The sequence below is a fragment of the Podarcis liolepis genome, assembly GCF_965112155.1.
Source record: "Podarcis liolepis genome assembly, chromosome: Z".
In the NCBI taxonomy this organism is placed as follows: Eukaryota; Metazoa; Chordata; class Lepidosauria; order Squamata; family Lacertidae; genus Podarcis; species Podarcis liolepis.
In genome coordinates, this window is record NC_139570.1 from 48,495,742 (window position 1) to 48,567,249 (window position 71,508).

At 47.6% G+C, this 71,508-nt stretch overlaps 2 protein-coding genes across 2 annotated transcripts in view; both read right to left on the minus strand.

Moving 5' to 3' along the window:
* The window catches only part of NPDC1 (neural proliferation, differentiation and control 1), a 52,920-nt gene extending 47,131 nt beyond the window's left edge, over positions 1-5,789 (minus strand). The window contains exon 1 of the mRNA XM_083486037.1: positions 5,618-5,789. Coding sequence (XP_083342163.1) covers positions 5,618-5,678 — 61 coding nt within the window. The 5' untranslated portion in view covers positions 5,679-5,789. The remainder of the gene's footprint in view (positions 1-5,617) is intronic.
* A 10,662-nt stretch (positions 5,790-16,451) lies between these two features.
* On the minus strand, positions 16,452-53,724 carry ENTPD2 (ectonucleoside triphosphate diphosphohydrolase 2). The gene is made up of 9 exons (XM_083485933.1): positions 53,496-53,724; positions 31,072-31,189; positions 27,723-27,873; positions 25,372-25,531; positions 24,704-24,931; positions 23,803-24,072; positions 20,593-20,712; positions 19,505-19,639; positions 16,452-18,472 (listed from the first exon to the last, which is right to left on the minus strand). Exons 1-9 carry the CDS (start codon positions 53,616-53,618, stop codon positions 18,269-18,271), a joined length of 1,509 nt encoding a protein of 502 aa, XP_083342059.1. The 5' UTR covers positions 53,619-53,724; the 3' UTR covers positions 16,452-18,268.
* Between the last annotated feature and the right edge of the window lie 17,784 nt (positions 53,725-71,508).

The window sequence follows — 71,508 nt, forward strand, 5'->3', positions numbered from 1 at the left end:
CTGACCATTGGCCATCTTGGCTTCTGGGGGGTCCAGCAACATCTGGAAACTTCCCATCTATGGCCCAGGAGATGCTTTTGGATTCTGGTGCTGGAGGAGACTCTTGAGAGTCCCATGGACTGCAAGAAGATCAAACCTATCCATTCTTAAGGAAATCAGCCCTGAGTGCTCACTGGAAGGAAAGATCATGAAGCTGAGGCTCCAAGACTTTGGCCACCTCACGAGAAGAGAAGACTCCCTGGAAAAGACCCTGATGTTGGGAGAGATGGAGGGCACAAGGAGAAGGGGATGACAGAGGACGAGATGGTTGGATAGTGTTGTTGAAGTTACAAACATGAGTTTGACCCAACTGCGGGAGGCAGTGGAAGACAGGAGTGCCTGGCGTGCTCTGGTTCATGGGGTCACAAAGAGTCGGGCACGACTAAACGACGAAACAACAACAACAACAATAACATGGCCCAGGAGAAAGCCAAGTTCAACCCTCCCAGTCAGCCATGAAACTCACTGGCTGAAACTGGGCCAATCACCCTCTGTCAGCATAAACTACCATGCAGGGTTGCTGAGAATATAAAATCGAGATTGAGAGAAGATGAAAAACCACGCACTGTGCCCTGAGAATCTTGGGGGACGGGACGGGACGGGGGACTGGGAATAAATGTATCAAAACACATATGAAAAGCAAATGTACTAAAAATAAACAAACCAGTAAGGCATGTCATCAGTTGTGATGTTAAAACTAATATCTCAACTCCTTTACCCAAATCATGGTTACCAGAGTGTCCTTCACAGGAGATAAGATACTAATAGGCAAAATGGTTTCAAACCAGCTCAGGTTTCAAATTGTGACCTGCATATGGACACCATTCAAATGGCCCCTTATGAGCATACCTAAAATAATGCATGCATTACTGATTAGTATTTGCAAAGTTTCCCTCAATAAAATGTAAACAGGAGGGTCCTTTCTAAATTATCACTTTACACTGCACCAACATGCACTTCCTGCATGTAGAAATACCACATAAAGGAGTGGGGAAGAAATATATTTCCCTGATGAACTAGCTTTCTGTAAGTATGGACTCTTTTAAAAAAAAAGGAACGAACACAATTGCTCTTCTTAAGTGGTTCAGGCCATTAAAGACTCTTATTCTGAATGTGTGATTTAGTACATGGACACAGGCGTAAAACTGAGCTATTAAGCTACGGTCTTATCAACTACTGTGCAATGGAATAGGAGTGGGTGGAGAATAGATGCGTCCCAGATATGCTCAGCCAAACGCCTTCAAGCTAAGGAAGGCTATACCTATTTAGCTGCCCAAGAATAATTATGTTAATAACTCGTCATTTTCAAAACTGATTTAGGGCTGGCAAAGTGTCATCAAGATATGACCAGCTCTGCATGCATTTTGCTCCCCTGAATCTGAGTGACTCCTGAGACTATTTTTGCTTGGAATCTGGAATTAGAAGAGCAAATCTGCACAATGCTTAACTTGGGGCTAAATTCTCCAGAGCGTTTCCACAATGACAAGCCCCCACAGCTGAGGTCTCAGTGGACATCTGCGCAGCCCTGTTCAGCTGGGGCTCCACTTTCCCCCGCTCCTGCATTGAAGAGTTGGACCCTCTGGGTGCCTTCCAACTATTGGGATTCTAAGGACCCTTTAATTAGTCAATTCCCATATAGCACCTGGCCACAATCTGGCTCTTAATTGGTGGTTTGAAGCCCAAACAATCCCACCAATTGCTTGCTTGCTTGTTTTTTAATTGCATTTTCAGCTTTCACTTTTAAAAGACAAATAAAGAGGAAAGGTCCTGTCCCTCATCACCAGCAAATATAACAATGAAAAATATGTGGAAGTACCTGGCAAAACCTCAAGAGCAAGAGGGGAGCTGAGCAGGGCTACCTGCTGTGTGTGTGTGTGTGTGTGTGTGTGTGAGAGAGAGAGAGAGAGAGAGAGAGAGAGAGAGAGAGAGAGAGACTTATCCCATCTCTCTCTTCCCCATGACAGTCAGTAGAAGCCAAATAAATTAGGCAAAACAAGCCAAATTTGCATAATTTTTGCCAATCACAGAATTCAGTTTCTCTTGGCACATAATTCTTTGCGTAGAGGATAGGCAGCCCTGGATACATGCCAACAAGTCAATGATTCCCCCCCCCCTCACATTTTGCCAAACTGTCAGTTAAAGCAATTTAATTCCTGCTTGCAAAGCGTGTTTAAAATAGCAAAGTGGGGACAATGCCCCCCATTTCCCTTATGGTGCCAGCCAGCAGTGACTATGGGAAGAGGGATGGATTGCTAAATCACTTTAAGAATTGTAGTTCAGGGAGGGGAATATTGTGATATAACAATTTGCAGCACCCTTAAACTACACTTCCAATAATTCTTTGCAGGAAGCCATGACTCTTTATTTATTATTTATTACACACACATACTCATTCCACCAAGGAGCTCAGGTTGGTGTACATGGCTCACCCCCTCCTCATTTAATCCCTGCAAGAACCCTGCGAGGTGGGTGCAGCTGAGAGGAAGTGACTGGCCCAAGGTCACCCACTGAGCTTCATGGTTGAGTCACAGTCCAGCGGTCTAACCACTACTCCACACTGCTTTAGATGCCTTGACTGTATGGTGTGACCGGGGCCAGAGTTGCAAGAGAGCAATCCCACATTTTAGCACAGCAGCTCTCCTTAATTTTGCACTTTGCCAGGGCAGCAACAGCTTTGTTCAAAATTACGGGCTTCAATGATGCAAAGATGGCCTCAGAATTATTGTGAAGGCCAAACACCCAAGAGGACACCTAAAACATTTGCTCTAAACTGTCTTCCACATTCACTGCCTGAATGCCTCACTGAATACACCCACAATTTAGGGGATGCCCTGAAGTAGAGGACCTTATGCATTATATCTTGCGCTGCCCCTTATATAATGAAGCAAGAGAATGATTTTTCGCACCTATAAGGACAAGGTCCCCTGGCCAGAACCCCTCTGACATGATTTTATATCTCCTCGCAGACACAGATATGTATGTGACCTGGCGTGTAGCACTCTTTGCAATTGCCGCTAGGAAAATTAGAGCAAATTATATAGCCAGGGTAGCCCCCAACTGTAAAGGAGATGAATTTATTTGACCCTATCTACATCAAGCTATATTCTATCTTTATCACCAAACTCTGAATATAATTGCACATTGTATTAACATTATTTTTTAATCTGTTAGTGGCCATGTGATACCTTTAGCTTATAATTTTTATTTTTTAATGTCTTAACTTGTATATTAAGGTACTTTTATAGCTCTGTTTAGAGTAGGTAATGTCTTCATAATATAAATGTTTTTTGTATCAATCCAGTATATTTTCTTTTAATTGTTGAATGATTCTGTGTACATTGCGGCAGCCTTTGGCTATGTGCAATAAAACTGACTGACTGACTGACTGGCCTGAATGCCTCATAGAGTTGAGAAGTACATCCACAATTGCTACTACAGAGAAGGGCCGCTGCAAGATTCTAGCATCCTACCGCCCCTCTTGAGATAATGCTTTCTAGCCACTTCAGGTAAAAGTCAAGATGTGTCAATCCATTGACTGAGGAAAGTCAAGAGCGTTGCTGCTATCTGAAGAGAGCGGCAGCTCCTCGCGTAAAGGTAGCAGACAGTTCACAAAGTCCACAAACCCAAACAGCTGAAGGGGGAAAGTTTATTGCATCTCTTACACAACAACTTCCACCTAGTGAGCAAGAAATTCATTAAATTTTCACAGTCAAGAACAATCAGTCACCCACTAAAGAAGATGCAGACTACAACCCTGGCCGATTTGCTGCTCTGACTACACCTCCTTCCCATCACACCAAGTCTCTTCAAGGGGTCTAAATGGCTGATTCTGCCACACCAGTGCAATGGTGGTGACAGTGGGCCTCCCTTAGTGGATGCTGCCCTCTGTCTCTCTGCAGGAGCCTTTGCTGCGGATCAGTAACTCATGCAGGTGAACAGCATGCAGCATCTTCCAAAGGTTGGGCAACCCTAATCCTGACACACTACTGGGAACGCAGGAAGCATCTCTGCTATCGGGGCATCCGGGCAATCAATCAATCAAGGAGCTTTGTGACTTATGTGATGTGTCCAAGGTTGTATTTGTGAGAGTCAGAAGTTGCAAACCCAGCTCAGGTGCCAGGAGGGTGAGTGTGCAGGTGGTGTCTTTGCCAGTCTGGCGCTCTTCGGGTCTGTTGGACCACAACTCCCATCAGGCTTATGCTGGTTCAGTGGTGTAGCGTGGGGGGTGCAGGGGGGCCGGCCGCACCGGGCGCAACATCTGGGGGTTAGGGTTAGGGGGCGCAAATCCACGGGTTAGGGGGCGCAAATCCACGGGTTAGGGGGCGCAAATTACTTGCCTTGCCCCGGGTGCTGACAACCCACGCTACGCCACTGTGCTGGTTTGTGGTGCAAAACATCTGGAGGTGCCCCAGATTAGCAAGGACTGCTATGCTACAGCATTTGCAACACAGACAAAGGGGTCTGATTCCATACCAAGATTAAATGGTAAATTAGCAACAACAATAAAGCTACCTGCCCATTATGCACAACAAGAAAAGTGGTCCTCTTTTCCAGAATCTATTTCTTTACTGGATGACACATGGTTTTAGGTGCTCCGTCCATCAGAGTGGGAAGGAATGAAGCCTTTCTCCTTTAGTGAACACCGACGGGTGGGGTGGGGGCAGGGTGTGAAATCCACCACTAAGCAGGAGCTTATGCTCCAAGGCCAAAGACACATCGACCGAGAAGTAAGGCACAGTAAGAGCACTCACGTTAAAAACAACACCAAGGAAACAGCCTTGAGGCCACATATCAGTACAGTGGTACCTCGGGTTACATACCCTTCAGGTTACAGACTCTGCTAACCTATAAATGGGACCTCGGGTTAAGAACTTTGCTTCAGGATGAGAACAGAAATCGTGTGGCGGCAGCAGGAGGCCCCATTAGCTAAAGCGATACCTCAGGTTAAGAACAGCTTCAGGTTAAGAATGGACCTCCGGAACAAATTAAGTACATAACCAGAGGTACGACTGTACTGTATAACTTTGGCAGGAGCTATCCAGTCCTGCAGCTAAACTCCCAGCCCCCAATATAAGCCAGTCCACCTCAGAAAGAACTGCCAACGGTGGAATACCCCCCCAAGCCCCCACTAACAACAAAGTGCATAAATGGCAGCACATAACTAAGAGGAAATTATTCGGGCAGGGTGGGGTCAGCCAGACAGAATTAAAGCTTCGAAATAGAATCATTAGGAAAATAAAGCGGGGGGGGGGGGTCATGAAGGAAATGCGGGGAGGAATGGGATTGAACCCTAGTAAGAGAAATGTTAATTAAGGAAAGGACGGGTGGGGGGGCGTATCTAAAGGAGAACAAGGGGTGTGGAGGGGGGCGAAGGACAAAGTGAAGCGGGGCGAAGAGGAAGGTTGGGGGGGTATTCTGGCTAGGGGAAAAAGTAATGGTGGGGGAGATTAGGACTGAAGAGAAAATCCAGGAGGGGATGGGTGCAGGGGGGGGGGCACAGCGACCGGGAGGAGAGAAAGCCCGCAGGCGGGGGAGGCCCAGAGAGAGAGAGAGACCCCCAGAGGGGGAGGGGGCTTACTGAGGAGGCCCCAGGCGAGGGGCGTCAGGAGCAGCAGGCGGAGGAAGGGAGCGGCGCTCATCCTTCAGCGGCTGGCCCGGCGGAGCATCGCGGCGACGGCGGCGGCTGCTTGGCGATGCGGCACAGGGGAGCCGAGGGAGCAGCGCTGCGCTGGCATGAGCAAAGCAGAGCCCGGGCGGGGCCAGCCGGCGGGGAGGGGGCGGGCGCGCGCGAGGGACCAATGGCAGCCCTCCTTTGGTCAGCAGGCTTCGCCCCGCGCCGCCCACCTGGCCGTAGCCGCGAGTGGCCGCAGGTGCAACCGGGCTTCGCAATCGCCCCGGGACGCAGGAGGGAAAGGGCGAGGCGGGTGCCGAGCGCAGCGCGCAAAGCTCCGCCCCCGCCGCCTCCACCTGGCCGCGCTGGTGGGGCTTAAACCCCGGGACATGTTTTTTTTTTTAATGTTTGGCCAGTAATATCAAAGCATACTCTAGTAGCACTGATGAAGAAAAGAAATACTCACGCCGTTATTTCATAGTTATTGATGATGTTCAGTTGCGTAATACTAAAGCATGATCTGTTATTATTTTTATTAGTAGTAGTAGTCATTAATACTATACACTAAATACCCGCACGACTTTTTTATTGCTATTAATGCTGATGGGTTTATTTAATACTAAAACATCTTTTTAATTATTATTAGCCATAAATAATAAAAATGAAATACTCTCCTTACCATCTTACAGTTAATTATTAATTGGTTGGTTAATATTCATACTCTCTTATTATTATTGTTAGTCACTGATAATAAAAAAGAAATACTCCCCGAACTTACAGTGATTAATATTTATTGCTGCTGTTATTAGCCATGAATAATAAGAATCAATATTCCGCTTATTATTTTATTGTCATTAATGATTATTGGTTTATTTAATACTACAGCATGCCCTGTTGTTATTACACTGGGCAACAATTTTTTACTTTTTGAATGTTGTCTAGATTTCTACAACTGATTTAGGGTATTTTTGCACTGCTGAATCAGGAAATGGCATCTGTTTCTCTCCATCAGGTCAGGTTTTTGTGCTATGTTGATTTGAAAAAAATCAGATCTTGTGACAAAATCGATTACATTTTTGTGGCATTATCAGCTGATTTTTGACAACACATATCATCCTAAATATGTTTTTAAGAGAAAAAAATGTTTTCCCAACAATATATATTGATTACCTGATAGAAACATCGATTACTGTAAACTGAATGGTGGGCATTGATAAAGGTAAGTACACGTAAATTGCATGTTGCTTCACCATTTTTCAAACTTCAGGGCTTGAACTTCAGTTTCTTGGAACTCCTGGAATGCTCAGCGGCAGGGAGGTCTCTCTTCAGAGTCCAACAGTAGTCAGCCATCATGACTGCGTCCCAGTGACCCTAATACCTGGTCTCCATCTCTTTCATGTCCTGATGGAATCTCTCCCTCTGCTTGCAACTCATTGAACCCAGGTTCTCAGGAAACCGCTCCATATGTGAAAATAGGTACAGATAGGTACCCGTGTTGGTCTGCCATAGTCAAAATAAAAAAATTCCTTCCAGTAGCACCTTAAAGACCAACACTTTAAGTGTTGGTCTTTAAGGTGCTTTAAGTGTTGGTCTTTAAGGTGCTACTGGAAGGAATTTTTTTATTTTGAAAATAGGTAGTGCATCTTGATGCTCATGTTGCAGCCCAGGTTTCTGAAAGCAGTCAGCATGTTGTTGACAAGTTCTGCATAGTTTCTGGCCTTATTGCTGCCAAGAAAGTTCTTCACTACCAGAACAAATGCCTTCCACGCTTCCAGTTCCACTTCGTTAATTGAGTTTCTGAACTCTGGATCTCTGATGAGCTGACGGATCTGAGGTCCGTCAAAGATGCCAGCTTTCAACTTCTCCATGGTCAATCCTGGAAAAGCCTGGCACAAGTAAGTGAAGCAGTCACCATCCTTGTCCAGAGCCTTGGTGAACTGCTTGATTAAGCCGCGCTTGATGTGCAGCGGTGGGAAGAGTATTCTGTCTCTGTCCACCAGAGAGTCGTTGATGACGTTCCTTTTTCTGCAAGGCACCAATTCCTCCCACACAGGCCAGTCCTTCTTCGTGTAATGCTGAGCACGGTCCCTACTATCCCACATGCACAGAAAACATGGGTACTTGGTGAAGCCAGACTGTTGTCCCAACAAAAAGTTCACCATCTTCAGGTCAACACAAATAAACCACTTACGCTGATCATAACCAATTTTCTCCAGCACATACTTCACCCCTTCATAGTTCTCCTTAAGTGTACTCAAGTGAGCCAGGGGTTTTGATCCCCCAACTTTATGCTTTGCCGCACCAATTTATGGAAGATTTCGAGGTTTTATGACTTCAAACTGATCCCTTTTCAACATAATCACCCAGAACTATCGGACCTGAATACTTCTTGTCATTAAAATAATCATTTCCAATCAAAACAATTATTCGACATGGCATTTTACCCCCACCAACTTCTTCTAAAATGCTCCACACAAGCGTACATGTGAACAAAAACATAAAAAAATGACATGTGGCTATAGCTCAAAAACTTGACCTGATTGAGCAAAACCAATGTGATTTTTGGATTCAGCACATTAGATTTGTCCTAAATCAGCTGAAAAAATGCAGACAACAAATTTGTTGTTGACCAGTGTTATTAGTCATTAGCAATAAAAATGAAATACTCTAATTATTATTCTGTTGTTATTAACGATTATTGGTTGATTAATATTGAAGCACGTCCCATAATTATTATTATTAATCAATGTTATTAATGATTCAGATGTTTAAAAATTAGTATATTACAGAGTACCTACCGGTAATAATGCAATTCTATTCATGTCCACTGAGAAATAAGTTTGTTCAGTGGATTTAATTCGTTCTAGGTGTGTGTCTATATAGGATGGGGGCCTAAAAGTGCTAGGAACTGTACTACAATAATACTACAACTGTACTAAAATAATACTGTTTAAAATTGTGGTTGTGTGTGTGCCAACTTGAATAAAATATTGGGGGGGGGCAGGTATGACCCACCCTGCATAATCAGTCATGTGATGCGGTGCGCACACACCATTTGAATGGCAGTGCCCATTACCTTTGGGAGGGGCTTTTATTGGAATGGCATGGAAACCCCTCTGCCCCTAAAAGTTGGCTCCTGTGCTCTGGCTTAAGGTTCCCCTCTTTTTTCTCCTTCCTCTTTCTCTCTCTTCCTTCTCCTTCTCCTCTCCTCCTTCTCCCTGCATCAGCTCCAGGGTTTTCCTGGCCTTGGAGCACCGCTGGGCAGTCTGCTGGGTGGCCAGACGCTCTCGCTCCCAGCTCGATTTGGGTCATGAGGAGTGTTCAGTGGTTTCCCCAGTTGACGCACTGGGCATCCCCAGTTTCCCCTTGGCAATGGCAGCAGCAGTCTCAGCAGCCCAGAGCCAGCCTGGTAGCGCAGGAGCTGCTCGCTGCCGTGGCGCCCGCCATTTTGCCTCGCTGGAAGTCTCCATATGATGTGTCTTGTGCCGTTGAACCATTCCCTACTGTTAAATCTACAACACTTAAAATATACTGTATTTTTCGCTCTATAAGACGCATCAGACCACAAGACGCACCTACCGTATTTTTTGCCCTATAGGACACACAGTCCCATAAGGTGCACCTAGTTTTTTTGGGGGGAAATAAAGGGGAAAAAATATCCCCCCCCAGGAGTGGGGCTGGGGCGGGGGAAGCCCGAGCTTCCCCCGACCCCAGCCCCCAGAACAGGCAACTCTCCGCAAGCCGTGGGAGCCCGGCGCCGGGCTCCCACGGCTTGCGGAGAGTTGCCTGCATGCTGAAGCCTGGGTGTGCTGAGCTCAGTGCGCCCAGGCTTCAGCATGCAGGCAACTCTCCGCAAGCCGCGGGAGCCCAGCGTCGGGCTCCCGTGCTTTGCGGAGAGCTGCACAAAGTCTGGGCGTACTGAGCTTAGCGCGCCCAGGCGTCAGTATTCAGGCAACTCTCAGGAAGCCAAGGGAGCTGCGCGAAGCCTGGAGAGCGAGAGGGGTCGGTGCACACCGACCCCTCTCACTCTCCAGGCTTCAGCGAAAGCCTGCATTCACCCCACAGGACGCACACACAATTCCTCTTCATTTTTGGAGGGGAAAAAGTGCGTCCTATAGGGCGAAAAATGCGGTATTTTTTGGAGGAGGAAAACAGAAAAAAAATATTCTGAATCCCTCTTGCTGTTCTGGCTTCTGGGATAGCTGCGCATCCTGCATCCGCTCTATAGGACGCACACACATTTCCCCTTACTTTTTAGGAGGGAAAAAGTGAGTCTTATAGAGCAAAAAATACCTTAAATCTGGGGACATTAAATGAAATCTGGGGACATTCCAGGGACAGATTTTGTCCAGGGACAGATTTGTAAATCTGAGGACTGTCCCCAGGAAACAGGGACGTCTGGTAACCATACTCTGGCTAGTCTCATTGACTAGGCCTGTGGCCATCTAGATCCAAAGCCCCACGCAGCTGCAGAGCTTACTGGGTGACCTTGGACCAGCCACTGTTACCCTAAGGAACCTACCTCACAGGGTGGTTGTGATGATGAAATGGGGGGGGTGAGAGAGAGCCAGCCTCACTGTCCTGTGTTCATTGGAAGGGCAAGATAAAAACAAATTCAATAATAAGAAAAGGAATGCATTGTTTTTTATTTATAAAAGTGGTACCATTTTGCTATCAAAGGCAAGCTGGGACATTGCTTCACCATCATGGTTACCCACAATGCACCCCACTCTTAAAACAGGAATACCTGCTACATATGAGCAGCAACTCAAAAACCGCTAGACTGGGCTTTAGCAGAAATGTTATAAAGAATTAAGTAAAAATAGATTGTTAATGGACCAAAGTGGAAAATTTAAGGTTAGAGTGTCTTAAGTCAAATTTTAGAACGAAAATTGAGAAAGATGGAAAGGACTTGCTGAAATAGCTAATTGAACTAGAATACAAAAAAGGGAGGTGTGAGGAGGTTGATGAAACAAGTATATGAAAGGTAAAAACATGGAAAGGCTGGATGTGTTTTTAAATGTTTTTGTTCTGTTTTTTCGTTGCTTTAGTGTATTGTTTTTTCTCTTTTTTTGATGTATTGTAAGGTATTGTTTTGTTTTGTTTTTTATTGTTCTTTTTCTCTTTCTGTAACTTGCAAACTCCTAATAAATATCTTTTTAAAAAAACAAAACCAAAAAAAACAAAAACCGCTAGACTGTAGAGCCCACCCGTTCTTAAATCACAGTTCATTTCCTACAGCGTAACATAACAATGCCATCTTATGGCCAAAAACCTCCACACCAGCTTCAGATCTAGAGGTACCTAAAGCCCAACTGGACAAATCCTTCACCACATCTTAAATGTCAGTTTCAAATTTGTCTGAAAGCAATTGCCGCACTGCCCAGAGGCTAAGGTCATCCTGAGACATCCCTCCCCCACTTTTTTGTTTTGTTTAATTTTATTTATTCAAAGTCTATTTGCCTGGCAGGAATGTGCCTTCGAGAAGAAGAAGAAGAAGAGTTTGGATCTGATATCCCGCTTTATCACTACCTGAAGGAGTCTCAAAGCGGCTAACATTCTCCTTTCCCTTCCTCCCCCTCAACAAACACTCTGTGAGGTGAGTGGGGCTGAGAGACTTCAAGGAAGTGTCACTGGTCCAAGGTCACCCAGCAGCTGCAGGTGGAGGAGCGGAGACAAGAACCTGGTTCCCCAGATTACGAGTCCACTGCTCTGAACCACTACACCACACTGGAGAGATCCATACATGTGTCAAAACCTCTTAGAATGTAGAATACCACCCAGGGGCAAAAGTCACATCCATTGCTCCTCCCACTTTTGTCTTTGGCCCTGCCCACCATTGGCATGTGGTGTCACAGGAGGTTGACTGTGGAGGAATTGTGGCCCTTGGTGTCTCAGAAAAGGTTCCCCACTGTGAAATTGTAACCTGATTTGTTGGAAAGGGTCTGTGGTTGAGAACCTGCTTTGCAGGCAAAGGTTCCAGGTTCAACTTATAGCACCACCAGCTTACAGAATAAGACCCTAACCCAAATCCCTGGTCAGGGGCCTGAAGAGCGCCCACTTGGACTTTGCATTTCACCCTTCAGCCATTCCATCAACAGCATCCTGAGGATTTTAGAAGCGCATTCTTGGAGCAAACCCCAAATCAGGGCATGCCCCACTACACATTTGCAAATTGCAAAAGGTATCTGCTTAGGAGAGGATGGGGAAATACGTTTCAGTTCACAGTTGAACTAATTCCTGAACCGATTCATGGGCACGAACTGAAACACAGCTCTCTTTCAAAATCCATGGGATGTTTTCTAAACTTTGTGATCCATTTTGCCAACCAAATATTATCAGGGACGGTTGCCGCTGCTGCTGTTGTTGCCCAGGAGGACTCCCCTGCTTCAGTGCCTGATGGCCCCGTTCCTGCCACTCACCACCTGGCCCAGGGCAGGGCCTGATAGGCATCATAAGGACGGTTGCCGCTGCTGCTGCTGCTGCTGCTGCTGCTGCTGCCCAGGAGGACTCAGAACAGCGCAGGGTTTTTTAAAAAATGTTTTTAAAATTTCTTTTTTCCCCTTTAAAATTTTTGGGTTTTTTTGGGGGGGTGGTGGAATGGATGTTTAGTCAGGTTTGGGAATGTGTTTAATTTTGGTATGTTTGTAATTTTTACTGTTTTTGGTTTGTATTGTTTTATTGTGTGTGTGTGTGTGTGTGTGTGTGTGTGTGTGTGTTGTTGCTGTTTTAGGTTTTATTTTGTTCTTAAGGGGAGGGGTCAGGGCTGCCTGGAAGTGGGTCCCAGCCAACAAAATGGCTGGGGCAGGTTCTACAGGGGGGGATGCACTGGGGCAACCGATCTCAGTGATCACAGGTAGGAGGAGGAGTTAAGCTAAGACCAGACCATGTCATTACCGAGGAGGCAGGTTTAGTCATAGTTTGAGGACTATTCATACCAACACGACCTTACAAGGGGCCGCTTGGGACTTCATGGAAAGCATGGCCTCCATGGGGCTGTCCCTGAATAAGTCTGGCCCAGCTCATAACCGTGGACATGCCTTGGACCTGGTGTTCACCTCTATGGATGTTGGTGATCTGACACTAAGTAAAAACGGAACTAAAGAAGTGCCATGATCAGATCACTTCCTGGTGCAACTGGACTTCTCCACGACCCTTCCCCTCTGCAGGGAGGTGGGACCGATTTGGATGATCCGCCCCCGCCACTTAATGGATCCAAATGGTTTCCAGAGAGTAGTAGGGGATGCTTTATCCCATGTTGATGGCCTTTCAGCTGATTTGCTGGCGGCCCGCTGGAATGTGGAGTTAACCAAGGCTACTGACTGTTTGGCTCCGAAGCGCCCTCTCCGATTGCATGGAGCCCGGACAGCCCCGTGGTTTTCCATGGATCTGAGGGCAATGAAACACTCACTGAGATGGCTAGAGCGCTGGTGGCAGATAACTCATTCTGAAGCTGACTGGACACGGGTTAGAGCTCAGTGTCAAGCCTACCAAGTGGCGATAGGGACAGTGAAGAGGACTTTCTTCACCGCCTCTATTGCATCTGCAGAAAACAGCAGCAGGAGACTCTTTCAGGTGGTTCGCAATTTAGCGGAACCACCTGTGTTATGTACTGAAGTTCTCACCCTAGGCCAGTGGGGGGATACTGTAGATAGTCATGCAAATGAAGGATCAAAAGTGATGTTCAGTGATTGGATAGTTTTAGAAAGTTGTTACAGTAACGTGGTACTGGAGCTCTATATAAGCAGGCTGACTGAGCCTTTCAGTTCAGTTCTGTTCTGGCCTCTGAATAAAGAATAGCTGTTTGAAGAATCGCTGTGTCGTCTGATATGTTCACCCACATACATCGGGGCCCAGTATGGGCCACATGATCTCCTGCAATGATTTTGCAAATTTTTTTGCACATAAAGTTGCTCAGATTTGGGAAGAGGTAGACTCCACCATGGGAGCAGGGCTGGGAGTTGTTCAGCAACCACTCAGGAGAGGGCTAGAGTCCTGTCTAGTCAAGTTGTGTGGGATCAATTCCAATCTGTTACCTCCAAGGATGTGGACAGGCTGCTTGGATGAGTGAAATCAACCAAGGCTAGGGACAAAGGTAAGAGCTGTTTCCTAGTTCTGCTGGATCTCTCAGCGGCTTTTGACACCATCGACCATAACATCCTTTTGGACCGTCTATAGGGGCTAGGAGCTGGGGGCACTGTTATACCTGGGCCGTGTTCAGAAAGTGGTTTGGGGGATGAGTGTTCAGACCCCTGGGCTCTCACTCGTGGGGTGCCTTAGGGTTCTGTCCTCTCCCCTATGCTTTTCAACATCTATATGCAGCCGCTGGGAGAGATCATCAGGAGGTTTGGGCTGGGTGTTCATCAGTATGTGGATGATACCCAGCTCTACCTCTCTTTCAAATCATAACCAGTGAAGGTGGTGAAGGTCCTGTGTGAGTGTCTGGAGGCGGTTGGAGCATGGATGATGGCTAACCGATTGAGGTTGAGTCCTGACAAGACAGAAGTACTGTTTTGGGGGGACAGGAGGCGGGCAGGTGTGGAGGACTCCCTGGTCCTGAATGGGCTAACTGCACCCTTGAAGGACCACGTGTGCAGCCTGGGAGTCATTCTGGACTCACAGCTGTTCATGGAGGCACAGATCAATTCTGTTTCCAGGGCAGCTGTTTATCAGCTCCATCTGGTACGCAGGCTGAGACCCTACCTGCCTGCGGACTGTCTCGCCAGAGTGGTGCATGCTCTGGTTATCTCCCACTTGGACTACTGCAATGTGCTCTACGTGGGGCTACCTTTGAAGGTGACCCAGAAACTACAACTAATCCAGAATGTGGCAGCTAGACTGGTGACTGGGAATGGTTGCCAAGACCACATAACACCGGTCCTGAGAGATCTGCATTGGCTCCCAGTACATTTCCGAGCACAATTCAAAGTGTTGGTGCTTACCTTTAAAGCCCTAAATGGCCTTGGTCCAGTATCCCTGAAGCAGCGTCTCCACCCTCATCGTTCTACCCGGACACTGAGGTCCAGTGCTGAGGACCTTCTGACAGTTCCCTCGCTGCACGAAACCAAGTTACAGGGAACCAGGCAGAGGGCCTTCTCAGTAGTGGCACCCGCCCTGTGGAACACCCTCCCTCCAGATTTCAAAGAGAAAAACAACTTCCAGACTTTTAGAAGACATCTGAAGGCAGTCCTGTTTAGGGAAGCTTTTAATGTTTAATAGACTACAGTGGTACCTTGGGTTAAGAACTTAGTTTGTTATGGAGATCTGTTCTTAACCTGAAACTGTTCTTAACCTGAGGTACCACTTTAGCTAATGGGGCCTCCCACTGCTGCTGTTGCCACTGCTGCACGATTTCTGTTCTCATCCTGAGGTAAAGTTCTTAACCCAAGTTATTTCTGGGTTAGCAGAGTCTGTGACCTGAAGTGTCTGTAACCTGAAGCACCTGTAACTCGAGGTACCACTGTATTGTATTTTAATATTCTGTTGGAAGCTGCCCAGAGTGGCTGGGGAAACCCAGCCAGAGGGGCGAGGTATAAATAATAAATCATCATCATCATCAGGGAAATGTCTGGAGTAGTAGCATTCAGCAGTGCATTTTATTAGGCAAGATTGTGCTAAAAAATCTCTGTTAGGAGAAATGAAACACAAATGCATATGAATTTTTAATGTGTTTTTTAATAAACAAATCACAAACATGCAAAAATGGAGCAAATTCAACATAATGAAGGGAATGAGAAATGGGGAGCAACTGAAATTGACAGGCTCCTTCTTCCACAACACCAGTGAATCTGTCTGGAAACCAGCCCTAAAAGCATTGGATTCTAATGGTAGAAAATATTTTGTCACTCTCCTGATGCTGAAGTCGCTGCTTGGAGGCAAACCAGGGGCTCACTATGATCAATAACTAACTCCTCAGCTGAGCATGCCAAATGTTGGTATCCATGAGATCAGTGGCGTAGCGTGGGGGGTGCCAGGGGTGCCGGCCGCACCGGGCGCAACATCTGGGGGGCGCAAGTCCATAGGGAAGGGGTGGGGTGGGGATGTTTGGGGTGGGGGGTCGTCGTCTCCATTTGGCCGGCCCCCCTCGAGGAAGCAGGAACCTCTCCAAGGCGCAGCGCGCCTTCGGTGGAGGGAAAAGAGACGCGCAGCAGCAAAGCCGGGAGGAGGTGGAGGCGCTGCCTGCCGCAGGATCCGATCTGAGCCTGCTAATCGCTTGCTGGGAATTAAGCGGCTCAAAGAGGCAAAGGAAGAGGTGGAGCCGCTGGCCCGGCCGGGAGGAAGCTGGAGAGAGCAGCGCGCCTGGGCGCGGCGAGGTTGGGTAGGTGCGCCCTGGCTGGCTACCCGCCTCCCGGGCTCAGTGCCTCCATGACCCCTCCAGCGGCGATGGGGGAGATGGGGGGGGTCTGGAGCAGCCCCAGCTGGCCTGCTCCTGCTTCTCCCCCGCCTCCTTCCCGTTGCCGGTGCCTTGATCTCATCCGGATCAGGGACGAAACACGCCCATCCTTCGCTACTCCTTGTCGGGTCACTGCTTCATTTCTCTAGGGAGAGAGAGGAGAGGAGAGGTGCCGGGGATTGCCAAGCGCGCATGAGGCAAAGGGCCTGCCCACGCACAGGCTGAGCTCCGCGTGGCGGGGGCGGAGGGAGGCGCTCTGCACATGCTTAGGAGGCGCTCGCCAGTGGCATAGCGTGGGGGGTGCAGGGGGGGCCGACTGCACCGGGCACAACACCTGGGGGTTAGGGTTAGGGGGCGCAAATCCATGGGTTAGGGGGCACAAATTACTTGCCTTGCCCTGGGTGCTGACAACCCACGCTACGCCACTGCATAAGATGTTTTTATTTGTGTGTGTGTTTTTTAAGACGTGCAGTGTTTTTCTTTAAAAAGAAAACAGATGGAATATATCACACACACATACAGCTGCATTTTGTTTTAAGAGTGCAGAATATGCTAAGGAGTATTGGGGTGGGGAAGAAACCAATGCAAGCTTGCCTGTTTTGCACCAAGGTCCAGTTATCCAAGGTGAGACCAGGATCCTGGAATAAATGAGCCACATGTGGGGGCGTATTTAATGTAAAAACAGCCAAAAGTTGTGAAGGGGTGGGGAGATGTTTTCTCTCTCCACCCCTCATCAAATTATTTCAAATTAAGTTAGTACAGTATATTTAAATGCAATTTCCCAGCTGCCCCACCTGGAATTTGGCAGAGCAATTTTTCATGAGAAAAATAGTGATCTCCTTATCCTGGAATTGCAGCTCCTCCTTCAGAGACCTTCAACCCATTTTCACCTCCATCTGCACAGTTCAGAGTTCCCAGGAAAGCAAGCAAATAACAATAACAATAATAGTTGTTTTAAAAAATCAGTGGTGCATTCCTGCTACCCTCATTTACGCAGAAGCAAGTCCCACTAAGTTCAGTGGAGCTTATGCCCAGGTAAGTGAGTACTGTTCAGGACTGAAGACTAAACCAGTTTGAAGTCTCTACTATGGGTAGGCTTCAAATTCAAGATTTGTCTTTGGTGTTTAATTTTGGATGAGACTCTTGAATGCAATGTTAGCAGACCACCATAAGAAGCTTTAAGAAGTCAGGTGGGGGCAGACATTTTGCTGCCTGAGGTAAAAGGCAAGCGAGCCACTCCTGGATCGTTGACTAGAGTGACTGTCCCATCTTACTTCAACCATGGCAGCATTCTCCAAAGCTCCCATGGGCAGCAAGTTGGCTCAGAGGCCAATAACTTAGAAGGCGACCTTCTATTGAGTCAGGTCACTGATCCACTTAGCTCAGCCTTGTCCACACTGATGGACAGCAGGGGTTCAGGCAGGGGACATTCCCAGTCCTATATGGAGGTGTAACCAAGGACTGAACCTTCTGCATGTAAAGAAGGCTCTACCACTGAGCTGCTCGCAGGTCTCTCTGCTGCCTCTCAGCCCCCCACACCTGCTGCCTTGCTTTGCTCAATGGTAAGGTGGCCCTGGGGGAGCTCAAAGAAAGCAGAACCACAGGTGCCCACATCACTGGTGCAATTTGTGCCACACCTGGTGCTTATCCACAGTGCCAGATTTCAGCCACACTGGTCTATTTGTAATGCAAAAAGTTGAGCTTTCTCCCCATTCCCCCCACCCAACATTTCTTCCCAGGGCTGGAGCCTCACCAAGAACAAAGCATTCGTGGCAGATTCAATAAGTCCCTGAGCTTCAATAAGTAACAGATATGCAAGCAGAGCAGAGGAGTGGGTGGAAGTCCAGAAAAACCTTGCTTTCAGCTGGAGTCCTTATGAAAAGAAAACAAGAACAACCACAACCACTCCTTGTGATTTTCACTGGCTCTTCAACAATGGAAGAAAATGAGGGAAGTCGGTGGTTCAGACTGCAGCAGTCTTGGATGCAAACAAGGGCTTCGTCACAAGCCTCAGATGAACAGTTCTTTTGTCCAGCATCAGTCTCCATCTCCTCTTCCTCTAGGCTGTAGTTGTGGTTTGGGGTGTGGGGCATGTGAGGAATGGGTTCTGATCTCCACAGGGGATCCAAGCCAACAAGCCGTGTGGTCAGGCTGGACACTGGATGTGGCCCAGGAAGACCCGCCATCTTCACATAAACCCCACCATAAACCTTCACATAAACCCCTTACATCATTCCCCGTCCCCTGGTGGATCTCAGCAGACAGAAGATGCTTGCCACAGTGACCAGGATGATGGCAACGAAGAGGAGGACCACGCCAACCCAGGGGCCGTACGCTGTGGCCTTCCAGAAGCCGGTCTCCTCGGCCGGAATCATGTTGGTGAGGTTCAGCATGTATCCCAGGGCCCAGCCGATGGATGTGTCGCCAGCCTGCATGTAGGAACAAAGAAACTGTTGTAAAAAGACTCACACAACTGGCAACGCTTCTCCTGTGGCTACTTCCACTACAAAGCGCTCCCTGACTTGAGCACCACAGCGATCAGCAGGTCCCCTCTCAAAACTCCCTCCATCAGCATCAAACAACAGGGCTCTGCATGTTCCAGAAGAATTCATGTTGCTAAGAACATAACTGCTTTTTTGCAGGCAGAATACACGTTACCAAAAGCACAACTGGGGTTTTTTTGGGGGGGTGGGGGTGGGGAGGCTCATATTGGTTATTGAAACACGTTGGTTGGAATCTGAGACAGATAGCAAGCAGCAAAAGATAAACTTAGGAGGAAGCAGAATGAACATGTTTAATTTAAATATAGATCATTCTCTACCTAGGTCTACATCTAAATTCAAATTATGTGCTTTGTGTATGTATTATAGACTTGGGCCACATTCACACCATATATTCAAAGAGGCACAATACTCCTTTAAACAGTGCTGGTTTCTCCCAAAGAATTATTTGGGAGCTGTAGTTCATTAAGGGTGCTGGAAGTTTTTAGGAGACCCTTCCATTTCCCTCAGAGAGCTGCAATTCCCAGTGTTCCACCACCTTCAAGTTCCACTCTGGGACTTGTAGCTCTGAGATGGGGAATAGGGGCCTCCTAACAGCTCTCAGCACCCTTAACAAACTACAGTTCCTGGGGTTCTTTTGGGGAAGCCAGCACTGTTTAAAGTGGGATCATAGGGTTTTAATGGCATGGTGGCCCAGGACTCCTTAGTTTAGAGGAAAGCCTAGTAAGAGGGGACATGATAGAAGTGGATGGAGAAAAGCTTTTATTCCTCTCACATAACGCCAGAACCCGTGGACATCCAATGAACCTGAAAGTTGGAAGATCCAGCACCGATATAAGGAAGTCCTTTTTCACACAGTGCCTAGTTAAACTATGGAGGGTGAAGGAAGGAGGAAGTGATGGCCACCAATTTGGATGGGTTGCTCTGCATCATTAGAGGTAGGAATGCTTAGGTTCTTACCTTTTTCTGGAAGGCGATGTTGGGGAAGGTGCTGTTGTCAAATTTGTAGCCCCGTGTGAGAATGAGGTAGATGAAGGTGGTCGCTGAACAGTAATCAGGAAGCCTCTTCTCTAGGCCTGGTGCTTTCTCAAGAAGCTAGATTTACAGAAGCATGGCAGGAAGAGAGGAGGGAAGAGAAAAGGCTTGATATTCTTCTCAAATGCAAAGCACAACTCTGACTGCCCCCTCCCAACCTTCTTGGGTCCTGTCCCGCCTGAGGGGAGGCTGTTCCTGGCTCTCACAGGGTACTCCTCCCGCTCAACACATTCTCCTATCCCAGACTCACTGGCCTGGGGGTTTCCTGTGAGGAAATGGCTGAAAAAGATCCCTCATTGCTGTGTTAAGAGCTGTCTTCTAATCCCAGTTATGTCACCCACAGAATTAACCTCCCAGCTTCCAGGACATCTCCAGCCATCCAAAAAGGGGCATTGCAGAGCCCTCTGCCCTTTTCATAATTTTGCATGGCTGTATCTTTCTTTTGTCTCTGTTTTTGCCTCTTTCCTGGTCCTGAAGGAAAGCAACCATAGAATCACAGAATTGAAGAGGTGGAATGGAGACAAACCCCCTGTGATGAAGGAATCACAAGAGGTATGGTCCTTGCTCCACTTACACTCTGCCTTTCCCCATACCCATACCCACACCCACACACCATTTTGTCTCAAAAGCCCTGGGAAGTAGGTTAAGCTAAGTGAGTGAGAGAGTGAGTCACTCAATGTGAGCTTCGCAGCTCAGGATCCTGCCCCAACACTATCCACTGGTCTTCAACTGGTGGGCTGGGACCTACCAGTGGGTCACAGCCTGATCCAAGGAGGATCACAGCAGAAATATAAGATAAAAGACTAAGATATGGGTCCCCTAAACGCATGTTTTGGTAAAACTGGGTCCTGGGTCTAAGAAGGTTGGATGTATCTATACTATACACCATGCTACCCTACAGCTGAAACTGAAATCTTTTGAAATATCAGATTTCTTCTTAAACCGCCAGGACCTAAATGTCTGGTGCATGCTTCAGTTTGCATTGGAAAAGCCCCCCTTACGAGGAAACCCACCTCGGACCAAGTTGCGCTGCATATTTCGTTAGCAGCCTCCTCCAGGTCGCTTGGGGTGGCCACATGTCTCTTCATTTGCGACTGGATGAAGTCCACAGTGTAGAAGAAGGCAGAGAAGGCCTGTTGAGGAGGAGGAGGAGGAGGAGGAGGAGGAGGAGGAGGAAGGAGAAGAAGAAGGTGAGGAGGGTGTGGCATACCACTGATCGCACTTCCTGGTCATTATAATGATCAATTTCATATTTTTTTTAAAAAAAGGACCTATTTACATAGCACCAAGCTAAACCATGGAGCTCCCTCCAGCAGAGGCACGGCTGGTTTGCAACTTGGATGGCCTTAAAGGAGGACAAATTCATGTAGGAGAAGGGCTATCAGTGGCCCCTATCCATGATAACTATGCTCTGACTCCACAGTCAGAGGCAGAAATGCTTCTGAATACCAGTTGTGTCAGGGCCGGAGTCAGGTGTAGGTCAGCAACAGTACCATAAATGCTATGAGACCAGCGAAGTTAATTCTTCATTCAAGGAGACAGACCACAGCTCCAGCCCAGTGGTCTCAGCAACGCTTTCTAGGAGGTCTTGCCCTGATGAAGCAGTTGCAAGGACTGAAGTCCCCCCCCCATTCCCAGGGGCCCACTAGGACTCCTCCTCTCCAGGAAATTTCCCACACAGTCTCAAGCCGTGTCTCTGCACATTGCATTTCTCTGTGTGTTCTAGGAGACCAGAGGGGAAGGTTGCTGGCCAAAGCAGGAGTGGGAGACTCCCTGGCATCAGCTACTGCCTTGGAGTCTGATGTGTGCTCTGCCACCGCCTCTTCCCTCTCACCAAACCCAGTCCCCACTTCTGCTTCTGACACCTCCTCCTCCCAGTCTGCTCCCTCTTCTCCCTCTGACCACTCAGGGTCCTCCTGACACCAATCCCCTGGCTTTGAGCCTTCTTCCCCTGCCTCTCACCACTTCTCTGCATCCAGCCAGTCCATGACACGTTGCTGGAAAGCACAGAAGGGGAGACGGCTCTTGCACGCAGGTCCCGCTAGTGGGCTTCTCATAATAGACTTTTAAGTTACAGGGAAAAAGGCAGAGGGCCTTCTCAGTGGTGGCACCCACCCTGTGGAACGCCCTCCCATCAGATGTCAAAGAGAACAACAACTACCAGACTTTTAGAGAACATCTGAAGGCAGCCCTCTTTAGGGAAGCTTTTAATGTTTGATGCATTACGGTATTTTAGTGTTTTGTTGGAAGCTGCCCAGAGTGGCTGGGGAAGCCCGGCCAGATGGGCGGGGTATAAATAATAAATTATTATTATATTATGATTATTTTGCTCAGCCACTTTGAGGACACCATGCTGCACTAGATGGGCTGCACACTCTTCTAATGCCCTGGTTTTACTTAATATCTTGTGGTCGTATGCTGAGGTTAGGACTCATGAGCCAGGGTCGTAGTACTGTCTGACAGAGCCTGGGGGGCGGGAGCCTGGGGGGCGGGAGGGGATGGAGCCTGCTTACCCAGCCCTCACCATTGCTACCACTAGATGGGGGCACAACACGGAGGGTCTCTTTACCCTCTGCACCATCCCTGCCTGGCATGGAAGCGGCCACCTGTCTGTGTTCACGCAACCCCGGTCACCTGGCAGCCAGGTGCTCGCACGCCAAGCACATGAGGGGGGCACCTGGTTCCCCCCCCCAAGATTCTGCACCTGGGGACACAGCCCCCCTGCTCTCTCTCCCCCCCCCCCGCTAGACCACTGTCATGAGCAATAGACTGTAATGTGTTTTTTGTTTATTCGTTTCAACCCAGTTATTGGCTTAATCAGCCACAAAGTTGCTGAAACATCCAAATCGAGCAGAGGTTGTTATTTAAACCTGTTGGCCGCTGCCAATATATGGATGGCAAAATGTTGTTTTCATTACATAAATAGGCCTGACAGCCAATAACTGTCATGGTAAGTTTTGGGAAATGCTAGAATCCATTAAGTTTTCTAGTTAAATGCATTTTATGCAGAAGAGAGTTTGGAAAACATTTCCAGAAGGAAGGGACTAATTTGGCAAAATGTTACCACGGCTACAGAAAAGATTCATGGAGGTGTCTTACTGAGATGCTTTTTGTTTTATAATGCTGCATGTTTTATAAATGTACTTAAATAACCCCCTCTCTGCCCATGTATTCTTCCCACCTTCCAAATTTAATAATTAAAAGTCTACGGGGGCCTACCAGTGGTCCATGGGCCACAGGTCAGAATCCTGCAAGCAGATGGAAAGGTGCACACCACATGGACCAATGGTGCAAGCAAACAATATACCAAATTGTTAAGGGGGAAATGGGGTGTTATTCAAACATTCCCCAGTAGGGGGCAGTAGTTTACAAAATCCCTGAAACTAGAAAATAGAGAGGCAGGTATTCATTTAAGAAATCCAAATGAATGAATTGTTCATACAGTCACAGACCAATAAAAGTAGACACACAAAACAAAGCACCGTAGGAGCCAACTCCTAGGGGCCAAGGTCCCTTCAGCCCCCCAATAAAATATTTGAGAGGGCCACCCCCACCCCCAAAGTTGATGGGGTTGCCATTCAAATGGTGTGTGTGCACTGCATTTTGTTATTTATTACGTGGAGCAGGGTTTATCTGCGGACTCCCCCCACCTCTGAAATATTTTATTCAAGTTGGCCCCCTGCAAAGCATGCAGCTATGGTTTAATCTAACAACTACAGTGTTCGGGTTCACAGAATTTGAAGATTAGACACTAGGAAAAATATGAGTAGTCATAGAAGTTTTGGCCAGATCAGGGTGGAGGGCTGAAGGCTGAACTATGACAGGTCACTGTCCCCCCTTCCTCTAAGGAAAATAGGAAAATGCCTTACACCGATTCAGACCAGTTAATCTTGCGCAACATCACCTACACTGAGTGGCAGCAGTTCTCCAGGGTTTCAGACAAGGGGTCTTTCCCAGTCCTGCCTGGAGATCCCACTAGGGACTGAACCTGAGACCTGCTGCATGCAAAACAAGCGCTCTAAGACTAAGCCGCAGCCCTTCCCCTTAAATCCTTTGCAAGACCCTGATTAATTGGTGGCAAATGCGATGTGCTCTACACATGCCCAGAGGCACCCTTTTCCATCTGTACTTTGTGTATTCTGAATACTGGTCCTGCTATCTGAGCCAAGGCTCAAAGGAGGCCTCCCTTCTCCCATGAAATTCCACCGCCTCGAGCTACTCACGATAAAGTTCCCTGTGACACTTGGCTGGAAGACTTGGTCAAAGGAGCAGTGGGAATAGGGGCACGGAGTAAACTGGAAGAGGCTCTCCACGTGCTGCTGGCACTTGGCTGCATTTCCAGAGCCGCTCATGTTGACTATAGCGGTGGGGAAGTAGCTGGTCGGCTTCTCCGCTTCGGTGCATGGTGAGTCATAGATGGTCGCCGCTGTGAAGTTCTTCCAGTATCCTGTGGGCCAGCAGGGGTTGCTCACCTGGAGAACATACCTTTCGGCCTGTTGTGGGTGAAAATAACCAGTCTGAGTCAACCAACAAAACACCAGGCCCTTTGGGATTCTCTGGAGTTTGTAAAAAGTAAAGGTAAAGGTACCCCTGACCATTAGGTCCAGTCATGGACGACTCTGGGGCTGCGGCACTCATCTCGCTCTATAGGCCGAGGGAGCTGGTGTTTGTCCGCATACAGCTTCCAGGTCATGCGGCCAGCATGACTAAGCCGCTTCTGGCAAACCAGAGCAGCGCACAGAAACGCCGTTTCCCTTCCCGCCAGAGCGGTACCTATTTATCTACTTGCACTTGACGTGCTTTTGAACTGCTAGGTGGGCAGGAGCTGGGACTGAACAAAAGGAGCTCACCCCGTCGCGGGGATTCAAACCGCCGACCTTCTGATCAGCAAGCCATAGGCTCTGTGGTTTAGACTACAGTACCACCTGCGTCCCCTGGAGTTCGTACTATCATTGAATTGTGGAGTTGGAAGGGTCTCCGAGAGTCACCCAGTCCAACCCCCTGCAATGCAGGAATCTCAACTAAAGAATCCCTGGCAGACAGCCAATGAAGGAAAGTCCAGAAATTTTGAACCAGGATGGCAGCCTCCAGATGTCTCACCTCCAACCCTACTTACTCCCTTACCTTCAGCACCTTGGACAGAAGCCTCTTCAGGATCTGGTCCCTGCCATAGCAGAGGAAACTGTGTGTGTAGACCTTGTAGGTCTGTCCGTACAGCCGCAGCATCACCTCGTTGGCAGGTGTCTCGATAAACTGTGGTGTCTCAAAGGTGATTTGGGTGGAAGCTCCTCCCAGGTCCATGGCGCCTACGGTCTTCTTCTTGGGATGGACCCACTGTCCAATCCATCCGTACTGAATTAAAAGGAACAGGAATGGTCATCTTAATGGAGCTGCCTTCAAAGTACAGAACTGGCCTGGTGGCTCTTGACTTAGTTTACCAGAGCACCCAAATGCTCATCCTTTCTACAAGGCATGCTTTTTTCTCTGCATGGTGAGTTATGAGGAACCTGTGCCCTGGCAGATGTTGGTGGACCAACTCCCTTCACCCCATAGCACTGGGCCTGCAGGCAGGAGCTGATGTGAGTTGGAGTCCAGCAGAACCCAGAGGGAACCTCTCCGGCTTTAACCATTGTATGCAAAGCCTTTGGGGCAGAAACTGAACTGTCTCACACTGTTCCACTGTCTCACTGTTCCACACCTGGCAGTGAATGACTTCAGTTCATGTTTAATATAGTAAAAAGGGGTCAAAGAAAGAAAGAAAGAAAGAAAGAAAGAAAGAAAGGCTCTTCTACCTTGATGAAGTTCTCCAGGAGGTAGTTAGCTGTGACCCAGCCAAACACACCCTCATCCTCTCCGCTCAGGATCTTCGCTCCACGGAAGTCAAAGGGGTACTGCTTCATAGTGGAGCTCACAGCTGCAAGGACCCTGTCCGAAGCCTCGGGGTCAGTGAGACTGCCCAAAAAACAAGAACATTTGTTTAGATCAGGCTGGAAGTTGGACACCAGTGACCCAAGCAGCCAGCTAGATTCATGGGAACATAGGAAGCTGCCTTATACTGAGTCCAACCATTGGTCCACCTCACTCAGTACTGTCTGCACTAACTGGCAGCAGCTGTCCAGGGTTTCAGGCAGGGGGTGTCCCACAACCCTACCTGGAGATGACAGGGATTGAACCCAGAACTTTCTGATTGCAGGGCAGATGCTACCACTGAACTAAGGCCCTTCCTTCAACTCCCCCTAGGTAAAGGTAAAGGGACCCCTGACCATTAGGTCCAGTCATGGACGACTCTGAGGTTCTGGCGCTCATCTCACTTTATTGGCCGAGGGAGCCGGCGTACAGCTTCCGGGTCATGTGGCCAGCATGACTAAGCCGCTTCTGGCGAACCAGAGCAGCGCACAGAAATGCCATTTACCTTCCCGCCAGAGTGGTACCTATTTATCTACTTGCACTTTGACGTGCTTTTGAACTGCTAGGTGGGCAGGAGCAGGGACCGAGCAACGGGAGCTCACCACGTCGTGGGGATTCAAACTGCCAACCTTCTGATCGGCAAGTCCTAGGCTCTGTGGTTTAACCCACAGCGCCACCTGCATCTCTCCCTACTTAACAGCAAATAGTGCAAAGCAGGCAAAACTGAACTGGATGGCCAGTGTTGTCTTGTTGATGTTGTTGTTCATTCATTTCATTTCTATGCTGTTTTAAATTTTTTAAGGGGGGGGGGGACCTCAGTGCCGTTCAGCACACTGAAGCATCAAATAAAACAATCCAGAATAAAACACCGCTGAAGAAAGTCAAACATTCAGAGCAACATTCAAAGCAACAGGAAACTAAAATATAATCTAAAAGATTCAAAGCGAAAGGAAGTCAAATATAAAATGAGCCTTCGAAACAGCATAATTAACAAGAGAATAAAATATTATCATAAGCATATTGTTAACCGTTTTGGGGGTCTGTTAGAACCCCAATGCACACACACTCATTGCTCATGTGCACACAGCTTACTCACTGGGCACTGGTGATGGTCAACACCCTTCAAAGAAACTGTGGGCATGAGAAATTGTGATCAGAGCTACGTGTGCAAATGTAACAATTGGATCTTTTAGTGTGGCAGCACCTACACTTTGGAATTCCCTGCCTCTTGATATCTGGCAGGAACTTTCACTGTGCTTTTCTGAAAGCACAGCTACGCCTACCCAGATGTTTAGAGAGTTGGTGCAAAGTTTTGATTTGCTTTTACTCTATTGTTATTTTAACTTTCCGAAAGTCTTAAATTGTTTTTCTTATTGACAATTTTATTGATTTTTCTTTTTTTGTGAACTGTTTTGCAGTGTGTGTGTGTGTGTGTGTGTGTGTGTGTGTGTGTTTTACAATCAAGCGGGGTATAAATTTTATGAAACAAAATAAATAAAATAAATGTGTAATCCTATGTGGCAGAGATAAATCATGCTCCAAAATAATAAAGTGGGTTACGATTGCAAATTTTAAACACACATGCAAACACACAAGCATGCATGTGATATTCAAAAGTTAAAATGCATGAAAGGTGTGTGTGTGTGTGTGTGTGTGGTGTGTGTCTCAGAGATGCTACTCAGCTGGGCACCTTTTGGTCTAGGACCTGTCCAGAGAGGAAGGAAACAGCTGCCTCAGGGAGTCTAATTTTGATGCCGTGAAGAAGAGCTCCAAAGCTTTGGGGCTCAGAAAACCGGTTTCTAAGATAGTGGGAAGATCCAAGTGGGGTTTATAAAAGTGTGTGTGTGTGTGTGTGTGTGTGTGTGTGTGAGAGAGAGAGAGAGAGAGAGAGAGAGAGAGAGAGAGAGAGAGAGAAGTTCCTCCCCCGCCTTGTAATACTAGAATTGAGGATCATCCAATTAAGTTGATGGGCAGCAGGTTCAAGCAAACGATGGAACTCACTGCCACAAGATACCACTGGCTTAGGTGGCTTCAGAAAGAGACTAGACAAATTCAAGGGAGGAGGAGCAGCCAGTCATGATGGTTGCCTGGAGCCCCCAGCTTTAGAGGCAGTCTACCTCTGAAAGCCAGTTCCTGGGGAGCTGCAGCCATGACAACCAGTGATGAGGATGGCATGGCAGTGATAGAAGCATGAAAAAATGCCCCGAGGCGCCAGGCTAGGCTACGGAGTTCTCACTTGAGCAGTCGCATGCCGGCCGTGGCTCCCAGGTACAGAGGGGTGGCTGCATGCCTCTCCTTCGGAACATCATCCTGGGCCTGGTCAAGACACGCCTGCAAGCTCCGTCCAGCTGCTGAGGGGTCTGCAACGTAGCTGGAGATGCCACCACCTGCGGATTCAACCAGAGACAAGGCCATCATTCCCAGTCTAGGGGCACAGTAGGGGATGGGCATTCAAAGGAGAAGGTGGTACTGGTCATGCCAGTTGGTCATTGGTCACAGGGAGCCTCTCTGGAAGTGCATTCCCAGCGCCAATCAGCCAATGGCACAGAAAGTCCATCTTCAGAGGAGGCTTCTGTCACCTCCAATCACACAGTGACCGCCACTGAACTCCGCAGGTGTCAATCGTCTGGTGCCACTGGTGACATCAAGTGGCTGGCAGGTGGTGTGGTGTGGTGTGTGGCCGTATTGACGTAGGCATAAGCAAGAACATAGGAATCTGCTTTGTATCAGCTCAGGCTTTTGGTCTATTTAGCTCAGTATTGTCTACACTGACTGACAGCAATGGCTCTCCAGGATTTCAGACAGGGAGCCTGGAGATGCCACTGAGGAGTGAACACTTGGGACCTTCTGCTTGCAAGAAAGATGCTCGACCATTGAGCCATGGCCATCCCCTTGAGACAGCGTTCCAAAGAACATCTGAAATTAGACTTTCTGTGTTAGGGTTCATCCACACTTCCTCTGGTCCCTGGCCTAGAAAGCACATGTTCCAAGCAGTTTTCCGCTTGTTCCGCCACTTTCCCTGGGGAAACTCACTCTTTGGAGCTGAATTGGAGCAAACATTCATCTGTGGGGAAACCTGATTGATGTTTGTTCCAATTCAGTGGTAAAGAATGGGTTTTCCTGGGGGAAAGCAGCGGGACAAGCAGAAGTGTGGGTGAGCCCTTAGTTTCCTGTTTGGGTATATAGATTACCGTAGAACATGGAAAGCTGCCTCATACAGAGTCAGACTATTGGTCCATCTAGTGCAGTATTGTCTACACTCACTGGCAATAGCTCTCAAGGGTTTCAGACAGGGAGTCTCTCCTAGCCCCACTTTGAGATGCTAACAAACCATTCTACATTCTAAATCTTTTATTAATAATCCAAAAATTGAGAGAACAAGGTACAAGTTCTACTACAGAAGCCACAAACAGAAAACTCATTCAAATTGTGTCCAAAAGGAAGATTCAGTCTTTAAAGTTCCTTTAGCCAGGCTCCTGTAGATATCAACAAAGGTAAGTTTGATCAAACGTTGATATCTTATCTTCGTTGCTATCTAACCCTTGAACGTAACATCACCGACACTTCGTTTGATCAAACTTACCTTTGTTGATATCTACAGGAGCCTGGCTAAAGGAACTTTAAAGACTGAATCTTGCTTTTGGACACAATTTGAATGAGTTTTCTGTTTGTGGCTTCTGTAGTAGATCTTGTACCTTGTTCTCTCAATTTTTGGATTATTAATATAAGATTTATAACGTAGAATGGTTTGGTAGCGTTTTGTGTGCCGCTTATGTGCTGCTTACTTCATACTGGTCTACTAGGAGAATTGGCAGTATAGGTTCATTTTTTCACTACTTTGAGATGCTGGCAGGGATTGAACCTGCAACCTTCTGCTTGCAAGGCAGGTGCTCTGTCAGCTGAGCTATGACTCTTCCATAGGTCACATTGATAGGGAGCCTACATGTGAGAAGGTGTCAGCAGAGTGTGTGCAATGACATCGTTAGGAGAATCACTCCAACGCTGTCTGGGTGGCTGTTCAGAGAGGGGGCTGGAGGGCCCAGCAGCAAGGCCAGACCAGGCCTCAGGGCCCAGGGACCCCTGGCGGCAGGCAGGGCGGGGATCCATGTGTGGGGTAGCCTGGCTTGCGCCCCCTCAAAATCATGTGCCCAGGGCTACAGCACCCCTGGCCCTCCCCACCATATGGAGGGAATGTCTCTGTATAAACCTGTGTAATTAATGGGGCTGGGGGTTCCACTTTTGTGGGTTCCCAGTGGCCACTGCTCTGAGCATTAAAGTTGCCTTAAACATGGTGGCACGGTTTGACGAAATTTACTACACCACCATTTGGATAAAGTCCTCCTAAAGGTAAAGGTAAAGGTACCCTTAACCATTAGGTCCAGTCGTGGCCGACTCAGGGGTTGCGGCACTCATCTCGCTTTATTGGCCGAGGGAGCCGGCGTACAGCTTCCGGGTCATGTGGCCAGCATGACTAAGCCGCTTCTGGTGAACCGGAGCAGCGCACGGTAACACCGTTTACCTTCCCGCCAGAGCGGTACCTATTTATCTACTTGCACTTTGACGTGCTTTTGAACTGCTAGGTTGGCAGGAGCTGGGACCGAGCAACGGGAGCTCACCCCGTCGTGGGGATTCGAACTGCCGACCTTCTGATCGGCAAGCCCTAGGCTCTGTGGTTTAACCTACAGTGCCACCCACATCCCAAAGTCCTCCTAGCTTTCCCCAAAGCTGTGTAGAGCCAGCATGAAATGGCCAGGAGATTAACTTGTGCCCTTTACATTGCCGAATCACGCCCTGTTGAGCCACCCTCTGGATCCCAAAACCATTTGTTGGTTTGGCACTGGCAGAGCACCCACCTGGCTCTCTGCCTGGCCTCCCATTGTGACATATTATTTTATGTTTTGAAAACAAGCACCTGGGCCTTTTGTGCCATTTGCCCGGCCGATGCCAGCTCTGGAATAGAGACCACATTGCCTTAAAAAAAGAAAAGGAAGTTGGCACTAAAGATTTCAAAGCAGGTGGGTGAGGCTGGTTCTTTGTCTGGCGCTCCGTGGGAAAAGGGAGAGGGAGAAAATGGTGGACTGGCCAGCCCAGCTTCTCTTGTGGCATGCCCACTGTACAAAAGCCAGATTGGAAAGCTCAGACAATGGCCAGATCAGAGCCAGCCGCCACAACACACTCCCAAGGCAGGCGCCACCAGTTTGAGAAATAGGTTTCCTTGGTGCAGAAAAGATACATGTGGGTCTGAGCTAAAGGAGGATCCTGTAACAAGTTCCAGGCTGTGGCAACAAGCAGATCTTTCGTAAGCCTAACCAGCTGACCAGCTAAGATTTAAGGTAATCTGCTTGCAGTTTGCAAAACCTAGGACCTGCAGTACCTTAACTTGCCAATAAACCGTTCTTGCCTCTAATTGCAGACAGAACCCTCTAATTTCAAAATGATTTTTAAAGGTAAGCTGCCAGCCAGATGCCCCAACACCCCAATTCTACAATGCATTCCCATTCTGTTAACAGCATGATGGGAGCTGCAGTAAAGGTGGAGAGCGCCCTGAAGGCTGGGATGCCTAAATGCACACAAGCCACACTTACCTTCTACATCGCACATGCTGTGCTGACTAACGATCCCAGTGTCATTCTCCTTGTCTGCAGGCCACTTGTACACGAACATGGCAGTGTGGGAAGATCCGGCATCCAAGACAATTCCATACTAGGCACAAAGAGAGAAGGGGGGGGGGGTGTTAGCGTCAGAAGGAACTCTTGATTACAGATGGCCAAGCCTGAAACTCAAAAGGTGACTCTTGATAAGAGGCTTCTCTGCCTCACAAATTAAACCACCTCACAGGGCTGTTGTGAAGATCCAGCAAGAGGAAAAACCCACCTGTCCGACCCAACCAAGAGGCATAGCTGTCAACTTTTCCCTTTTCTTGCGAGGAATCCTATTCGGAATAAGGGAATCTCCCTTTTAAAAAGGGAAATGTTGACAGCTGTGCCAAGAGGCAGCAGGCATGGGTGTGCCATTGAGCCCCTGCTCAATGGCTAAGTATTATATTTAACACCTTACAAGAGGAGAAAATGATTGGAGTTTATGAAACAATGCATAGCATGGGGAAAGCTATGCATTTCCCTGTCTCTTTCGTAATGCTAGAACTCGTGACATCCGATGGAGCTGAATGCTGGAAGGTTCAGGACAGATAAGAGAAAGTCCTTCTTCACGCAGTGCAAAGTCCAACTGTGGAACTCCCTCCTGCAGGGGGCAGTGGGGGCTACCAACCTGGGTGGCTTTAAAAAAAGGAGCAGTCAAATTCATGGAGGAGGAGGAGGAGAGGACTATCAAAGGCTACAAGACACCATGCCTCTACTCTGCCTCCACCGTTAGAGGCAGGAATGCTTCTGAATAATGCCAATTGCTGGGGGGCACAGAAGGGGAGGGGGCTTTGGTCTCAGGTCCTACTTGCAGGATTTTCCATTGGGGCATCTGGTTGGCGACTGTGAGAACAAGATGCTGGAGGGGCCCCTGGCCGGACCCAGCCGGCTCTCCTTCTGTTCTCATAAATATTACCGTATTTTTTGCTCTATAAGACGCACCTGACCATAAGACGAGCTTGGTTTTTAGAGGAGGAAAACAAGAAAGCAATGCAAAACCTCTTGAGCGAAGAGGCAGGAGCGCTCCCTCTTCGCTCAAGAGGCTTTGCGTGGCTACCCCTGAAGCCAGGAGAGCAAGAGGGATCGGTGCGCACCGATCCCTCTTGCTCTCCTGGCTTCTGGGATAGCTGCGCAGCCTAAATTCGCTCCACAAGACGCACACACATTTCCCCTTACTTTTTAGGAGGGGAAAAGTGTGTCTTATAGAGCGAAAAATACGGTACATTTTCAACCACGGTGGAAGAGCAATCTCTGGGTTCAGTCCTCCTCCCTGCCTTGCAGAGCCTCTTTCACTTCCAGTTTAGGAGCAAATGGTGAGAGAAAATAAAAATTAAGAAAGGTGTTTGGGGGTAAGTATAATTCCTGGATGGTGATTATCCCCTAAAAGCCCACACCCTTACTGTTACTGTCCCTCCCTCAATCATGAAACTCACTGGGTGACATTTAGGACAGTCACTCATTTTCTTTCTCTCCCCCCAGCTTGCAGGGTTGATGTGAGGAAGTGAAGTGGGTACCTGATGACCTCCTGGGCTCTCCTTCATTGGAGGCTTTTAAACAGAGGCTGGATGGCCGTCTGTCATGAATATTTTAGCTGTGGTTCCTGCATTGCAGGGGGTTGGACTAGATGACCCTTAGGGTCCCTTCTAACATTATGGTTCTATGAAAACTATGCATGCAGCCCCAAGAGTGATGGTAGAATTAAAAAATACTAATGAATATATAAAATAAATATAATTTATTTAATTAAATTAGAATTAATTAATTGGATTTGAATTAATTAATTTAATTTAATTTAGGGAGGCTATAGGTAAAGGCTTTCCAAATGTACACACAGAAAGGAACCAGGATCCACTGAATGTGGCTCCCCTGGGGGCTGGATCCCATTGTGTTTCTCTGAGCAAGGGGAGTAGCCTCTGAGCACATGCAAAGTGCCACCGTCCCTCTTCTGAATACCAGCAGGCAGCTCTCATATACCTTGGTTTAAGCGACAGGACTCCTGTTGGTTTGGGATGGGGAATGGAGCCGCCACACCCCTGTCTTTTAAACTGCAAACTGAGCTTTGCCCACCCTTAACTGTGCTTCAAGTGCAGGATTTCCATACAGGGATTACAAGGCCACTCACTTCAGAGCTGATATCCTGGACTTTGCTCTTTGCCAGAGAGCGTCAGGAAAGATTCAGCTGTCACCTGAGCAGAGAGACCCACAGCTCCTTCTCAAAACAGACCATGGCAGGAGAACGGCAGGGTTCTCAACGGTTCCTGTCCTTTTGACCATCTATGGACTGAACAGCCATTCTATAAATAGGTCCTTTCTTCTCCCTCCTGCTTGCCAAGGCAAACCCCACCAAATGCCCATGAAGAACAGGGAACTGAAACACACAAGTCTTCTGCAGGGGGTGGAGAAGGGGAACACCCATCACCAATGAGAGATGCAAAAGGAATTCGGTCCTCATGTAAATGCAAACCTACCCAATTCACATTTCCCGAAGCAAGAAGGGAACCGAAACAGAGCTGTGCATCAGAACCTGTTTCCCTGAATCCTGCAGTGCAGCCTTTTGGCCAACCAAAAAGGCCAGAGTGAAAACCATGCACAAATATGCATATATCAGGGGGAAGTTCACATTAAGTAATTCATATTGTAACGTACAAAACAAAATGCATTGTATTAGGGAAACTACATACAGAAATGGATATATTAAGGAGAAAGACACTGTTGAGTTTTCATGAGGGCATAAAAAAATTATGCTGCACTGTCAATAATTAGACTATGCAGTCCATACAGCTAGTATTGCCTACACTGACTGGCAGGGACTCATCAGGCAGGGAGATTCCTAGCACTGCCTAGAGAGGCCACTGGAGGCTGAACTTGTGAGCTTTTTATGCAAAGCAGGAGTTGCACCACTAAAGGGATGAAGGGGCAAGGGATCCAGTGCCCACTGAAGAAGAGGGCAGGGCAACAATGCCCCTGAATTGATCCACACACCTATATTACGGGTGAGGAATCCTGAAGCTAAGAGAGAAGCGATGAGCACAAGAACAGCAAGGGAATAATTGATTATTATTACTACTTGGTGTTAAACTGTTTGGGAAGTGGAGGGCGTTTGCCCAGAGAATTTCCTTGTGTGGTGCACGGGCCTTTGGCACACCAAAGCCATGCAACCAGAATGTGGTGCTGAACTCACAACTCCCTGATAGCCCCCTGAGTTAGCAGGCACTACCGTGCAGGTGCCCTCACCAGTTTTATGTCAAGTGGGATAGGAAGGACACTGATAAGCCTTGGTCCAGTATACCTGAAGGAGCGTCTCCACCCCCATTGTTCTACCCAAACGCTGAGGTCCAGCGCCGAGGGCCTTCTGGTGGTTCCCTCACTGCGAGAAGCCAAGTTACAGGGAACCAGGCAGAGGGCCTTCTTGGTGGTGGCACCCGCCCTGTGGAACGCCCTCCCATCAGATGTCAAAGAGAAGAACAACTACCAGACTTTTAGAAGACATCTGAAGGCAGCCCTGTTTAGGGAAGCTTTTAATGTTTGATGCATTACTGTGTTTTGATACTTTGTTGAGGGCCGTCCAGAGTCGCTGGGGAGGCCCAGCCAGATGGGCGGGGTATAAATAATAAATTATGATGGTGATGATAAGAAGCTTGGAGGGGGTAGGAGAGATTCCATTTGCCAGGCAATCTCAGATCCATTCCCAGATGGCAAAGTTCAGCAATGTCTGCCAAAAGGCCGGGTAGAAAGAAGGCAGTGGGACTAGATGACCCTTTGGGTCCCTTCCAACTCTACCATTCTATCATCAAGTGCATTTGCATCAAATCATTCTCCCTGATCAGAAGAATACATAATGAAATGCACTTGCTTCAAATTGCCCTCCCCCACTTAGAAGAACGGCCCTCAAGATTTTGCCACAATTGCATTATTGGCAACTTAAAGACTTACACAGAAAGATAAACTATTATTTATTTAGAAAGCTACCATCAAAGGAACAGATCGCTTAAAAAAAGAGAGGTCCCTGCCTGTAGGGGCATGCTAGGGAGCAACCGGAAGCATCTGAGCATTTTCTTCCCAGTTAACCCTTCTGTTTCCCCCTTCTCAGAAATCCAGATTATCTGTCCTGTGGGGCATATGGGAATGTAGGAAGAGACCCACTGGCTCAATTTTGCTGCTGTTGTATCAGCTGAACTTTGTAAGGCACAGGCAGCAGAATGCTGCTGGCAACTCAAATTAACCAAACATTTTTAAAAGGCCAATGTAATTCTAGGCTGCATCAATAGAAGCATCCAAATCAAGGGAAGTACTAGTCCTGCTCTCTTCTGCCTTGGTCAGACCACACCCGGAGTCCTGCCTCCAGATCTGGGTACCACAATTTAAGAAGGATATTGACAAACTGGAAGTTGTGCAGACGAGGGCAACCAAGATGATCAAGGGTCTGGAAACTAAGGCTTATGAGGAGTGGCTGAAGGTGCTGTGTATGTTTAGCTTGGAAAAGAGGAGACTGAGAGGTGACAAGATAGCCATCTTCAAATATCTACAGGGAGGAGGGAGCAAGCTTGTTTTCTGCTGCTATGGAGGGTAGGACCCAAACCCATGGATTTAAACAACAAAAAAGGAGATGCCGGCTAACCACCAGGAAGAGCTTTCTGGCAGTAAGGTCCATTTGACAATGGAACAGTTCAGTTGAGATGTTCAAAGAAAGTTTGGATGGCCACCTGTCAGGGATTCTTTAGCTGTGATACCTGCATTGCGGGGGTTGGACTAGATGGCCCTTGCGGTCCTTTCCAACTCTAAGATTCTATTATTTTATTTAGCTACCCAACAATAAACATTTCTTGGGAATCTTACAGCATAAGATCAGAAACCCAATACTTCACTACTTGGTTGCTCTTCTGTATTTGGGCTGGCTCCCGAGTCAAATGGGCAGGTTTCTTCCAGCCTTTGCCAACTTGGAGTCCCCACCCACCCACCCACCGCCATTTTGGACTACATCTCCCATCAGCCCCTGCCAACACAGCCATCAGGAGGGCCACAGGCTTTTGTTCATGGAACCACAGAAAACTGCCCTGGCCCATTAAGAAAACAACAACAACAACAACTCATACCATCAGCATGAACGTAACCCTTGGACACACATTCCTTCCTCCTCTCCCTCAGCCATCCCCTGGGGCAGCCATTCCATCAGGCTGCCTCAGCAGGAGAGATGGGATGCTTTGCCAAAGACCAGCTGCACTAAGCACCTCCTTCCCTTGAACAGCGCCAGCATTTGGTCATTACAGGAACAACTGTTTAAGAGTTGGCGCCTGAGTTTCATTCCCACCCCCTTGTCCTTTATATTCTGTTCTTTAGACTGCAAGCCTGTGGACAGGGACTGTCTAGTTTTAACTGAGTGTGTGTCAGCTACTCTGAGAGCTGTTTTATTTTTCTTCTTCCCCCCCTCTCCCTTCCTCTCCCTCCCTCCCCCTTCTTCTTTCTCTTCTTTTTTCTTTCTTTCTGTTTCCCTTATTGGTCTTTCTCTTTTTGATATGTTAAGAAAGAGACAAAAGTGTAATATGAAAACCTCCATAAGTTAAAAAGTGATGTTATGTAATTTTTTTATTACTATTTATATATTGTTAAAATTGGTTAATTGTAAAGGAATTGATGTAGCAACTACTGTGGGGTTTTTTTTCTTTGTTAATGTTGAATTCTAAATAAAGTATCATATCACAAAAAGAAAGAAAGAAAAGAGCAGAGCCTTTCTGGCCAGCAACCACAAGCACTTGGGACTTAAGTGCTCTACATGAAAGAAACAAAAAGCATTATTAAATGGGAGGGAGATAAGCCTTCACGTTCCAACAAGTAACAGCGCACAATGGAATGAAATAGCAGCTTGTGCTTTGCCACTGAAGGATGGTGGTGGCTGGCTAGTGTCCAGCTCCACAAGGCAATGAGGCTGCCCCACGGAACCCAAGGATGCAAAGAAGGCTCTTCTCTGTCAACTAGTGATATGGAGACCGAAGCCTTGCAAAGCCATCTGGAAAACTCCCTCTCTTGACCTCTCAGGCTAAACCCACACTGCCGAGGCATCTAGAACCAGCTCCATTAGCGGGATTTGGGACAGGGCCAGCTCCAGATTTTGAGATGGGTGGGCTCTTCCTAGGTGAACCTCCCCCCACTGATGTTGTCCAGTCCACAGAAAAGCTCAGAGATGGCAAGGGCCCTCCTCACCTTCTGGGTCCTCCTGTGCTACTTCAGAGTGAGAAACAGGCAGCAACAATGAGAGGCAGCGGGGCCCCTTTGGAGGTGTGGGCATTGGGAAGCTTCCAGTGGTGCCAGCTCAAGATTGCCAGCCCTCATTTGGGGCTAGCACTCAGTGGCAGATGACATGCTTTGCAAGCAGAAGAGGTCCCATGTTCAATGTCTGCATCAGCTCTGGAAATTGCTCTCTCTGCTCACCGCCCTGGAGAATCACTGCCAGGCAGAGTAGGGACAATGGTTGGCTGGGTGGAACGGTAGTCTGACTCAGAAACATGAGAATGTCAGAAGAAGAACCCTCACAGATCAGGCCAATGGCCCATCTGAGCCAGCATCCTCTTGTCATAGTGGCCAGCCAAATGGGAAGCCCACAAGTAGGACCTCGGCATAACAGCAGCCTCCCTACCTGCAAGTCCCAGCATTTGGAGACATGCAGCCTCCCTACCTGCAAGTCCCAGCATTTGGAGACATGCAGCCTCTGGCAGTGGAGGTAGAACACAGCCATTGTGGCTGGTTGCCTCTGAGAGTCTGATCCTCTATGAATTTGTGGGCACCCCCCCCCCATTTTAAAGTCATCCTCCTTCTGGGAGGAAAGTTCAGAGTTTAAGTTTAAGTTTGGATTCCCTGGTTTATTTATCCAAAAGAAAACAATAAAATAGAAATTAAAATGGGGGGAAATACAAGAAAAGGACAAGGCACACCATGACCTCAAAGAATAAAAGATCAAACAGTTCCAGAGTTCACATTAAGGGTATATTAAAGTTGCCAAATGTTCATAACTGCCATTGTTGTGTGTTTTGTAAGTCTTTGACTTTTTGACTTACAAAACAGGCAAAATTATTGTGGTTTTCCTTTTCCTTGCATAAAGCTGATTTACTGCATCATTTTCTCTGCTGTTGCTAAAGTCCAAATCCTTCTGTACCAGGATGGTAAGTTTAGGTTATCAAAATCTTACCTGTGTCAAACGCCGGCTCCTCCAGCTGCAATTAGCAAATGCAGAATCAAGTCCTTGGACCTGATATCCTTGTTATGCCCCATAAACATAGACAGCAAAAATAATTCTGTATCATCACCTGTAGCACCAGTAGCAGTTCCTTATGCGCATCAGACCAAAACCCTCATATTGGAATGCATTCCCGCCAGGGGTGGTAAAATGTTTCTTTCTAGTAGGATGAGCAAAAAACCTCTCAGTCTGCTTTCCCTACACCAGAAGACTGAGCTAACAGAGAGACAGCTGAACTGCCATTCCTTCCTCCCAGAAGTCATCAACAATAATACAATTCTATGATTCTCTGGTTCTCAAATGACCTCCTTTCAGAAGAGCCCATCTGTTGATGGAACATGCTTCCATGTCAAAAGCCAGGGCAGCTAAACACTGTCTCAGAACCAGCAAGATAATCCCTAGAGGTCTTCCTTGTTCTGTAAACCCTCTCCTGATGAACAAAACACAGCCAAGAATCACAGGACTATAAGGGACCCCTCAGATTACATCCAAACTAAACCCATCATTGTTATTGTAGCAGTGGCGTAGCGTGGGTTGTCAGCACCCGGGGCAAGGCAAGTAATTTGCGCCCCCTAACCCGTGGATTTGCGCCCCCTAACCCTAACCCCCAGATGTTGCGCCCAGTGCGGCCGGCCCCCCTGCACCCCCCACGCTACGGCACTGTATTGTAGGCAGTACAAGTTGCTCGGAATTGCAAGTGGGGAGTGAGCGGCTGTTGAATTCAGGCCCTGCTTGCACACTTCCCATAATGAGCCTCTGGTCGGCCACTGTGAGAAGAGGGTGCTGGACTAGAGGGGCCCCTCTGGTCTGATCCTGCTGCTGCAGGGCTCTTCTTAGGATAACGTTCTCAAATTTGCAGCAATGCGCACACAGCACCAGCCTTTCACCCTCCACTTTGCAGAGAACCTGGACGATCCAGTTCTGTGTCAAAAATCTGGTGGAGATTCTTGCAAAAGGGTTTTTTTTCTTAATGCCTTCTGATTACTTAATACACACCTCAAGGGCAGTTAATTTTCTAGGGCGAGACTCGCCGGTTTGCATTCAAGCAATAACTTGATTGTCCTAAAGAGGCTGCCCAGACAACATGACAGTATCCAGAGCAAGCAAAAAATGCCTTGTAACTGGTAACGCTGCTTCAGTTTCCTTCCAAACAAGTCCTGGCACCTCACTTACCCTAGTAGTGCCTGGCTCTGTCTTGACAACTATTCAGGATGGGGGAGAAATTCCATCCAGATCACCTTTAAAGGTGAGCCTGCCTAATTTCTGCTTTCTCGAAAAATATGCAGACAAAAATACAGCCATCCTCCAAAATTTATGTTCCTCTGAATTTTGCAATGCCATCCTCCTCCAGTCCAGCAATGTGCACAAAATTGCATAAGACTGGGTAAAGTGTGTGGAACAGTGTGCCTGTATTCGTAGCAGTGACATCCAAGATGCCAAACATTAGAGAAGATGTGCTTTGCAAAAAAAAAAAAAAAAAGTGTTGGGCAAAGGTGTGTATAAAGATGAATATATTAGCAGAAATTGGCATTAAAATACCAATAAATTTTCATGAGAACTTAAAGAACAAATAGCAGGCTGATGTGGAATTGAACTTAAGATCCAATTCAGATTTAAGATTCATGACAGCTATATCCAAACTCACAGAAGCAGGCTCCAGTTGGCCAATATTCTATGACAGACACCATACACCTGAGAGGAATGTTTGCAAACACTCCGGGGCATTTGTGTAAAATGTGTGCATGCAAATGGTGATGGTTTCATGCAGGAGGTTAGACTTCTTCATATATATTTGTTTTGGTACCTGCATTGCAGGGGTTTGGACTAGATGACCGATATCTTCCAACTCTACAGTTCTATGATTTCCAAAGCAGTTTGGCTGGAGTCAGGGGCGGAGGGAATTAAAAACTCAGAGCAGCTCGCTTGCTTTGCCTCCACAGTTTGTACATTGGCTCCGCCTTTTGCAGGACCAGCGTCCGCCACTTGAAATCTCTTTCCCATAACCTCTGACCACTCCAAGCCAAAAGGGGACATTCAGACCGAAAGCCAGCCCATGTTCCCTTGTACATCTGATAGTCATCTATGCCTCCCGCCTTGTTCCACAGTCCAGCCTCTCCTCCCGGTTTTAAGCAAGGCTCCCCTGGAGCTTATTTAGCTACAAGATTCACAAGGCCAATTTTTCCATAAACAGTGTATTGTGAGCTCAGCAACAGAGAGCAGCCCATTCCCCAGCCTGCACATATGTAGGTCAAACTTCAGCCAGGAACACCCACACCCACCCCTCCAACACCCCCCCTTCCTTGACAGGCCCCCCGCAAAAGAGCCTGGAGAGAAGTCTGTTTTTTTATCACCCTCCTTTAGGTGGAAAAATCTAGAGTTGGGACTTGGACTCTTGCAAATTCCAAAGCAATACATGCTTTGGACTGCCAGATGCATGACTTGTAAAGATCACAGAGTTCTTGGAAAGCCTACGCATTCAGGAGAGGGGTGTGTGTGCAAAGAACAACAACATATCCTAAGAGGAGCCTTGCTGGATCTGGCCAAAGATCCATCTAAACCCATACCTCCAGCAGCCAATCAGGATGAGCAGGGCATAAAGGCAAGAGCCTCCTTTCGCTGGTTTTCCAGCATCTGCTTTCAGAGGCAGACTGCCTCTGCAAATGGAGGCTCCATTTAACAAGCATAAGGGTGTAAGACGAGCCCTGCTGAATGGGACTCTGGTCCATCTAGTCCAGTATCCTGTTTTTGTACAATGGCCAACTATTTCAGCATAGAAAATCCTCCCCTGTTTAATCCTGGGCATCTCCAGGCAGGGCTGGGAACAGCCACAAGCTGGAACTCTGGAGAGTGTCAGTGCAGACAACAGTGAGCATGGTGGATCAATGATCTGGCCCCTGCAGTAGCTGTTCAAAAGGCATACTGCCTGGAGGCTCCACCTGCCAATGGCTGTTAGCTATGATGGCTAGACCTCTGCTCCATGAATCTGCCTCCCCTGGTACATGACCCTGTTATGTACTGAGTTGAATAGGATCCAAAATGCAGCAGTCTGATTGGTCCTAGAGACCCTGTCTGCCCTTAGTTGCATTTGTGATCTCCCATCACTTACCGGTAGTTGCTGGAGGGAATGCAAGATACAGGGTGGGGAGGGGACATGTATGTATGTGTGGTGGTAGGAATGCCAATATGCCCTTAGATTTTTGAAGGGTATCCTTTAAATAATGTCTTCTTATAGTAAAGTTGGAAATGCAGAGGGGTCCACGATTAGCATTGCTACCTTTCTTTTGTGGCTAGCACGTCCAAATCTAAGGAAATGCTGCTTCCCCATCAACATAAATGCAAAAAGCATTTATTAGTTGTGATCTATCCTTAGAATGTGGAGCGTGTTAGACTTGTCTCCCCACTTCCTGGAAGCTTCCACTTCCTGGAGGAGAGCAACTGAACGGATGCCAACTCAGAGCAGCATCTTTCGCAGAGCCACAGGGGAGACAACTTCCCACATGGTTTGGTATTGAGCTGTGCGTAACAGTGGCCCCAGGAGGTTTTGGTTTTCCTTGAATTGCTGTACTCTAATCATTGGGGGCCTGGGGGGGGGGGCTTGGGTTGTAAAACAGCAGCAGAAGGATCTCAGGAGACCCCCCAAGAAGAGAAAACAATCAGTAGTTAGAGAGAGAGAGAGACCCAAAACCAGAGTCTGAATTTCTTTACACCACCAAGAAAATGTTTCCTTTCATCTTCACAATGCATCTAAAACTGAAAGCTGGAGGTGGCAGAGTGGGTTTGTGTTTCCGCTTCAGAGAATGCCCTTATATAGCAAATTTTGCAAGGTGCTTGCATGAACTCCAAGTTCAAACTTTTAACCATTTACCCACACCCAGTGACCAAGCCATTGCAATTCATTGTCATGGCAGGATAGACAATGGGCCGTCTGATTGGCTGGCTCTAAGAATGGGAGGAACTGGGGTGAAAGAAACCCCAACATTACATGGGCCACCTGAGCTACCCTCTTGACCAGCCTTCACTAACTTGGTGCCCTCCTGCGGTGTTAGACTACAGCTCCCATCAGCCCCAGTCAGCATAGGCAAAGGCTGCTCTTGACCATTCCCACCCCCCACCTCCCAGTACACAACCTCAACTTTCAGAAACTGCATTGGCCTGTCAACCTGCATATATTAATGACATCTTCAGCCTGAGAGTAATCTTTCTTATGCATCAAATGCTGTGCAATTTGCTTCAACCAAAGAAGAATGGCAACTTAAGTTGACAGAATATGCACAATTTGCAGACTTAACATAGAATAAGGCAACAAGAAGAACATGTGTTTAAAGAAGATTGGAAAACGTTTATTTAATGTATGGAAAGTAATTGTGTACAGCTGAAAATGCTGGTAGCATTAAGATAAATCCAAGAGTATAAATAAGTTTTGATGGAATCAGTAATGGAATACTGATTGGTATAGTTTTTGTAAAATATAGCCAAACCTCTTCCTCAAATTTTCAAAAGACGTCTATCCATATTGTGCCAAAAAAAGGAGCCCTATTTTGATACTACACTATACAGGGTGGGGTAAGCCCCACCCCATATAATCAATCACAAGATGTGGAACATGCACACCATTTGACTGGCAATGCCCATCAGTGGGGGGTGGGGGGTGGGCTCCCTCAAATATTTTAAGGGGGGAGCAAAGACCCCTTGGCCCCTAGGAGTTTGCACCTATGTCATGGTGCAACCAGAACTCTGAGCAGAAAACATTATCTGAAGCTCTGAGAAAGGAAATAGCCACAGAGGCAGAGAGAGAGGGGGGGGGAGAAAGAAAGAAAGAAAGAAAGAAAGGAAGAGAGAGAGAGAGAGAGAGAGAGAGAGAGAGAGAGAGAGGGAAACACCAGTGAGAGAGAATGAATTCAAGAGATCCTCCTTAAAACAGCCTCTGCTGCATTGCAAAAAGCCCAAGTCAAGCCCAATAGTCTCTTGGAGAAGTCCTGGCACTCAATCTGCCGGACAGAGAAGAATTATTCTAAGCGCACAGGGGCTCATTCTGGCAGCAGCTGAATGACCTTTGCAAAGAACATCTCTGGGATTCCCAGAAAGAAGAACAACAAGAAGAAGAATTGACTGCAGCTTCTCTGTGTCCTGATTTGAAATAAAGAAGGGCAAGACCTGGAGTCTCTTGCAAGCCCTCCAAGATGCTGCTTGACTCTTGCAGCTCGTAGATCATAAACTGTAGATTTTGAAGGGTCTGCAAGGGTCATCTACTCCAGTCCCCTGCAATGCAGAAATATGCTGAGACTTGTTGCAAGGCAGCATCTAGAGGGCCACATTTATTCCTCGGAACCCGGGAGCATAAACATGAAATCGATATTACTATTTCATTTGTGTGTCTCACTTTACGCTTGTGTACAGTGAATTGCACCCGCTGTTTTACCACCCACTCAGTCAGTTTGGAGAAGTCCTATCAGAGCTCTTCTCAAACTCTTTTTATTTTAAACAATTTAGTAGCACCAGTGGCGTAGCGTGGGGGGTGCAGGGGGGGCCAGCCGCACCGGGCGCAACATCTGGGGGGGGGGCACACTCGCACTCTCAGCTCTCTGCCCCTACCTGGCTCACTCACTCTCTCTCACTGCAGTGCTGGCTGTGTGAATCCGATCTGAGCCGCCGGGTCGCCGCCCACTGTGGGGGGGGGCAGGCGTACGGTGCGGAGAGAGAGTGAGGGACTATCTGGGGGAGGGCCAGTGCAGCGGCCGCCCAGCGCAGCGCTGAGCGCGAGAGAGAACCACACCAGACCAGACCAGGCAGCAGCAAAAAGAAGCTGGCAGCGGTGGCAGGTTAGGGGTTAGGGGGCACAAATTACTTGCCTTGCCCCAGGTTAGGGGGCGCAAATTACTTGCCTTGCCCCGGGTGCTGACAACCCATGCTATGCCACTGAGTAACACTAGGAAACTTGGCTGCCTCACTGCTCATCCCTACATATACAGGTAGATAGTTTGTGAACAAGTTAAAAAGCAGAGGTCACAACACCAATCCTTTGGGGGTCTCCATTTCCTACATCTCTTTATTTAGAGAATTGTCCATCTATTCCCACTCTTTGCTTCCTGGTTTCCCTGTTTCTTAATAGGCTCCTGGTTCACAAAAAAGACCCCACCTTTCATTCCGTGACAGCTAAGCTTACTCAGGAGTCCTGGGTGAGGTGCTTAGATTTTCAAAAATATTTTGACAAAGTACACCATTTCAGCTGGGTCACCTCTATGTGCCTGTATATTCTCTCAGAGAACTCTAAAAGATTAATGAGACATGGCTTGCCTTTGCAGAAACCATGCTATTTCTGCTTTCCACTTTTGAAGTCAAATATGAATGTTACTGGAAGTTGTCCATTTACATATGTGAAGTTATGGCTCTGTGATCACTCTTGCTAATCGGTCCAGCAACAGTTAACATATTGCACCAAGCCCTGGGGACCCCTTAAGGCTCAGTCCAGGGTCACCCCCCACTCTCTGCTTCGCTCTATGGCCAACTGTTTTGGGGTGTAGTCATTTAACTGCCTTATACCATCAGACCACTGGATGCATCTTGCTCAGTATCACTGCACTGACTGCCAGCAGCTCTACAGCGTTTCACACAGGGTTTCACCCTACCTGGAGATTAGGGGAACCTGAGACCTTCTGCAGGCAAAGCAGGTGCCCTAGTACTGCGCTACAGCCCTTCCCTGACCCAGCTCTTCCTTGTATTCCTAAGATATCATGTCAGTTTGTGACAGCACATTTTGTCACTTCCCAAAGCTCTACCCGCCAATGCTTCCAAGCGAGAGAGATTGGGAAACAGGGCTTCAGCATTGCTCAGAGGCTGCAGATGAAGTCACACTTTGGCAAAGTTACAGGAGAGTCAGGGAGAGTTCCAGCTGGAAAGTAGGAACGAAAGCAGGGAAAGAGCACAGCATTTATATAACTCCCGAGTGACTTGAATGCTAATCTGGAGGAAGGAAGAAGAAACGCCAGAGGAGGCGTCATCAAACTTGAAGGAAGGAACGAGCAGAAGGGAATGGGAGGAGATCAGCCCTGGGAGGTCACAGAACAAGGTTCCAAATCATTCCTTCGACTGATAGATTCAGGCTATGAGAGTCAAGGTTTAGGTAGCCAAAATAACATCACCACCCCACACACAAGAAGGAGGTTAAGAGGCTTGGGGCCGCCCCAAAGTTTGGAGAAGTACAAAAATGCCCAGTAAAAAAAAACCCCAGTGCAGTCGGAGTGGTGGAAAGAGAAAACCCTAAAAACTGCTGAATAAAGACCGAGCGTGGTCAGTAGTCAAGGGATAATGACTGACAGAGTGGGGATGGAGAACAGGGGCATGGCTGACTGGAATGGCTCAGACCCTGATCAAGTAGCACTCCATATGGCAACCTGTGGCCCTCCAGATGTTTATAAAAATATTTACATATGATGTTTCTTAAAATCATATGTAATTGTAGAGTTGGAAGGGAACCCAAGGGTCATCCAGTCCAACCCTCTGCAGTGCAGGAATCTCAGCTCAAGCATCCATGGCAGATGGCCATCCAACCTCTGCTTAAAAACCTCCAAGGAAGAAGAGACCACCATCTCCCAAGGGAGACCATTCCACTGTTGAACAGCTCTTACCCTTTGTCGTTTCTTCCTAAATATATCAGAGCCGTTTACAGCAATTGTGCGTAAAGGCATACAATAAAAACCATATCAAAAGGTTAAAATCAGAAATCAGCTAACTATTATGGAAATAGGTATTCCAAGCCTGAAGGAATAGAAATTTTCAGTGGACATTTAAAAGTTGAAATGGAAGGAATTTGCTGGTTCTCTGGTGGTAGAGTGTTCCACAGGACTGGCTCAGTTTCCTGATGCTTTCATGTGAACTTCACCAACTCGGAGAATGACCAGCAGTGCTCTGCAGATGATCTCAGTGACTGAGATGAGATACAAATATTCAGGTGGTGCCTTAAGTACCCTGGAGCAAAGCTATTCAAGGCTCTGTAAACAGTACCTAAAACCTTTGTTGGACTCCAACTCCCATCAGCCCTAGCCAGTGTGGCCAATGATCAGGCATGATGGGAGTTGGAGCCTGGTAATATCTGGAGCAGCCTTTCTCAACCTGTGGATGTAGATGTTGCTGAACTACAACTTCCATCACCCCTAGCTAGCAAGGCCAGAGCTCAGGGATGATGGGAGTTGTAGTCCAACAACATCTGGGGACCCACAGGTCGAGAACTGCTGAGAGGTAACCATGCTGAAAGAGAATGCATTAGGGGGTCATTGTTAATAAAAACCACTCATCCTTTACTGTGGATTTAGACTTTGCAAATGACTTGGAAGTGTCTCTAGCAAATGCAGTCCGCGAATTAGCCCCAAGGCTTTCCTGATCTCCCCTCCAGCAAAGTCAAGGTGCCAAAAGGCTTCTGTGCATGCAGGGCAGGTTTTTGGATGCAGGCCTCAGCAAAATTGTGCAAGATTGTTCCCAGGCTTCTTAAAAGACTCTCTCCTGCCCTGGCAAAGCAGCACTCTCAGACTTGGCTGTGGTGCCAGGGGATTTAAAGAGATTTACATACCAAGCATGGAAGGCAGGATGCCCATGCGGAGACCGTGCCTCTCCTCTTCTCCCCCCGTCCCCCGCCCCACCAGGAGACTCTCCAAATGCAATGCTCCCACGGCAACCCAGCTTATGCATGTAACCAAAAGCAGAAACTCCCCTGAACAATCTCTATATTATTTCACTTTTCGCAAACAGCTTTCCAGTGACTGTGTAACACAGGTCAGTGTGACTCTTCCCATGGCGCAGATTAAAGGGGATGATGAGCGAGAATGCTGGAAGCAAGATATGAACCCACAATTCTCCCTCTCTGTCCTTCATCCCCCTTCTATGGACCCACAGATCCCATGTTCACAGGTGGGAAATCTTGACTACCTTTAAATAGAAATAATAAAAGAGTGAGCCTATGTCATGGCAGTGCCGCCTCAGAAATCAGCAGGAGATGTCAGGCTGCCAGAGGCAGGAAGTGGGTAAACCACAATCAGGAGCGGAAAGCAATGATCTCACTTAGTCAGCACCGTAGGTCCCAAAAGGGGCAAGCAGGGGGTGGCAGTTGATGGTGATCTACTGTTTGTATGCCCTATCTGTTCTAGAGGTAGACTGCCCCTGCATGTGGAAGTTCTATTTACCTTTCAACCCTCTGCGGCTCTGTGGAATCCATTTTGCATTGGCCTCAACATAGCAGTGGGTGGGGAACAGCGAAGCTGCAATGCAGCAACATCTGGAAGGTTACATCTGGAAGGTCCGCTTCATTTTACAGGGTCCCTTCCAACTCTATAATACTTTGATTCTATGGAAGAAAGGTTGGCTAATAAATGCAAAGATCTATAGAATCTTTCTTCCGTAGAATCATAAAACTGTAGAGGGTCATTTAGACCAATTCCCTGCAAGGTAGGGATCTCAACACAGTTTCCCATCCAGTTTGAAACCATACTGGACACTGCTATCATAGAAGCCAAGGTGGAAGTGGCTTCTAGATGGTCACCCACCCAGTCCAAGACCAGACCTAGATCCCATCAGCACCAGCTAATGTGGCCAGTGATCAGGAACACTGGGAGCTCCAGCCCAGCAACGTCATCTAACCATCTCTCTCTCTCTCTACATCGAAAGCCACCTAAATGGCCTCCATCACGATGGAGGGCAGCAAGATAAACAAAAGGAAATGCTAGCAGATCTGCTTACATTTATGCATGTCTGGTATGTGCCCTACAAGGAAGATACAGTATGAGATTTCCATGGTGCAAAAATGTGGCCAAAGAAGAAAACGACGACTACAAGGAAGTCTCTTTCGCAATCTCTCCACACAGCCTCGCTCCATTTGCAAACTGCACCAGCAAGTATATATATTCTTAATGTTTAACCTGACCTTGCCTAAATGTGCCACTTCATTTCCTAAGCTCACATTGCCATTTCACAATAGATCCTTGTTGCCAAATAGCTGGGATACCTTTCTCTCTTGCCTCCTTTCCTCTGGGGAGGGCATAAGGAGCAGTGCCCCAAACAATTTAAACAATAACCAGGAGGGTAGGCGGAGAACTCCTACACTGCCCTGTGTTTATTTATGGCAGGAATGCACGTGGAACGAGGCATGTTTGGCAACACTTTCCACAGTGTGGATGACACAAGAGGGCTTCCCCGGTCTAACCTCACCTCATCTTCCCTGACAGCAGATATTGCACCTGCCCTGCTGATGGGAACACAGATAGGCCCTAAATGTAACTGGAAATTTGTGATCACATGGAAGGCATCTTGCCTGTCTGGCACGGTGCTCAGCACCCAAAAAAGGGCCAACCCAGATGCCTAGATGGAAAAGGTTTCAAGGAAGAGGTTCCCAAGGAGCAAGACCATCTCTGTGAGGAAAGATTAATGCAATCTCGTAGTATTTATAGTATTGAAATGCTACTGTTGTTGCTTATGTTGTTATATTTGCTATTGTGTTGTTGTTGTTGATAGATATGAAAGGAGCAAGCAGAACCTTGATGAGTATACAGTGGTACCTCGGGTTACATACGCTTCAGGTTACATACACTTCAGGTTACAGACTTTGCTAACCCAGAAATAGTACTTCGGGTTAAGAACTTTGCTTCAGAATAAGAACAGAAATCGTGCTCTGGCGGCGCAGCAGCAGCGGGAGGCCCCATTAGCTAAAGTGGTGCTTCAGGTTAAGAACAGTTTCAGGTTAAGTACGGACCTCCAGAATGAATTAAGTACTTAACACGAGGTACCACTGTATACAGGTTAAGAACTTAATTCGTTCTGGAGGTCCGTTCCTAATCTGAGGTACCACTTTAGCTAATGGGGCCTCCTGCTGCTGCCGCCACGCCGCCTCATCCTGAGGTAAAGTTCTTAACCCGAGGTACTATTTCTGGGTTAGCGGAGTCTGTAACTTGAAGCGTCTGTAACCTGAGGTACCACTGTATTGTGAAAAGAGAGGGGTGGAGCTATGGATGACGGGCTAAGCTCAAGGATCTAGTCCAGCCCTCACCCCTTTAATGTAGGAAATCTCATACAACAATCCTGAGAGGAGGCCATCTAGCCTCTGCTTTAAAACCTCCAGTGAGGAGAAACCACATTCTGTTCCACTGCCTACCACTTTGTTCAAAGCCCTTTTTCTTGCAATGTGCACCCACTAATCTGGGTTCTTATCCTCTGGAACAAGAGACAAGAGAGAACAGCGTTCCAAATATTTGAAGATGGTTCCTATTGCCTTTAAAAACAAAAAAAATCAGGCATCTCTCCAAAGCAGAAACTACAAACTGCCAAAGAAGATACCTCACACGAATCCAATAAACCACCGTAAAAAGGGAGGCACGGAAACTGGGAGTATTTCCAGCAAACAGATTGCTTGTTCTAAGCATCAGGCGCTGCCTTGTATCAGGTTAGACCTTTTGTCCATCCAGCCTCCTCCGACTGTCAGCAGCTTCCCAAGGTGGTCTTAGGCCTTAGACCTGGGCTCTTGTGCATGCCAGGCAGATGTTCTATGCCAGCAAAGTCCTTGCCCTCCCTGATCTAAACAGATGACCCTTGCATTCTTAAAGTGTTTTGGAGCGCTTGAGCTGACTGATTGCCTTTCTCTCCAGGGAGGTAGAAAGGAAGAAAGATTGTGACCGTTACTCCATGCCAGTATTGGGAGGGGGTTGGTTTCTGAGATGGGAGGGTCAGGTGCAAACCCTGGCCCACTGAAAGATCTTGAAAGAGCTGCTGTGTGATAAACTGGGATTTTTCTATCACAGGGCGAAGCTGCCCACTAGGCCAGGTGTGAGGAACACCTGAGGCCATTCAGATGTTGCTGGACTGCAACTCCCATCACCCCTGACCTTTGGCAGTTCTGGCTGATGGGAACTGGAGGCCAACAGTACTGGGTTCCCCCAAAACAGGACATTAAATTTTCCTAGCAGGCTTTGCGACTAAATGAGTTGACCTGTGTCTCCCTCGCCATGTGCCAAAGGCCCTGAAGGCCTTGCGGGGATAGCAAGAAAGTGCATTGCCACCCAGACCATTAATATATCTTAGAAGATTCCCCCCCACACACCTCCTTCAAATTGTTGATAATTGGTTTCAAAAGGGGTGGGTGGGCAAGGGCAGGGGGTCCTTAGGTCCACCCAGCAATCCCTTTTTATCCCTTCCACTGTTTCTTAAAAGAACACGCACTCTGAAGTTGTTCTGTTTAATATCTCAGCTTGTTAATATTAACCAGGAGATGTAAAGATGGGTAATATCCAATGCTAGATTAATGGGCACATTCAGTGGCACTTTGCTGGAGACAATGTGTGGCCTTTTACTTCATTTTAACCCCTTCTGCTTTGAAAAAGTGTGGTGTGCAGTCTGAAAGATTTGTACCATGTTTTTGTTTTGTTTTTTTGTTATAGGTGCTGAAAAATAAGGTACCAATTCAGAGTTCCTGTCACTGAAGATGATTCGCTCCCTGGACATACCCCAGTTTTAGCACCCAGGAAAGCCATCCAGGACCCTCGCCTCCCCCTCCCCCCACATAACACAAACTATTTAATTAATACAACAGAGAGATTATAGGCATTCAGTCCTGTACTCAAATTATTCTGTCACATTCAGAAATATTAGCCTCTGATTTTAGATGGTTGCAGGTTGGGTGTGGTTATTCAACAACAACAACTTTTATTGGTCAGCCAAATACAGGTTATAGCCAAAAAGCTGAAAATGAAGAAAATGAAACATGTAAGCAAACAATCTCAAAACATTTTTTCCTCCCCCCATTTAATTATATTTATTGATACTTGCCCAAAGATATACAAAAGTTCATACCCAGTACAGAATATCTTTTTATAATACACTGAAATAAATGTTTAATCTAAAAAGGAATAAAGGCAGAAAGAAGAAGAAAAAAGGGAAATAAATGAAAGAAGAAAGGGAGAAAGTGAAAAAGGAAAGAAATACTCTATGAAAAAGACTCCCGGTTCTCTGTTCTGCAGGTAAATATAGTTTTTACTCATTAATTTCCTACCATTCTATCTTCTATAAACCATTTTTTAAATCTTCAAATCCAGATATTACAAGCATTTTATTTCATACAAAAAGTCCATAAGAAGTTTCCAGTCCTGAATAAATGCCAGTAAATATTTTTCTCTAATTAAACACATTAACTTTGTCATCTCAGCTAAGTACAAAATCTCAGAAGCATATTAAAACACAGATGATTAAAAAAAAGTAATAAGCAGAGCATGAGTAAGTAGGGTGGCACTTTGGATACGCTCAGAGCTACTGTTACATTTTTAGCCACCACTTCTCAGTTAAGCTGGCTGGCCGCCCAGAAAAATTGCCTGTCACTTGACTGTTAAAACAACAACCAAATCTCAAAACAGCTTACAAAAAATACAATATTATAAAATCATCAATAAGAAAAACTAACAGCAGCAGTTTAAAACTTTCAGAAAGCCAGAAAGCAGAGAGACCAACAATAGGTGGCGCCAGAGCCAAGAACAGACAGGGCCTCAAAGGACCATATTTCGCTGCGCTCCATGAAGAGAGATTGGATTCAGCCCCTGGGGCTCAGCCCTGGGTTCCAACGAAACTCCTAAAAATTGCTACCATTGAATTACAGTGCAAAGACTTGTTCACCAGAAAGCTAAACTTTAAACTGCCCAGGAGGAACATGCCCTTCCTCCACCACCCGTTCAAGAACAAAACCAATGGCAATTTTCGGGAGTGGGGATGAACTTCCAATTGCACCAGGCAGATGCTAAGTCAGGGATCCCCTCTCCCTAGCGACCCATTTCCCTCCTCAACCCCATTAACCCTGCCCGCCTCCAATCAAACCACCTGGAAAACGCATCTAAATCGACAAACCCTTAAACGCCGCGACAATAGAACGCAAAGCAAGGAGACGTCCCCACGCCTATGAAGGACCAATGCTTTTAACACTCGAGGCGCGTGTTTTTAGGACCCAACATATTTTTATGGTTGCAAGTCGCTTTAAGAGTTTAAGTTGTTTTAAATATTGGTTTTAATGCTGTAACCCGCCAACCTTAGCACGAGGGGTTGGCTAATAAATTAATAAACAGCAATAAGGATAACAGAAAATTTGAGCGTTGTCCCGAATGACTCTCAACACGCGCGCGCGCGCACACACACCCCAAACGAAAAACAAACTGGAAATACTTTTTCACAACTTTTGAACAGAAAGATGAAGAGGTTCGTATGGAAACTGTGTAATACATTGAGCTCTCTCCCAACTTTGCATCCTGGATGGGGCCCTTTTATTTCATCTTCTGAACCAGTGGCGTAGCGTGGGTTGTCAGCACCCGGGGCAAGGCAAGTAATTTGCGCCCCCTAACCCGTGGATTTGCGCCCCCTAACCCCCAGATGTTGCGCCCGGTGCGGTCGCGCCCCCCCCGCGCCCCCCCACGCTACGCCACTGTTCTGAACTCTTCAATTGGATAAAACATTTAAGTTGGTTTGCTTTCAGCTCAAGAGTTCATTAAATGGGTTCGGAAACTCGAGGCGGGGAGACGCGCTGCCACCACCCGCAGAAAAGTGGAAGTTAGAAACAACATCCCATCCCATCTCCCTGTTTGAGGAACTGGTCCTCTGACACTGACTGGCAGAAGCCCCGTGTGACTCCCGTTGGAAACGCCAAGGACCGGACGAGGAACTTCCTGCGCGCAAAGCGAGCGCTCTGAGGCTGCCCTACAGCCCTTCCCCTACGAAAATAAGGCTCCGGTCCCCATTGTTCTGAATGAAGAGCTGGATCAGAATGGAACTCTAGGAAGCCGCCTTATACTGGGTTCAGGCCACTGGTCCGCCGCGCTTAGCGCTGCCAGTGCCAGCTCTGGCTGGCGGAAGCTCTCCAAGTTCTTAGACGAGGGAGGCTGCCAGCTCTGTTGGGAGATGCCAATAACTGCGCCTGCGACATGCCGCGCATAAGGCAGATGCTCTGCTGCAGAACGCTGCCCCTAGCCCGCTCAGTTTGCAAAGCTGAGTGCCTCTGCACATGCTCTTTTTCCTGGAGGAGACAGAGCTGTGCCCCGATTCAGGTATCTTCCCCCACCACCTCCACGCCAGCTGCAGCGGAGGCTACGCCGGGCGTCTGGATTATGCCGGGCGCTGCACGCGCGCTACCTACCTTGAAAGCGGGAGGCTCCCGCAGGTCCTTGGTTGGCAGGCAGAGGAGCAGGAGGCCCGCCAACGCCGCCAAGCCCAGACCGCCTAGAACCACCGCCACCTTCTTGGTCCCGCCGCTGCCCATCTCGCGGCTTTGGCAAACCGAAAACCGGAGCTGCAAACCGAAAACCGGAGCTGATGCGCCTCGCCTGTTCTCCGCCGCTGCTCCGAAGCACAGCTCCTCCTCCTTCCTGACCGGGCGGCTTAAGAGGCTGGCGCAGCCAAGGAAGGAAGGCGGGGCGGGACCTGACTGGGCAGGTAGGGAAGAGTCTCCTCCTCCTCCTCCTCCTCCTGGCAAAGCTGCCAAGTCAGCTTGGACCGCGCTTCCTGGGAAATATCAGCGCCCCACGCGTGGGGATGGCAGGTCGGTGGAACCTCTCTGTGCAGGCGCAGGCTACCGCCGATTTATGTGCTAATGTGTCTGCTTCATAAAATTTGTACACCGTTTGACTGTTAAAACAGCAGCAACAGCACACAAACATCGAAGCAACTTACAAAAAAGATAAATCAACAATAAGGAAAAACTAACAACAGCACTTTAAAACTTTCAGAAAGTTACATTTTCTAAAACATTCTGCTAAAAGCATTCTTGTTTAAAAAAGGCTGCCCAGATGTTTTAATCTCTTTTAGACTGTTGTTTAATGTTTTAAACAAGTATGTTTTTAGCAGGTGCCACAAAGAGTAAGGTGAAAGCACCATCAACAGGCAGGGAGTTCCAAAGTGTACAGGTGCTGCCACACTAAAAGACTGAGTACTTACAGTACGGAATGGGTACAGCAGGTATAACAGTGCCCACTCTGGCAATCAAAGCAGTCAAGTGGGCATATATGGGGTAAAGAAATCCGATAGATTCCATTCATTTCCATCCTACCCTTTCTTCAAGGAGCTCAGGGTGGCACACAATGGTTAGGATTGGTGGAGATTGTCTTCTTCTTCTTCTTCTTCTTCTTCTTCTTCTTCTTCTTCTTCTTCTTCAGCGATCCCTCGTAGCCAAGTAAGATTGTCTTCCATGAACATGGTCTTAATGGTGAGTCCATAAGTGACTGTGGAGGCCAATTCTGGATCCACACCTCTTTCCACAGTGGGGACATAGGTTTCCGAGTGGGAGCTGATCACGGTGAGAGTCTGCCAAACATACCTTCCACGGCGCTGCCTGGATGCGAACATTCCTCCCGCATGGATCACGTTTGCAACCCGAGTGTCCACTGTACTGCATTTTTTAAAGATTTGCCTTGAGAGCGTCTTTAAACCTCTTTCGTTGTCCACCTGCTTTTCGTTTTCCATTTTTAAGTTGGGAATAGAGTAGTTGCTTTGGAAGATGATAATCGAGCATCTGAACAACATGACCAGTCCAACAAAGTTGATGGAGGCTGTACGTATTCCTAGGTTAGAGCGTCAGCCTAGGAAGAAGGAGTGGGATCCAAGTTCAAATCCAAGGCCATCTCGGAAGTTCTCTGGGTGCTGTTGTGCCCACTGCTGTCTTTCAGCCTAACCTACCTCACAGGGCTGTTGTGAGGAAGTGAAGGGCTGCCTAGCCCTCCTGGGAGGGAAGATAAAAAGGTAAAGGGACCCCTGACCATTAGGTCCAGTCATGGCCGACTCTGGGGTTGCAGCGCTCGTCTCGCTTTATTGGCCGAGGGAGCCGGCGTACAGCTTCCGGGTCATGTGGCCAGCATGACTAAGCCGCTTCTGGCGAACCAGAGCAGCGCATGGAAACGGCGTTTACCTTCCCACCGGAGTGGTACCTATTTATCTACTTGCACTTTGACATGCTTTCGATCTGCTAGGTTGGCAGGAACTGGGACTGAGCAACGGGAGCTCACCCCGTCGCAGGGATTCGAACCGCCGACCTTCTGATCGGCAATACCTAGGCTGTGTGGTTTAACCCACAGCGCCACCCGCGTCCCTGGGAGGGAAAGTGGGCTATAAATGTCATAAAATTGGCTTTCATGGATGAGCCTCTTTGTGGGCTCCCCCTGCCCCAACAGAGGCATCTGAAACACCACTGTGGGAATCTCAGGTGCCAAGATACTCTGTATTTGTTATGTACTTTTTAGGAAAGATGCCCATCAGCTGTCTCAAGATCCCAAGGTAGTAGGATACATGTGCAAAAAATACTAAGTCCCATAAAAATGTGACCATTTATTTGTTCTGAAAATGTCTAAACTGTGTAGTCATCCAAAGCATGAATTTCAGGACAGGGTATATAAAGATCAAGTACTAGCACAATTTAAAAAAAAACACACCAATATACTATACACCAGAACAGTTGTTCTCAAACTTTTTACCTGGGCCACACTTTCAGAATAAAAGTTTGCTCACACCACACCAATAGATAGATAGTAAAATATTTTCTTGGATAACAAAGGCACATACAGCACCTCTGCTTTCAATTCATAGAGTCCTTCCTAGCTTTTGGGAGTCCAGCAAAAACTGGAGGACCGCAGGGGCTTGCCACCCGTGCTCTAACCATTCCACCACACTCCTCTGATGGTATTCCCACAGCCTTTCATGGGGCTGGTGTTGCTAAGCAGTAGAGAGTCAGTGTGGCATAGTGGTTAGAGTATTGGACTAGAACCTAAGAGAGAGCAGCGTTCAAATCCTCACGCAGCATGAGGCTTACAGTGTGTTATCTTGGTAGCCTGCCACTGCCTCTGTCAGCCTAACCCACCTCAAAGGGTTGTCCTGCGGGTTAGATGAGTCAATTGGAAAGTGTATTCCCAAGTCAAGACACCACCACTTTGGGGGTGGGCAATGCCCCTCCCCTGCAGATGAAACTCAGAGAGGACCAGATGGATCTCCTGGTCCATCTAAACAAGCACTCCATACCCAGACACAGTCTGCCTCCAGCCGCCTACAAGATGCTGGGGCAAACAGGGAGGACTACCCCCTCCATGACCTGCTTGTGGGCCACCCAGAGGCAGCCCTTTGGGTGACCAAGTTTCATCCAGCCATTCCTATCCCACTTAAGTTTAATTCAAGTGAATGGCACTTAAATGCAGGACATGAACTGTATGTATAGTGTCTGAATACTCAATGCACCTTATGTGTGTCAGCTCAGGGGAAGAACAGCCTCAAAATGCAAGGCAAGCATCGTTATATCTGAAACCTGCGGGGATAGGGTGGTATACGAATATCATCATCATCATCATCTCCATATCACAAATGAAGGATGGTGAGGTTGAGAAGCAGTGGTGTACAGGAGGCCAGCTAGCAATAATAATAATAATAATAATAATATGAGTTTGACCAAACTGCAGGAGGCAGTGGAAGACAGGAGGGCCTGGCGTGCTCTGGTCCATGGGGTCACGAAGAGTCGGACACGACTAAACGACTAAACAACTAAACAACGAATAATAATAATAACAATAAAAATAAATTTTATTTCTATCCCGCCCTCCCCAGCCAAAGCTGGGTTCAGAGCAACTAACAACAGTAAAAATAGCAGTTTACATAAAATCACATTCAATTAATTGAAATACATTCTAAAATCAATTAAGAATCAAATTAATGGCAATCATTGGACTATAGTTCTATGAGAATTACAGAAGGAGAGAGGGGGTCAGACCGTGCCTTGGCCAAAGGCCTGGTGGAACAGCTCTGTCTTGCAGGCCCTGCGGAAAGATGTCAAGTCCCGCAGGGCCCTAGTCTCTTGTGACAGAACGTTCCACTCGGGGCCACGGTCAAAAAAGCCCTGGCTCTGGTTGAGGCCAGCCTAGCCTCCCTGTGGCCCAGGATCTCCAATATGTTTTTATTTGAAGACCGTAAGGTCCTCCTTGGAACATACCAGGAGAGGCGGTCCCGTAGTTACGAGGGTCCTAGGCCATATAGGGCTTTAAAGGTCAAAACCAGCACCTTAAACCTGATCCTGTACTCCACCGGGAGCCAGTGCAGCTGGTAAAGCACCGGGTGAATGTGATCCCACAGCGAGGACCCCGTAAGGAGTCTTGCCGCGGCATTCTGCACCCGCTGGTGTTTTTGGGTCAGTCTCAAGGGCAGCCCCACGTAGAGCGAATTACAATAATCAAGCCTGGAGGTGACCGTCTCATAGATCACAGTGGCTAGGTCAGGGCGAGAGAGGTAAGGAGCCAACTGCTTAGCTTGGTGGAGATGAAAAAATGCTGCCTTTGTTATAGCTGTCATCTGCGCCTCCATAGAGAGGGAGGTATCGAGGATTACACCCAAACTCTTAACGGACGGTGCTGGCACTAATTGCACCCCCGCAAGAAATGGGAGTTGCTCCCTCAATCCCATATTGTCCCGACACAGCCAAAGGACCTCTGTCTTCGAAGGATTTAACTTCAACTGGCTCCCACGTAACCGTCCAGCCACAGCTTCCAGACATCTGGTCAGTGTGTCTGGGGCCAAGTCAGGATGGCCATCCATCAACAGATAGAGTTGGGTGTCATCAGCATACTGATGGCAGCCCAACCAAAACTCAGGGCAAGCTGAGTGAGGGGGCGCATAAAGATGTTAAAAAGCATCGGGGAGAGTATCACACCCTGCGGCACTCCACACACCAAGGAGTGGCGTGACGACAGTTCCACCCCAAGCGCCACCCTCTGTCCCCGTTCATAGCAGAGGCAAGATTTGAACTCAGAGTTTCGTCTTGATTCATAGCTTGGTCTCATGGCCACAAAGTTGGTATCTTATGCAATTAAAGGAGCAGAGACCTTATTTCCCCACCATTGTGTCTGAAGTAGACTCCTCTCCTCTCCTTCCTTCCTTCCTTCCTTCCTTCCTTCCTTCCTTCCTTCCTTGGCAAGTTCTTTTCCTCATTTCTACCTTGAGAAAACTTGTGTACTAACTAACCTCATTTCTGTGAAGTAACACTGAAGAACCAACATTCCAAGGGCTCATTAAAAAAAGAAAGAAAGCCTAACATCAAAAACAGCAATGGACTAAGGAATGTAAACAAAACCAACAAGAACCCACAATCCATACTTTTCTTGAAAAATAGACTGGCTTTGAAATTGTCAAAGCATAAAGAACATTCCAAGCACATGGACACTTTATTTATTTCGTCAGTTCTATATCCCACCTTTCCAACTGACATCAACCACACAAATACAGCCATAAAGCAATAGTTTTTAAAAATGAGAGTCACTGTCACAGCGGCTGTTGAAGCCCAGTTTAGCAGCAGAGCCAGCAACAAGTACAGTGGTACCTTGGGTTAAGAACTTAATTTGTTCTGGAGGTCCATTCTTAACCTGAAACTGTTCTTAACCTGAGTTACCACTTTAGCTAATGGGGCCTCCCACTGCCGACGCACAATTTCTGTTCTCATCCTGAAGCAAAGTTCTTACCTGAGGTACTATTTCTGGGTTAGCGGAGTCTGTAACCTGAAGCGTCTGTAACCTGAGGTACCACTGTACTGCCTCCATCCCAAAGATCTGAGTACAGTGGTGTCCCACAAGACGGATGCCTCGCAAGACAAAAAACTCACTAGACGAAAGGGTTTTGCGGTTTTTGAGCTGCTTCGCAAGACGAATTTCCCTATGGGCTTGCTTTGCAAGACGAAAACGTCTTGCAAGTTTGTTTCCTTTTTCTTAACACCGTTAATACAGTTGCGACTTGACTTCGAGGAGCAACTCATAGAACGCGGTGTGGTAGCCTTTTTTGAGGTTTTTGGTGATTTTTGAAGCTTTCCCAAAACTTTTCCAACACCGTGCTTCGCAAGACGAATAATTCGCTAGATGAAAAAACACGCGGAACGAATTAATTTCGTCTTGCGAGGCACCACTGTATTCATTTCACACCTCACCACTGCTTTCCAGCCTCTGCTTGGGGTGATTTCCCTCATCTCAGGATTCTTCTATGCCAGCATTTCCCAACCTTTTTGGGTCCACAGCTCCCTTGACCAACTCCATTCTTTCTACGGCACCCCTGTGGGGCTCAGGAGCCCAGTTATGTCCCCCCTTGCCTGCAGAGCTGGCAGCCCCTCACCCTTTTTCGAACAGCCTCCCTTGTGGAGTGTTCCCTCAGCCTCCTCCCCTCTCCCCTTTCCCTGGGAGTCCTCTGAGCAGCTGCTGCTGCTGTCCCTGGTCTCTGAGCTGCCCCCCCCCCGCCCCAGAGAGAGGTGCCTCCTCACACTGCCCCACAGGGGCCTGGGAAGCATCCCCTGGCCAGCCCCAGAGCCACCATTCACCTGGGGAGCTTGTAGCCAGGGCTGCTGCAACAAACAGCTGCACAAGCCTTTGGGAGGCAGAGACAGAGAGGGCAGCAGAGGAGGGAGGGAAGGAAAGAGGGACAGAGGCCAGTGCTGCCCTCGACACCCCAAGGTGCCATGGCACACTGGTTGAAAACCACTGGTCTATGCTCATCTGCTGCAAACCAACATGAAAGACTCATTATCACCTCATTCACTTGCCTTTCAGTTTCTCTGGCACTCACTGCTCCTGCTCTGGAAAAAGTCATGGAGCTACTGACCCCCCCAGCACAGCACTATTACAAAGCAACTCTATCACTCTATGATTCTAAGTGAGATTTGACCTCCAGCCACAGAGCATTGGGGAGGAGAGCCTGGCACTGCCAGGAGACTCTTCCTCCTAAAACTGGCTTCTGCTGAGGTTCATCGCCATCTTTGTTCCTGCAGTGCAGGAGGTGATTGTGGAGGATCCTGCAGAACAAAGAGGGCATGTCGCTAGAGTGGGTCCAATTTGCGGGATTTAGTGGAGGCTCAGGGACACTGGAGGGAACGCGGGTGGCACTGTGGTCTAAACCAGGGCTTGCCGATCAGAAGGTTGGCGGTTCGAATCCCCGCGACGGGGTGAGCGCCCATTGTTCAGTCCCAGCTCCTGCCAACCTAGCAGTTCGAAAGCACGCCAAAGTGCAAGTAGATCAATAGGTACCGCTCCGGCAGGAAGGTAAACGGCGTTTCCGTGCGCTGCTCTGGTTCAACAGAAGCGGCTTAGTCATGCTGGCCATATGACCCAAAAGCTGTCTGCGGACAAACGCCGGCTCCCTCGGCCAGTAAAGCTAGATGAGCGCCGCAACCCCAGAGTCGTCCGTGACTGGGCCTAATGGTCAGGAGTACCTTTACCTTTACCTTTACCTTTACAGGGACACAGGGCATCCTTTATGGTGGTTGTTTTGGGTGGGGAGGGTCCACTTTTTCTTCTGCAGATGCCCCATCCAATTTAGGAAAAAACAACTGGTGGTATCTGGCATCTTCTGCTGGGAAAACTAATAAGTTATTGTTCTTAGGCGCCAAAAAACCCTGAGAATCAGGATTTCATACCTGTTTAGTCTGAGTCTATTTCTCTTGGAAGCAAGGAGGAACATAGTCAAGGACACCTCCTGGCCTACAAGCTGATATAGCTGAAAGAGTGACTTTGAATTCTCTCTGTCAGCATAATAGGGTCCTTGTTTTGTCTAACCACAAGGTCTATGGTACATAGAGTTTTAGTTGCTACATTTGACGCATACCTGTGGTTTATCTGTTTTGGTTTTATTTCATGTCTGTATTCCTTCGGCGATGATCTTTTAGTGCATATGGACTACGTATCTTGTCACAAGATCCTGTTCTGCACAACGCCATGTTCTGCAGAATTAATTAAAAGTATTTTTTATAACTAAAAAAAAAGCTATGAAACCCCTCTCCATGTGCGGGCAGAATGTGTTTTGCTGTTTGGACAAATCCAGTTGCTGGATAAGAAGAGCATTTATTGATAATTCTTGCTGACAGCTCTGTACCTCCTTTGGCAGAATGCATCATGGCTGGCCTTGCATTCTTCACGCAGGCAGAGAGAGATAAGGAAGGCTCTCCCAGACATTTCCTTCTGAGCCAGGCTGCAATACCCAGAGGTCAGCTGGGTCATTTCTCCCCACTGAGTTACAAGCTGATTTTTTAATATTACAGGACACATCGTAGGGGAGGCAGGGAAGTGATTCCTCACTTGATGCACATCACCCAATTTCTTTCCCCATGGTGAACTGCTATTCAATGAAGCTGCTCTATGTACCTGTGTTGCCATCTGTACAGTCATACCTCTTGTTACGTTTGGTTCAGGTTACGTTCGGGAAGAAGTAGACTCCACCGTGGCAGCAGGACCGGGGCGGGAGAGTGCTAGAGTTCTGTCTAGTCAAGTTGAGTGGGATCAGTTCCAATCTGTTACCTCCGAGGATGTGGACAGGCTGCTTGGACAAGTGAAACCAACCACCTGTCTCCTTGATCCTTGCCCATCCTGGCTTATAAAAGCTAGAAGGGAAGGGCTGGGCGATGGGCTTCGTGGGGTGGTGAATGCTTCCCTCTGTGAGGGAGCCTTCCCAGACTCGCTGAAAGAGGCGGTTATTAAACCGCTTCTTAAAAAACCATCTTTAGATGCGGCCACGATGGCCAACTATCGCCCAGTCTCAAATCTTCCATTCCTGGGCAAGGTGATTGAGCGAGCGGTTGCCAAACAAATCCAGGCATGCCTGGAAGAAGCGGACCATTTGGATCCCTTCCAGTCGGGATTCAGGCCTCATCATGGGACTGAAACTGCCTTGGTCGCACTGGCTGATGATCTCCGGCGAGCTAGAGACAAAGGTGAGAGCTGTTTCCTAGTTCTGCTGGATCTCTCAGCGGCGTTTGATACCATCGACCATAGCATCCTTCTGGACCGTCTTGAGGGGCTGGGAGCTGGGGGCACTGTTATACAGTGGTTCTGCTCCTTCCTCCTGGGCCGTGTTCAGAAAGTGGTGGTGGGGGATGAGTGTTCAGACCCCTGGGCTCTCACTTGTGGGGTGCCTCAGGGTTCTGTCCTCTCCCCCATGCTTTTCAACATTTACATGCAGCCGCTGGGAGAGATCATCAGGAGGTTTGGGCTGGGTGTTCATCAGTATGCGGATGATACCCAGCTCTACCCTCTCTTTTAAATCAGAACCAGTGAAGGCGGTGAAGGTCCTGCATGAGTGTCTGGAGGCGGTTGGAGGATGGATGGTGGCTAACAGATTGAGGTTGAATCCTGACAAGACAGAAGTACTGTTTTTGGGGGACAGGAGGCGGGCAGGTGTGGAGGATTCCCTGGTCCTGAATGGGGTAACTGTGCCCCTGAAGGACCAGGTGCGCAGCCTGGGAGTCATTTTGGACTCACAGCTGTCCATGGAGGCACAGGTCAAATCTGTGTCCAGGGCAGCCGTTTACCAGCTCCATCTGGTACGTAGGCTGAGACCCTATCTGCCTGCGGACTGTCTCGCCAGAGTGGTGCATGCTCTGGTTATCTCCCGCTTGGACTACTGCAATGCACTCTACATGGGGCTACCTTTGAAGGTGACTCGGAAACTACAACTAATCCAGAATGCGGCAGCTAGACTGGTGACTGGGGGCGGCCGCCGAGACCATATAACACCGGTCTTGAGAGACCTACATTGGCTCCCAGTACGTTTCCGAGCACAATTCAAAGTGTTGGTGCTGACCTTTAAAGCCCTAAACGGCCTCGGTCCAGTATACCTGAACCAGCGTCTCCACCCCCATCATTCTGCCCGGACGCTGAGGTCCAGCGCCGAGGGCCTTCTGGCGGTTCCCTCATTGCGAGAAGCAAAGCTACAGGGAACCAGGAAGAGGGCCTTCTCGGTAGTGGCGCCCGCCCTGTGGAACGCCCTTCCAGCAGATGTCAAAGCGATAAACAACTACCTGACATTCAGAAGACATCTTAAGGCAGCCCTGTTCAGGGAAGTTTTTAACATGTGATATTTTACTGTATTTTTGGTTTTTATGGAAGCCGCCCAGAGTGGCTGGGGAGGCCCAGCCAGATGGGCGGGGTATAAATAATAAATTATTATTATTATTATTATTATTATTATTATTATTATTATTATTTCAGGATACGTCCTGCGGCGACCCGGAAGTAACAGAACAGGTTACTTCTGGGTTTCGCCGCTCACATATGCGCAAACGCTCAAAATGACGTCACACAGTGAATCACGACCCGAGCATGCGCAGATGCGCAGACATGGGTTGTGCGCTGCTCATGTTGCGAATGGGGCTCCAGAATGGATCCCGTTCGCAACCAGAGGTACCACTGTACATGCACAATGACTGCTCAGATGTACACACACACACACACGCTTTAACTGTGGCCTCCACTCACAAACTGGGTGGAAGCTGGTTTGAAGGAAAAGAAACTAATACACACACAGGGGTGGGGTTTGGGTGGGAGGGAAGCCTGTCTGGATGACATCCATGGGTCCTTTACAGATGTGTGATCCTGTGTATGAGAGGAGGACAGTTGCTAAAACAGTGAGGCCAGTTCCTTCATCAAGGTGATGGCCTTAAAAGCTCAACTAAGTACCCATCATCCACATCTTAAAAGAGTGAGCTCTGTTGCCAGAGACAAATGGGCGAGCCTTTCCCATCTCACGTGGCAGGATGCCAAGTCATCTTAGGATGGAGAACATTCCTGCATTGTAGGGGGTTAGACGGCTCAGGACAACAATACCTCAAGGACCACCTCTTTCTGAGGTCACCTTCAGAGGCCCTCCTTCATGTGCCTCCTGCACAAGGGGTGTAGAGGGTGGCAACATGAGAAGAGGGCCTTCTCTGCAGTGACTCCCCGTCTGTAGAATGCTCTCCCCAGGGAAGTTCACCTGGCGTATCCCTGATACACCTTTAGGTGCCAGGCAAAAATGTTCCTTTTTAACCAGACCTTTGGTTGATCCGAGTTACATCCTATGCCCTTTTAAAATGTGTTTCTTGCGGGGGGGGGGCACTACAGTCATACATACGTTGCTTCAGGTTGCGTTTTTTTCAGGTTGCGGACTGCCAAAACCTGGAATTACCAGAACGGGTTACTTCTGGGTTTCGGAGGTCGCGCATGCGCAGAAGCGTTAAATCACACTTTGCGCATGCGTAGAAGCACCGAATCGCATCCTGCATGTGCGCAGATGCGCTGCTGCAGGTTGTAGACGTTGTGGGTTGTGAATGTGCATCCTGCATGGATCACGTTCGCAACTCCGAGCGTCCACTGTATTGGGTTGTTGTTTTTATTTCTATTAGGTATTTTGTGGTTTTATATCTTGATTTTATTCTGTGAACTGCTGAAACCCCCAGGTATAGGGCGGTATATAAATTCAACAAATAAATAAATAAAATAATGATAATGATAATAGATGACCCCTGGTGTCCCAACACACCAATTCTATGCTACTAATAATAGGCTGGGAGGTGGGGGCTGTGTGTGAGCGAGTTTTGGCTGATGCCGGAAGCTGGAGACATCCTATGCCGGAAGCTGGAGACATCCTATGCTCAGGTTGTAAATATGTGTGCATAAAGCCATATATCCTGATGGAACCACAGTCTCTGATGTCCCGGGCCCATTGTTGTTCACTGTCTTTACTTGGATGAAGTTGTTGTGGGGATGCTTATCAAATCTGCATGACCTTAACAGATTGGAGAACTGGGTGCAAGCGAACAAAAGCCTGTAAACATTTGAAAACCTCTTTAAAAAACCAGCAGCAGGATCTTTTGAAATCGACCCTCAAGTACCGCAGATGGCAAAACATCCAGTCTTGCAAGTGTAAAAGGACGCCTGTACTTTGGGATAATAAGTTTGTGTAGATATGGGGCCAGAGAATCAAAATGGAGAGGTGGAAAATGAACATACCGAGGGCAGAATTTCCTTATAGTGGCCAGGTTGTTCTGATGCTCGATATCTTTTAGACATTGACCAATTAGACTTTTTGCTTTAGTGGGGCCCATAGTGAGTAGGTGTTGTGGGGATGCGTGAGTTGAATGTATAAGTGGAGAGATGCCTGTACTGTACATAGTGTGGTTCATGCTGGACTGTACACACAGGTTAACTATTATAGATCTGTTTAACATCCTTGCCACAGATTTTTGGACACATTCAAACCATACATTTAAAGTGCTATGATAACACTTTAAACAGGCATGGCTTCACTAAAGAATTATGGGAGCCATAGTTTAAGGATGCTCAGAGCTGTTAGGAGGAGAGAGACTCCATCAGGCAAAGCCTTTTCCCACCTGCCTTGCCCCACGCCCTGACCCTCAGTCCTCAGAAGGAAGCTGGTCCTGGAGGAAGAACTATGAGGGGAGAGACTCCATCAGGCAAGGCCTTCTTCCACCTGCCTTGCCCCACCCTCCAGTTGCCGCTTCTTAATTTTTATTTTATTATTTTGTGCACTGTGGCTTGCCGTTGTTTCATTGCTTGTACAGTCATACCTCATGTTACGTTTGCTTCATGATACGTTTTTTCAGGTTGCGTCCCATGGCGACCTGGAAGTACCGGAAATGGTTACTTCTGGGTTTCACCACTTGCGCATGCGCGCCAAATCGTGCTATGCACCTGCGCAGTTACGGCACTTCGGGTTGCAGGCTTTTCATGTTGCGAACAGGCCTCTGGAACAGATCCCGTTCGCAACCAGAGGTACCACTGTAGTTTCGAAATTATTTATTGTAATTGTTAAGAGTGGGTTTCTGTTTAATTGTTATATGATGATGTTATTATTCTACACTATTCTAATGATTGTTGAATGCTACTTTATTTGATGTAGATTACTTATTTTAAAGCCATGTTTTATTATCACATTTTTGTATTGCATTAGATTGTTATAAGGTACACATTCCTTGTTTTTTCAGCTTGTAAACCGCCTTGAGTATTGTAAGATAGAAAGGCGCTATACAAATTAAAAGTGATGCTGATGATGATTACCCTCTCAGAGCTACAATTCCCAGAGTTCCCTGGGAAGAGGGACTGATTGTTAAAGCATTCTGGAAGAATGCGGGTGAGGTCTCCTAATAACTCTCAGCGGCCTTAGCAAACTACAGCTCCCATAATTATTTTGGGGAAGCCATGACTGCTAAAGTGGTACTTTGGGGCTTTGAATGCATGGTGTGAATGTGGCCTTTTATTTGTATTTCTGAAGCATTTCGGCTGGAACAAATGACGCATGCCCAAGGGATTATCAAGGAGTCGGCCATCACCCCCCAAAACAAGGACAGAGAACAGAAAAGGCTTTGTCACACTAAATATCCCTCCCTGTGTGGGGCGGTGTGGGTGGTGGATAACAGACTCACTAATTATAGCCATTTCCTCCTAGCATCTTCCTTTGTTTTACTCCTCTTCCACAATTAGCCTGACAAACACATGGCCTCCGCAATTCATTGAAAGTGGCGTTGGTGGAAATCATTTGCTAGAGGAAGAAGGAGAAATCCCCTGCCCCCCCACCCCCCACCAAGCTGTACAGGCTGCCCTTCGGTTGGCATTTTAAAAGGTCCCAGAAGGCCAGTCTGTTGGGGCTGGAAGATGACAGTTCTTAATGTCCCAACCACACAAGAAAGAGAAGGGGACGTCTGGCAAAGTGTGCCCAGCGGCAAAGATGGCAGAAACTGAGATATATTTGTTTGAAGAAGATCAGAAGGCTTTTCACTCACCACCTCCCGCCATCACCATACGAGCACAGAACAAAATGTCCACTAGACAGAACCACTGGTACTCTGCTCCCATGTTCTGTTCTCAATGGGTCTTCGCCAGAAGCTTCCAAGAAACCCAGAAGATGGGCTCATTGGAGCTTTTCCCAACCTGGCACCCTCAAAACATTTGAACCAAGCACTTCCAGTGACCTTATACAGCTGTGCTGGCTGGTGAACATGGTGGTCTGGAACATCTGGAGGGCAGCCCAAGTTGGGGAAGGCTGGCTTAATGGTATGTCCCCAGAATCTGACACTCTGGGATCACCCACACTTCTGTTTCACTCAACGCTCCCCACCGCCCAGAAAACCTGTAGCACTGATGATTTAGCAAATACTCTGATTCAGCATTTAAGAGCAGGTTTTCTGGGGGAAAGCAGTGAGCCAAAGGCAAAACTGATCAGACTTGTGCTTAGAAAGCGCTCTTTTCTACACTTGAGGTTTGGCCCCATGTGTTTCCGCTGACTGAAGTTCAGCATGCGGCTATCACGTGACAGTATGTGCCAATATGGACCTTTTAAGTGGCTTACTGCTGTAGATCAGTGCTTCCTGAACTTTTTCTGCTCACCACCCCCTGCTTCCATGAACTCATCTTCAGTGCCTGCTACCCTACAAAAGATAGTAAAGGTAAAGGGTAAAGGGACCCCTGACCATTAGGTCCAGTCATGACTGACTCTGGGGTTGCGGCGCTCATCTCGCTTTACTGGCCAAGGGAGCCGGCATACAGTTTCCGGGTCATGCGGCCAGCAGGACTAAGCCACTTCTGGCAAACCAGAGCAGCGCATGGAAATGCCGTTTACCTTCCCGCTGGAGTGGTACCTATTTATCTACTTGCACTTTGACGTGCTTTTGAACTGCTAGGTTGGCAGGAGCAGGGACCGAGCAACGGGAGCTCACCCCGTCGCGGGGATTCAAACCACCGACCTTCTGATCGGCAAGTCCTGTGGTTTAACCCACAGCGCCACCAGCGTCTGATCGGCAAGTCCTGTGGTTTAACCCACAGCGCCACCAGCGTTTGTACGAACAACAAAATTCAAAGCAGCAATAATTAATAGCACATTTATTCAAAATCCAATTAAAATAAAATCCAATTAAAATAAAAAATAAAATCCAATTAAAATAAAATCCAATTAAAACTAACAAAATTCAACAAAATTGATTAACTTTATCCAGTGATACCAGCTTTTCAAAGTGTGATAGTTCTTTGAGGTCCTTTCCAACTCTACATCCAGCACCCCTTGCCCCCTACTTGCCCCTTAGCAACCCCCTAGTAATTCCACTGCCCCCCTCCAAGGTGTAGATCATGGCATCCATACAGCTGCATAATGTGTGTGTGTGTGTGTGTGTGTGTGTGTGTGTGTGTGTGTGTTTGTGTATACACACACACACTTCAGGCACCAGGCCCATTGGCAGACCAACTGTGCCCTACAAACTTTGGCAATGGTGATGGATGCTCTTTGCAGCCTTTGAGAGTTATTGGTTTAGACTTTAGAGAAAAGGAGAGGAAGAGAGGAGGTAATAGATGGGTATGCATGGTTCAAGGAGAAGGGAGTTTTTGTCCTGTATTGTTTTAGAACTCCTTGAAGACATCTGGAGAAGATGAATGCCAGAAGATGCAGGACAGACAAAATGAAACAGATTACAGAACCATAGGAATTTTAGAGTTGGAAGTAGTCTAAAGGAAAGGGTTATCTAGTAAAAACCCCTGCTTTGCAGGAATGCTAAAGGATATCCAACTAAGTTCTTCTCATTGAAATTGATGAACCCAAGTTCACGGGCATTAACTTCAATGGCTTAAGTAGGGCCAACATTGGATACAACCCAAAGCACTTCTTCATACAGCACGTATTTAAGCTATGGAATTTGTTCCCATTTGATGTAGAGATGGCCACCATCTTGGATGAAGCAGGCCCGCCAATTGTCCCTATTTTCCAGGGACATCCCTGATCTAGAGAAGCTGCCCCAGTTTCTGATTCAATCCTGGAATGTCCCACTTTTCCTTAGGATGTCCCTATTTTCATTGGAGAAATGTTGGAGGGTATGGAGTTATCCGACCCCCCGAGCCGTCTGAAGGCAATCCTGTATAGGGAAGGGTTTTTTTTTAATGTTTAATGTTTAATTATGTTTTTATATATGTTGGAAGCTGCCCAGAGTGGCTTGGGCAACCCAGTAAGATGTGCACGATATAAACAGCAAAATTATCATTATGGAATGGGACGTCCCTTTTTTCATCGGAGAAATGTTGGAGGATATGGATGGCGACTCCATCATCACTGCAAAAGGCGACAGCAGTCACGAAATTAAAAGACGCCTGCTTCTTGGGAGAAAAGCAATGACAAACCTAGACAGCATCTTAAAAAGCAGAGACATCACCTTGCTGACAAAGGTCCATATACAGATGGGTAGCCGTGTTGGTCTGCCATAGTCAAAATAAAAAAATTCCTTCCTGTAGCACCTTAAAGACCAACTAAGTTAGTTCTTGGTATAAGCTTTCGTGTGCATGCACACTTCTTCAGATACACACTGTGTATCTGAAGAAGAGTGCATGCACACGAAAGCTTATACCAAGAACTAACTTAGTTGGTCTTTAAGGTGCTACAGGAAGGAATTTTTTTATTTTGACAAAGGTCCATATAGTTAAAGCTATGGTTTTCCCAGTAGTGATGTATGGAAGTGAGAGCTGGACCATAAAGAAGGCTGATCGCTGAAGAATGGATGCTTTTGAATTATGGTGCTGGAGGAGACTCTTGAGAGTCCCATGGACTGCAAAAAGATCAAACCTCTCCATTCGGAAGGAAATCAGCCCTGAGTGCTCACTGGAAGGACAGATCCTGAAGCTGAGGCTCCAATACTTTGGCCACCTCCTGAGAAGAGAAGACTCCCTGGAAAAGACCCTGATGTTGGGAAAGATGGAGGGCACAAGGAGAAGGGGACGACAGAGGACAAGATGGTGGGACAGTGTTCTCGAAGCTACCAGCATGAGTTTGACCAAACTGCGGGAGGCAGTGGAAGACAGGAGGGCCTGGCGTGCTCTGGTCCAGGGGGTCACAAAGAGTCAGACACGACTAAATGACTAAACAAACAAACATGGATGGAGGAGGAGGAGGAGGCTATCAGTGGCCACTAGCCATGATCACTATGTTCTACATCCACTGTTAGGGACAGTAGGCTTCCAAATACCAGCTGTTGGGAATCACAGGTGGGGAGACAGCTGTTGTGCTAGGGTTCTGCTTGTATGCTTCTCATTGGGTCACCTGGGTGGCCACTGTAAGAACAGGTGGCTTGACCAGATAGGCCTTTGGCCTGATCCAGCTGCAGAGTTCTTCTGGTATTCTTTAACAACTAGCAAAACGTGTTCCTTGATGCCAGGACTTCAGCTGATTTATCCTCATAGCAAACATATGAAAAGATTGCAGCACTAACTAAAACAAATGAAACGAAACACAAATTGTCCTTGTTGCTTTTGCAAACAAGATTAGACACTCCAGACACTAGTGCAGCTGAATAGGGAATAAATACACAGAGGTTCAGATGTGGCATATACCCTACTTTCCTGGAAGGACAAAATGATCTGTTCTTCCAAGGCAGGCAAGGCTGTTGTGTTTCTTTGAGCACTTTGTGGAGAAGAGGGCAGGATCCTGGAAATCTTACAAAGGAAATGTCCTTGCCTCCAAACACACCCCAAACATGTTGATTCTCACAGTTGGGAAGGAAGGATAAAGAAAAGACAACAAAATGAAATGAAAGAAGCTATTGACAGGACAGCTTTGTTCATCTTTTACATTCATTCGACTGTTTTGGGATTAAACGGATCTTTTTTTTATGACTGGCGCTGAAGACACAAAGAGGGAAAGGTCACCAGGCAGCAGACTTCATGGAAAGTGAACAAAAAGGGTGAACTACACGTTGCAGTGGCCTAAGTTAGGTTAGAGTTTTTGTTTTTTTTTAAATAACTATTGATCTTTGAAAGTAACAAACAAAAACACTAGTTTACAGTTATTCATATAATTAAGAACATAAGAAAAGCCCTCCTGCTGGATCAGGCCAGTGGCCCATCTGTTCCAGCATCCTGTTCTCACAGTGACTAACCAGATGCTCACTGTGGGAAACCTGCAATCAGGACTTGAGTGCAAGAGAACCCTCCCCTCCTGTGGTATTCAGATATTCAGAAGCATTGGTGCCTCCAACTGTGGAGGCAGAGCCATCATAGCTAGTAGCTATTGGTAGCATTATCTTCTCCATGATTTTGTCCAATCTTCTTTTAAAGCCATCTAAGCTGCACAAGTGAGTTCCATAGTTTAAAGGGGTAAAGGTAAAGGGACCCCTGACCATTAGGTCCAGTCGCGGACAACTCTGGGGTTGCGGCGCACCGAGGAAGCCGGCGTACAGCTTCCAGGTCATGTGGCCAGCATGACTAAGCCACTTCTGGCGAACCAGAGCAGCGCACAGAAACACCGTTTACCTTCCCGCCGGAGCGGTACCTATTTATCTACTTGCACTTTGATGTGCTTTCAAACTGCTAGGTTGGCAGGAGCTGGGACCGAGCAACGGGAGCTCACCCCGT

Coding starts and splice junctions, on each gene's coding strand:
- ENTPD2 (XM_083485933.1), bottom strand. CDS start 53,618: ATGGGCAGCGGCGGGACCAAGAAGGTGGCGGTGGTTCTAGGCGGTCTG. Junction 25,532..27,722: donor GCCGGCATGCGACTGCTCAA/GTGAGAACTCCG, acceptor TTTTTTGGGCAG/TCTCACTGACCCCGAGGCTT. Junction 24,073..24,703: donor TTCTGTCCAAGGTGCTGAAG/GTAAGGGAGTAA, acceptor CACCCACAACAG/GCCGAAAGGTATGTTCTCCA.